The following is a 72,089-nucleotide window of genomic DNA, read 5'->3' as shown; positions in this document are numbered from 1 at the left end:
GTTGCAGAGTTAAGCAGACTACCTCAAAGACCATCCTAAAAAGCTTGGATGGTGTGCTGAGGGTTTTAATCAGATGGGAAGCATGAAGAGTCTGTCATAGCGTTGCAAAAGATAGATCAGGGAAAACCCTTACTACTGGAGCAGTGCAAGGGAGAGATGATGAGAGCTTAAGTTGGGGTTGGGAGCAGTGGTAGAGAAGAAGTGAGGGGTCAGGAACAGAGAGGGTAGGAAGATGTAAGATTTGCAGGTAGTTATAGGGGTGTGGGGATGGAGCAGAAGTTGTCTGAGAAGGTTCCCAGGTTTGGGGTTTAAGTGATTGGGTGGATGTGGAAGCCAATATAAATAATTCAGGCGGAAGAGCAGATTCTGGGGGAGGCTTAATGAATTTTGTTTTTGACATGCTGCGTCGGTCCTGGATGGAGAACACTGAAGTGAGACTGTTGATCCTACAGTTGGATGTGGAGGTTTCATGCTCAGAGAAAGAGCTGAGACCAGAGACGGAGACTTGGAAGGTTTCGGCCTAAAGATGGCAGAAGTGCAATCGTGTGATTACGCAGATCTAAGAAGAAAAGGGGCCAAGGACTGAGCAGCCGTGGGAGGATAATGGTATGGGACAGTGCCTGGAACAACTCATCAAAGTTCTGGAACTTCTGTGTTCATCCCACGTTTGGAACATCTATGTACCCTGGTTTTTTCTTCCTGGTGGCAACTGGATAAAAACGAACAAAAGAGCCCGGGTGTTTGTCTTTGAGGATAGCAAGAAAGAGTGTAGTTAATGAGTGAATAACCTTCTCAGAAGTTAGTCCTGAGGAGAAAAGAGGTCTTAGAAGAGTAGGTATGAGGGACACCTATGAGGGGGAAGGAATGCAAGCTGACCCCTGGAGAGGCATCGGGGATGAAGGAAGGGGAACCAAGGCCCCTGGAGCTGGGCTGAGACAGTGCTTACCTGGCAGGAGACCCCTGTGTTTTCTGACCTGAGCTGAAGGAATGGCCTTATTGTCTTCCAGGGAGCATGGATAATGTCACCAGATCACAAAAAGCTGACTGCTATGAATGCCAGGTTGGTGCCAAAGGGATTTCCTTCTCTGGTAGGCGTGGCTTGATACTCCCATAGAGGAACAGGGAATCATTCAACAAGACTGCTTCGGGTCTTCTGTGTTGGGAAAGAAGAGGTGGGTTGTCTCACCTCAGACCCTTCACCTTCACATCTGATTTTTCCTTCCCAACTGGAAGAAAATATATCATGAAGACACTTTGAAGCCTATTAATTTTTTTAACATCTTTATTGGAGTATAATTGCTTTACAATGGTGTGTTAGTTTTGCTTTATAACAATGTGAATCAGCTATACATATACATATATCCCCATATCTCTTCCCTCTTGTATCTCCCTCCCTCCCACCCTCCCTATCCCACCCCTCTAGGTGGTCACAAAGCACCGAGCTGATCTCCCTGTGCTATGCGGCTGCTTCCCACCAGATATCTGTTTTACATTTGGTAGTGTATATATGTCCATGCCACTCTCTCACTTCGTCCCAGCTTCCCCTTCCACTTCCCCATGTCCTTAAGTCCATTCTCTTCATCTGCATCTTTATTCCTGTCCTGCCCCTAGGTTCATTAGAACCATTTCTTTTTATAGATTCCATATATATGTGTTAGCAAACGGTATTTGTTTTTCTCTTTCTGACTTACTTCACTCTGTATGACAGACTCTAGGTCCATCTACCTCACTACAAATAATTCAATTTTGTTCCTTTTTACAGCTGAGTAATATTCCATTGTATATATGTGCCACATCTTCTTTAACCATTCCTATGTCGATGGACACTTAGGTTGCTTCCATGTCCTGGCTGTTGTAAATAGTGCTGCAATGAACACTGTGGTACATGTCTCTTTTTGAATTATGGTTTTCTCAGGGTATATGCCCAGTAGTGGGATTGCTGGGTCGTATGGTAGTTCTATTTTTAGTTTTTTGAGGAACCTCCATACTGTTCTCCTTAGTGGCTGTATCAGTTTATATTCCCACCAACAGTGCAAGAGGGTTCCCTTTTCTCCACACCCTCTCCAGCATTTATCGTTTGTAGATTTTTTGATGATGGCCATTCTGACTGGTATGAGATGATACCTCATTGTAGTTTTGATTTGCATTTCTCTAATGACTAGTGATGTTGAGCATCCTTTCCTGTGTTTGTTGGCAATCTGTATATCTTCTTTGGAGAAATGTCTTTTTAGGTCTTCTGCCCATTTTTGGATTGGGTTGTTTTGTTTTTTTGATATTGAGCTGCATGAGCTACTTGTATATTTTGGAGATTAGTCCTTTGTCAGTTGCTTCATTTGCAAATATTTTCTCCCATTCTGAGGGTTGTCTTTTGGTCTTGTTTATGGTTTCCTTTGCTGTGCAAAAGCTTTGAAGTTTCATTAGGTCCCATTTGTTTATTTTTGTTTTTATTTCCATTTCTCTAGGAGTTGGGTCAAAAAGGATCTTGCTGTGATGTATGTCATAGAGTGTTCTGCCTATGTTTTCCTCTAAGAGTTTTATAGTGTCTGGACTTACATTTAGGTCTTTAATCCATTTTGAGTTTATTTTTGTGTATGGTGTTAGGAAGTGCTCTAATTTCATTCTTTTACGTGTAGCTGTCCAGTTTTCCCGGCACCACTTATTGAAGAGGCTGTCTTTTCTCCATATATTCTTGCCTCCTTTATCAGAGATAAGGTGACCATATGTGTGTGGGTTTATCTCTGGGCTTTCTATCTTTTTCCAGTGATCTATATTTCTGTTTTGGTGCCAGTACCATACTGTCTTGATTACTGTAGCTTTGTAGTATAGTCTGAAGCCCAGGAGCCTGATTCCTCCAGCTCTGTTTTTCTTTCTCAAGATTGCTTTGGCTATTTGGCGTCTTTTGTGTATCCATACAAATTGTGAAATTTTTTGTTCTAATTCTGTGCAAAAAGCCATTGGTAGTTTGATAGGGATTGCACTGAATCTGTAGATTGCTTTGGGTAGTAGAGTCATTTTCACAATGTTGATTCTTCCAATCCAAGAACATGGTATATATCTCTCCATCTGTTTGTATCATCTTTAATTTCTTTCATCAGTGTGTTGTAGTTTTCTGCATACAGTTCTTTTGTCTCCTTAGGTAGGTTTATTCCTAGGTGTTTTATTCTTTTTGTTGCGATGGTAAATGGGAGTGTTTCCTTAAGTCCTCTTTCAGATTTTTCGTTGTTAGTGTATAGGAGTGCAAGAGATTTCTGTGCATTAATTTTGTATCCTGCTACTTTACCAAATTCATTGATTAGCTCTATTAATTTGTTTTGTGGAGACCAGCTGTCTGGGCTGCATGAGATGTACCCTTCAAAGTGTCCTAGATTTGTAAGCTCCTTAATGACAAAGATTGGAACTTCTACTTACTAAATTTTCCTTTGTCAGACCATGAAACAGGCTCCATTTCAAATCCACTTTTTCTTGCTTTTCTGGAACTATACTCATTATCTCTCTACCATGTCTATATTCTTTTTCCCCTCCACCGGGTCCCAGAGCCTTCCTTCAAAACTCATTCGTGAGAAAGAGTCTCAAATTGTTCATGCTGATAACACTTAACAGGGCTGCCATATACAGCTGTGCAGGCTGGCGCTGTGCAATTCTGAGGCTTAATTGGTGACACTTCAAAGGCAAATATCAAGCCAAGGAAAAAATCTGAAATGGTGGGATTTTAGTCATCACTTGAGCAGATGAGGGGTTTCTGAGGAGGACTAAGGAAACTTCCCCCAGTCCCTGAAATGAAGTAAGCAGCTACTTCTCCCGATGACAGAAATCTGTTCTTGCTCCCAGTGTAAACTCACAGGCAATTAAAGTCAATCCCACGTTGTCATTAAAAAAAGCCAATTGACATTATGTTGAAAGACATCATGTGTCAGCCATTTGCCCTCTCTGTAGACCTCCAGCTTTTCTCCTGCACTAAGGCTAACTTTCCTTCAGAGGTTTTATATAAGGCAGAGTTATTTTTGCTCTTTGAGCCTGTGGGATTTTTCTACTTCTCAAGTAAATACTTTTGGTGAAATAGGTCCAGCTCTTTGGAATACAAATCCTTAGCTTGAGGTTGCTTGAGTGGAAATTTTTAACAAGCAGTTCCCTCAGCTACAGAGCCATGCAAAATGTGATTTTCTTAATATGTGTGTTGCCACAGAAGCTAATAAATGGACATTCCTCTGGTATGGACACATCCTGTTACTCAGCTTGACCCTAATATCACTGGCAAAAAAACCATTTGCTGCACTAGCAAACAGCTGAATTCATTATGTCCAGCTGCATGAATAATCCTCAGACAGATTCTTGTTGACACAGACAGAATGCCAGTCACTGAGGGGTGACAGGGCTGCCAGGAGGAGCAGCCGGTGTTGCCATGGTCCCTCCTGCTGCACCTGTGGTATCCCACTAATCAGAAGTCACCACTTGCTGCTGATAGGGTGATGGATGGCAAACTCATGATATCTCGTTATTTCTGAGACAAAGGGGGAAAAAAAAGGACACCAGGAAGGAAGGAATAATCTCCAGGTTTAGGTTGGGGGGTGGGGACTGATGCACATCGGAAGATGAAAGAGTTGAGTTAACCACACTTGCCATCACTCAGGGAGCTGAAAAATAGGTCTTCAGTATGCCGCCAGTTGCAAGGAGTAATCTTGTATTTTCAGGCTGAATGGGCTCTCTGAAGGACATTTGGGCTCCTCCCTGCCTTGGGGCTGAATCATCCCCGTGCCCATACCAGCCTGGGTTGGGAAGACTTCACTGAAAGGAGACTGCATGGTCACCCCATCACTAATTCTGGGTAGCACAACCCTGTAGAAAACAAATTTGGGAAGGACTCCTGGATTCAAGCAATGACAACCCTTGAGAGAGATAGCACCTGTCATCTCTTGTGAGAATTCCAATGGTCAGTGGAGCTTTCAGTGAGAGGCCTTGCCTTGTGGAGCATGAAGTGGCCCTGCAGGCCACCAGGCAGTCCTCTTAGCAATCCTTTCTTGGCCTGAAGCTACCTCCATTTTCCTGACAATTCCCAGACTAGTCAGAGGAAGGTAAAATCATCCCACCAACCCACACAGGCACACATCTGATTGTAGTTTCCATTGTATTCAAGCAAAAGTTAATTGTTAGAGTGTTCGTTCTTTCAGAGTGTTACTGTTCCAACTGGTTGTGTCCCCTGTTTGTTCTCAGCAAAGTTATTTTCTTCTTGGGTTATCCTTGAACTCCAGGCATCCAGTCCCCTAACTCTTCATTGAAAAACCTTCTCCATGAAGCTCTTTCTAAACCAAGCCTTCAACCTGAAGTAGTTTCCTCCTCCCTTGTACTCCTATAGCAATTTGTATGCTACTGTCATTCCACTCATTCATTCATTCATTCATCCAACAAGTATCTACTGAGCGCGTACTATGTGTAGACCAGGCATTGTTCTAGGCCGTGAGGACATAGTTATGAATAAGACAGATGATGTCCTGATCTCATGGAGCTTACAGTCTAGTGGGGGAGATATTCAGTAAACAAGTTCCATCTACTGTTGCTGAGAGTAGGGTCAAAAATTTTTACAGCTGAGGAAATAAAAATTATAAGCCCACCAAATTCTCTGATTCAGCCTTGGTTCAAATTATGACAACAGTTCACAGAGATGTTTGACAAGCCTTGGGGTGAAACAAATTTCTCTCTTAATAAACAGTGTCCATATTCTGTTTGAAGTGCTTTCCTGAAGCTGCCAACCTCCAACTTTTTGTGATCCCCAATTCCCCACTTCTCCTTCTCCAACAAGAATCTTTATTCTTACAGGGCAGCCGCTTAACTAGGTATGAGAGAAAGCAATCTTCCTGAATTAATTCATACTAATGTGTGAATGACTAATCCACACATAATTCTCAAAGTGTTTTTGACATTTTGTGATAATCTTTACTGACCCTAAATAATATCTAGATTCTTTTCAGTCCTCAGTATGAACTGGAAAAAGAAAGGCAATATAGGAAAAGTTTCTATTAGGTTGTAGGTTATGGGTTCCTTGAGGGCAGATACATTCTCATTTTTGGATGCTCAGTTACCTAGCCCAAATGATTGGGTATCTAATCAACATTTATTGAATTGAAAAGAATGGAGTAATTCAGAGAGAGATGATAAGAAGAGGGAGGGAGAGGGTAGAAGAGCAAGGCACGTGAAGGAAGGGGGGAAAAAGAAAAAGGAAGGAAGGAGGGGAAGGCAAGAAAATCAGGAGGGAGAAAGAGAACTAACAGAGACCAAATTATGGTACGGTTTCTGATTTATTTTGCAGTCAAGGCCCTCAGAGAAACTGTAGCAAGGAGGAATTTATTCCAATAGAAAAGGAAAAAAATGCTTTTGCTCCAGAGTGCCGGCAAGAGAATGGAATCAGGAGATGCCGAGCCCTAAGGATACATATTGATCAAAGCCATAAATTTCTCTTTTCCAACACGATAGAAATGACTCATGACAGATGCCTGGCCACTGTCAATTAGCCTCCCTGAGGGTCTTTTGGACCCAGAGGAATGCGTCCGCGATCATCTAACAAGCAGAGGAACTCAGGAACTAACCCTGTTAGGGTTATAAAAATTGATCTCTGTAAATTCAATATAATTAAAGAGTCTGCATTCATCCATAGAAGGCCGCAGTGGAATTTTCCACTGAAGCCAAACTAAAACAGAAACTTGAGAGAAAAGTGGAGGTAAAAAGGCAGGGAGCCAGGACCACCAATTTTCTTTTGGGTTTCAGGAAATAAGAGAAGAAATATTTTTTAGATGCTAAAGAAAAAAAGTGAAGCTGCAGACTCTGGATACAGGGTACCCAAGAGACCAAATGTTCCAGCATTTAGAGAGAAATGGGCTCAGGGACTCTGAGCAATGGAATCCTTGAGCAAGCTGGGCCCAAGAACCAAAGGGAATTGGCATCATCTTTGCCAAGATACACCCCAGGGAGTATAATCTGTATGGTCTGTGATGGGCCTTCTCTAGACAGATCAGAATACTTCTGCTCAGTTCACAGCCAGTAAAACTGTATGTATGTATTATTTATTTATTTTTAAAATTTATTTATTTTATTTATCTATTTTTGGCTGTGTTGGGTCTTTGTTGCTGCGTGTGGGCTTTCTCTAGTTGCGGCGAGCGGGGACTACTCTTCATTGCAGGGCGCGGGCTCTAGGCGCGCGGGCTTCAGTAGTTGTGGCACACGGGCTCAGTAGTTGTGGCTCGCGGGCTGTAGAGCACAGGCTCAATAGTTGTGGTGCATGGGCTTTGTTGCTTCGCGGCACGTGGGATCTTCCCGGTCCAGAGCTTGAACCCGTGTCCCCTGCATTGGCAGGTGGATTCTTAACCCCTGCGCCACCAGGGAAGCCCTAAAACTGTATGTATTTAAATGTTTGCTTCGATGCGCACCAACAGTGAAACCATGGTGCTTGGATTTAGAGTCAAACAAAACCCTGACCCTACCGCTCACTAGTTTTATGACCTTGTTCAAACTACTTAATTTTCTAATCCTCCATTTCCTCTTCTGTAACGTGGAGAAAACGGTCTCTCTCTCTACCATTTAATAAGTGTTTTCTATTGCACACACTCTTCAAATACAATCTTCTTTATTCTTCACTACCACCCCAAGAGGGAGGTGTTATTCTTGTCTTCTGACAGGTGAGGAAAATGAGGCTTAAAGAGAGTGCCACAACTTGCCCGAGGCCACAACTTGCCCAGGGCCACAGAGCTGCTAAGTGTTAGAGCAGGAACTGACACTTGGTCTAACTTCAGAGTCCACAGACTTACACTGGGTGGCATCGCCCCTCCAGCTGTCCTAAGACCGTGGAGCTGAACAGAGGTGAAGATTTCCCATGTTTCTGTTCAAATATAGCTGAAGGAGTACCCTCCTTTCCCCATCACTTCAAGATCTACGAACAAAAAAACAAAAAGTCCTCTCCTGCTTCTTTTTCAGTTAACAGAAGGCACAGAGACTTTTTTTTCTGGTTTTGTTTTATCTCAGTGACATAGAATCATCCTAAACCTAAGGATTGGGAAACACAAATCTCAGCCCCCAGGTCTCCAGTGAACAGAATTGTCACAAGGAACTGCCATTTGTCAGGTTTCCTCATTACTCTCCACAGGGCAAGGGCACTGCCAAAGCATGGACCCTGTTTCTGTGGACCGTCAGTGGCTACAACCTTGGAATTCAACCTCTCCAGCTTATTAGGACAACAAATTACACAATACGAGAGCTGCGGGGTGCATTCAGGTGGAAAATGGTCTCTTTTTTATGAAATGATTTAATTAGGAGCCATTTTCCCATCAGCTCAGTTGTCAGAGCACAGCCAGGGCGGCCACTGAGAAAAGCACTGGGCCTCTGCCTTCCTGGCATCCTCCGTTCTGCTGCCGCCTCTCAGAGAAGGAGGAAATTGAAACCACTTTAGGAAAGAACAGTTCAAGCTGCGAAAGGAGCAGATCAGGCCTGAGGGCCATTTTGTACAATCTTCCGGGAGTCCACTGTCTCAGGCTGTGATTCCCCTATTTGTAGACTGATTCTCCAGCACAGGGATTTTTCAAGCTCTCTGCTTCCTGTGCTTCTCCCTTCTGCTCCTTACCCCCTAGTCATGACCTCCTGCAGCTCTGGTAGCTGAGAAAACAAAATGAATTTCAAAGGGATCCTTGCTGAAAGTGTATAACTCTGAAGGATGTTTGGGGTGGAGTACTAGTGGCAGGTTGAATCAAGTTTGGTCTGTGCTGTCCAGAGGCTGAAAAGTTTCTACAATGGCATTGGAAATCTAATTATATATACATATAAGAGCCTATGTTCCATTCCAGACCAGCACGATTTGGACATTTTTGGTGCACTGCCATTACATTTTCAGCACTCAAATATACAGAATTTGGATCTGTAGAGATGACATGTCACTCTGCATTACAGATTGGCGCCTCCATCCCCCCTCTCACAGACTTGGGAATTAGCAGGGCATGAGTCTCCCAGACACCAATAGGCATTTTTTTTTCTTTGCAATTTCCTAGAAGGAATGAGGTAAAGATGAGGTTTAGGATTAGTGACCGCAAAAATGTACATCAGTGTTGAGAGGATCAGAGCTCCATGAGTTTAGTCTGGAAGGAATTCACGGAGAAAGTGAGCTTTGAAAGTGGTTTGAAAATATTTGACAGATCTGTGGCTCCCTTTATGCATATTTAAACTTCTTTTTACCCAAGAAAACCCAATATTCCCAATTCTTTCTGCTCACTTATGGAATGTAGCATACACATGTAATCTTTTAAAGGGATATATTTGTTCATACTGTTGTAAGAAAGTATTCCTTTTCGTTTGGTGTGAGGTTGTGATGGCATATGAGTAATGCCTAGAGCAGTGTTCATCAAAAACCAAACTGAGCTGAGACCTTTTACTGGGTTGTAAAGTCAACTGAGTGGGTCATGACCAGCACTTTTTTTTTTTTTTTGCGGTACGCGGGCTTCTCACTGTTGCGGCCTCTCCTGCGGAGCACAGGCTCCGGACGTGCAGGCTCAGCGGCCATGGCTCACGGGCCCAGCCGCTCCGCGGCATGTGGGATCCTCCCGGACCGGGGCACGAACCCGTGTCCCCTGCATCAGCAGGCGGACTCTCAACCCCTGCGCCACCAGGGAAGCCCATGACCAGCACTTTTTAAAAGGTGATAATCGAATGGAGGAGAAAAGAACAGAAAACATCAGTTTAGGAATTTAGGTGTGCTCTTGCATGCACACTGGGTCACAGTATAAAATGCAGTTCTTACAGCTCTAAAGGCAGCATTGGAAGACCTAGGTTCTAAATTTGGTTCTTCTATCAACTAACTATGTGACTGAAAGCAAGTACTGAATAACCCTTCACTAAACTTGCCTTTTAGCATCTGTAAGATGAAGGGCTCTGGTAAAATTCTAAGCTTCAGTGAGTCCATAAAATATGAAAAATATAAATTTATTCCTGCACAAATGTACTGCATCCCAAAGTCAAGTAGAAATGGGTTGAGGGTGTTTTCAATTATCTGCACTGTTGCTCCTCCAATGACATACATGTGGCCATTGAAGACTTGGCTAAGATAAGACTTTGGATCCTCTAGCCACACTGTCAAAGGCATGCTGAGTTTATTGCAGGTTTTATGGAAAGGATATATCAAGTCATGATGACATTTTAGAAATAAATATGTCAAAGACAGAAATCTTGGCACAATATCTTGCTTGTGGTCTAAGCATCTCCTCTACCAACACTTCATCTCCCTGAAAAAAGAAGCATAACGAGAAATACAAAGCTTTGTGGAGCTGGGGACGGTGCCCCGTGAGGGTTGACACACACTCTCGCCACTGTTTCCCATTTATATGTAATGTCGCGGACGCATTCCAAAATGAGAGGTTCCCTTCACGTGGTCTGTACCCTAGGCTACTCCTCACCTACAGAAAGTCTGACTTTCACCTCCACTGGCCGCCCCCCAGGCCTCAAGTGCCATCTGTCATGACATTGCTCTGTGGACCAGTCCCAGCCTGAGTCAGGACTTCTCTGAGAAATCATGACCATCAGTTCTCACAGGAACGCACTTCAGGTAGTCCAGCCGATTTCCTGTATATCCTACACGTGTGACATGGCGAAGTCCTTGAACCCGGTCCCCTCTAGCCTCTGAAACTGAGATGTAATGGAACTTGATTTGTCTCGATAACTGATTATAGCACAATTATCGCAATAATTGTCATGTTTTGTAATTATGTAGTTACTTGATTATCTCTTTCATTACCCTGTGAATAACTTGAGGTGTACAATTTAGTCATTATATCGTTAGATTCCCCTACAGCATGAGCACCTCCTGGCACATTCTAGGCTCTTCATAAATGCAGCTGAAATTCAGTTCATCACTGGGGAAGACAAAAGAAAAGATGTTATCTAAAAAACAAGTAAACTGGTGGTGTTCTTACATTTGGGATCTTACATTTAAATGTATTGGTGTCTGGTATCGAAGTAATTCACTTCTAACCTAAAGGAACTGTTGAAACGTAAAGAGACTTTGGAGACCACCTAGACCGAGGGTTGACAAACTATGGCCTGCGGGTCAAATCCAGTCCACTGCCTGTTTCTATAAATCATATTTTGTTGGAATGCAGCCATATGGTGTCCATACGTAGCTGCTTTTGTGCTACAACTGCAGGTTTGAGTCGTTGTGACAGAGACTGTATGACCCGCAAAGCCTAAAATATTTATCTGGCCCTTTACAGGAAAGGTTTGCCGACCCCTGATCTAGACAGAGCACCACTCTGATTTTACATGTGAGGGCAGTGAGGCCAGGGAGAGGAAATGACTTGCCCAGACTTGTTAACAACACAGTTGACATGATGCTCTGGGTCTCCACTGCCCTGTATCTCTTCTTCATTACCTCACTTTTTCTTCACCTGAGTAACAAGAGCTCACTTTAGAGATATGAGTCAGAAGAGGTAGGAAACTGTCCCGTGTTCCTCTGCTTTGCCAGGGAAACATTCCTGAGCCTCTCAGAGCTGCCGGGTGATGTCCTATTTTCCCATGTGTGTCCATTTGGAGGAGTAATGGGGTCTCAGCCTGAATTTGAACTTTGTCCAGCCTGGATTCAGACAAACTTGGGCGTGTTTGGAGAATCATAGCACTGGGCCTCCTAAGAGGGGTTTCCCATGAGTCTCCCAGGAAAGAGTTCATCTTATGGAGCAAAGGATAAGTCCCTGTGGGAGGAGGAGAGACACGCAGATGCTTCTCCCTCCATGCACTAAGGACACCTGCCTGAGTCCTAGGATGAAAGGCTGCAATAAGGAAAGAATTAAAACTAAGTGAGCAGTTCCACAGCACCTGGCAGGGGCAAGGAGGGCGTAAGACAGGGGATTTGTGGGCCTGCAGTTGGGGGCTTCGGCACAATGAGTGGTGGTCTGTGGTTGCCTCCAGGTGGCTTCAAGGGCATAAGCGAGCTCTCTGATAGACCTCAGCCCAGCAGGCTGGGGCAGGACTGGAAAAAAATGACCAGTGCTAGTGATAACCCAGAGGACTCTTCTATGTGTGCATGTGAGACGCCCCTTGGGGTCTCCTGGAACCATCAGGGAGGGCTATGACGAGGCTGGAGGGTTCACAGCAAAGGGGGCTGAACAGGTGAAATGCTATTGTTTTTATCCCTGGCTGGTAGAGCAGGTGGCACTGACAGTTAGCAGTGCGAATCCCCTCACTCGTCTCGGCTGGTGTTAGAGCACCGCAGAGGGCGAGTTCGGGCTCTTCCCAAGCCATATCCTCGGACGCGGACAGTTCCGCCTCCGAAGCTCTGTTGCTGAGTTTATTAACCCTGGTTCAATAGGGCGGGGATAAACTCCAAGTCATCCAACAAGCAATTCCCTCATTGTCAGATACCACTGCCTAAAAATAGTCAATGTAGTTGATGGTATTGGCACAGCCAATCTAAACTTGAGTGGGATCCAAAGGAATGGCTTTTGGCCTGTGAGGGAAAAAGCAAAAGAAAACAAACACTTGCTTAACAACTGTGATTCCCATCCATAGTAGGAAATATTGGCTTATAAATATTGGCTTGTAAATAGGGCTTAAAATAAGTCAGACAGAGAGAGGTAAGTCTCTTCATTCCACATGGGTGGTTACTGCCATGAACTAAGACCATGGACGGAGGTGTGAAAATGGCAAAAGAGTGAGGGCAGGGAAAGTAGGCAGGGTCTGCAGTTTGGGTTAGATAACTTCTGAAAACCATTTTCTAGGCTTACCTGTGATCATGTGTGGTGACTTTATTTGTAGGCAAATGGTATCTTATAAGGAGTGAAGCTGTGTATTAAGAAAAATTACCTAGGGACTTCCCTGGTGGTGGTCCAGTGGTTAAGAATCTGCCTTCCAATGCAAGGGACGCGGGTTTGATCCCCAGTCGGGGAACTAAGATCCCACATGCCATGGGGCAACTAAGCCCGTGCCCCACAACTAGAGAGCCCACGTGCCACAACTAGAGAGAAGCCTGTGTGCCACAACGAAGAGCTCGTGTGCCGCAACTAAGACCCGATGCAGCCAAATAAATAAATATTTAAAAAAAGAAAAATTATCTAAAACTTAGAAATAAGACAAAAAAATATTACACATGCCATTTAATGTCATGCCATCACATTGTCTAACAAGCCCACCTAAGGATCATCTGATGCTCAAAGAGAGGTAACTTATAGTTAGACTTACTAATTACTAATGATTTGGGCCCAGACTCTGTAAAGTTAGATGTTAACTTGAGAATATTGCTAGGCTACAAATGACGTCTATTCAGTAGAAATGCAAATGAATTCTTTCAAAAAGAAAACATAACCTCAAAGGGTCTGATCTTGTTGCCATATATGACATTAACTAGTTATATCTTCTTTGCAAACCTACTTCCACATCCTTTCTTTTAAGGATCATATGAAACAGTCCCTTGTATCCTCCTTTGATTGACTGGGCTTTGTCATCCTGCTGATTCCCTCACTAATGAATTAGATAAATCTTTGACTATATGTCTGTATGACAGTCATGTTTTTTAACATTTTATAGAACCCCACCCCCACCAAAATTCACTGCGGGCTTCCCTGTTTATAATTATCCATCTTATTCTCTGTGCATCATAACGAATTAGACTCAGCTGGCAGATTAGACAGTCTTTTTGTTTTTCAAAAAATGAAAGTTCCTTTTGTTTCTACTTTGAAGCTAATTCACTTCAGCAAGTTGCTTAGTGACCTTTTGGGCCCAGCGTTGTACTGGTTACTCCATGAATTACAGAAGATAGGTCAGAGCCCTGTCCTTACATATCTTACAGATGAACTGGGAAGATGAATCTTATGCATTTTTTAATAGTCATCTACATTGAGACATTGCTATGATATGCTCAGACCAGTTAGCTACCTTGAGCTCTGAGGCTAATCTAATTTTATTCTAGGATCTAGGAAAAAAAGGTAGCAAGAAAGATGAGTGTAGCTGTAACAAGTTTCTGCCTCTCTTGGCTCTCACCCAAACTAATCGGCCTCGGAGATTGATTTCCCCTCCAGCCAGCATCTTGTTCAGCATTTCTGCTCATCATGCTTCTGGCACTGCTTCCTCAGAGGACTGTCCATCATTCCTAAACCATCGCTGGTTCTCTTGATAAATCAGCAGACAGATGCTGGGGATACAGGATGGAAATTCAGAAAATATACTTGATTCACAGACTCATTCCTCCCTCTTGTTACCTTGCTTAGCCTCTCAATCAGAGAGAATCATCAGGCAGTGTGGCAGTGAACCAGGAGGAGTATTTGTGTGTGTGTGTGTGTAGGGTGGGGGTGGGAGTACTTGGACGAAAAGCGAGAAGATTCCTGGGATGAATTTAAGGGAAGAAAGCTTCTAAATGGGGTGTCCTCTAACGCCTCTGAATTTTTTTTTGCGGTACGCAGGCCTCTCACTGTTATGGCCTCTCCCATTGCGGAGCATAGGCTCCGGACGCGCAGGCCCAGCGGCCATGGCTCACGGGCCCAGCCGCTCCGCAGCGTGTGGGATTCTCCTGGACCGGGGCACGAACCCATGTCTCCTGCATCGGCAGGCGGACTCTCAACCACTGCGCCACCAGGGAAGCCCTAACGTCTCTGAATTTTTATAGGCCCGTCTTTGAGAAATATTTTAGAGAATGATGCTGATTGTACAGTCTCTTCAAGGTCAGAAACAAAGGCCAGTGTGTTCACTGTTGATACAAAGAGAGAAGGAGCAAAGAGTGCACTTTGGCACCCACATGTCCATTTGGATAAGAGGCTAAGGACTGGGTTGGGGTAGAGTGGGGAGGAGGTGGAGACACATCTGGCCATACTTCCATTAAACTACTTTATCAGTGAAACCCAGCTGGGGTCTCCCAGTCCCTTCGGATCCAGATAAGGTTTGTTTGAACTGCCTGGATTATTCCAAAGAGAGAGCCCTCTCCCAGGTTTCTGTGAATTACTAGGGGCTCTATATGATCTTGTTCAGCTCTGGCTCTAACTTTCTGCCCCTGCTGAGTTCTTGTTCTCTGCCCTATATCTTATGACTGTTCTGTTATTTTCACCCTGGCTTTAACCCAAACATGAAAGAACTTGGTCCCCTTTCCATAAAACAACCATTCGCACATGGAGATGAAAGAGATTTATATGCAGCATATAAACTATTTAAAAGTGAGTAGTAGATATTCCTCTTCTTAAAAGTCCCTTGGCTATTCTGCCCTATTGCTCTGCTATCCCCCAAATGGTCTTGTTCTTTTATGCAAAGGCAGTGTTGTGTAATGGTTAGGGACATGAAAGCTGCCTGCTGGAGTTCGTATCCTAGTCTAACCCTCACCAGCCGTATACCTTAGGTAAGTCACTTCACCTCACTGTGCCTCAGTCTTCTCATCTGTAAAATGGAGCTAATAAGCCACTTACCTCATAAACTAGTTGTTAGCATAAAAGAAGACATATATGCCAATAGGCACATTGAAAGATGTTTGGCATAATTAGGCATGAGGAAAATGCAAATCAAAACCACGATGAGCTACTACTTCACACCCATTAGGATGGCTAGAATTAAAAGTTTAGATAATAAACAATTGTTGGTGAGGATGTAGAGAAATCTGATTACATTACATCAGAGATGCAAAATGGGGCAGCTCCTTTGGAAAACAGTCTGGCAGTTCTTCACATGGTTAAACGTAGATTTACCATATGACTCAGCAATTCCAAGCCAAGAGAAATGAAAACAAAAAACTTGTACCTGAATGTTTGCAGCAGCACTATTCATGGTAGCAAAAAGGTGAAAACTATCTAAGTGTCTATCAACTGACGAATGTATAAATAAAAGATGGTATAACCATAGAATGGAATATTATTCAGCCACAAAAAGGAATGGAGTATTGACACATGCTATAATGTGGAAGAATCTTGAAAACATTAGGGTACATGAAAGAAACCAGTCACAAAAGACCACATACTATATGAATATTTTCATATGAAATGTCCAGAATAGGGAAATCTACAGAAAGTAGATTAGTGGTTGCTTAGGGCTGAGGTGGATGGGGGTTGCTAAAGGAGTTGATAGCTAAAGGATATGGGGTTTCTTTGTGAAGTTGATGAAGTGTGCTAAAAATGACCATGGTGATGTTTGCACATATCTGTGAATATTCGAAAAACAATGGAATTGTGTACTTTAAATGAGTGAATTGTATGGTATATAAATTATATCTCAATAAAGCTTTTTATAAAAAAGGGGATGGGGCTTCCCTGGTGGCGCAGTGGTTGAGAGTCCGCCTGCCGATGCAGGGGACACGGGTTCATGCCCGGGTCCGGGAAGATCCCACATGCTGCAGAGTGGCTGGGCCCGCGAGCCATGGCCGCTGAGCCTGCGCGTCCGGAGCCTGTGCTCCGCAACGGGAGAGGCCACAACAGAGAGAGGCCCGCGTACCGCAAAAAAAAAAAAAAAAAAAAAGCGAAGATGTATGTTTATATTTATAGCAGTACTTAGCACATAGGAAAGTTCTGAGTCCTGAGAGGAAACCATGGAACATTTAGATGAGTTATGAAGGAGAGATCAATGAAAAGTCTATTCACAAAGGTATAGGAAGGGTTAGGGGAAATTAACAAGGTGGAGTGTCCCAAGGGCAAGAGGAGGGAATCCAGAGAGTGGGCTGTAGTAGCAGAGGGTGGCCAACAGGGTCTGTGGTTTTCAGAGTGAAAGCAGTCACTGCCTATCAGCAGCCCATCAGGGAGGAGCCAGGAGAATGAATGCTTCCTCATGGTCACTCCCCATCTGCTGGGGAGCCCATAGATGTCCTCCATACCAATTGTGTTTCCCCCAAATCCATCTGTTGAAGTCCTAACTGTTGAAGTATTTTAAGCTGTAACTAATTTGGAGATAGAACCTTTAAAAAGGTGGTTAAGATAAAATGGGTTTTATTGGGGTGGGCCCTAATCTACTATGATTTATGTCCTTATAAGAAGAAGAGGTACAAAAAATGCTGGAGAGGGTGTGGAGAAAAGGGAACCCTCCTGCACTGTTGTTGGGAATGTAAATTAATACAGTCACTATGGAAAATAGGATGCAAATTCCTTAAAAAACTAAAAATTGAACTACCATATGACCCAGCATTCTCACTACTGGGCATATACCCCGAGAAAACCATAATTCAAAAAGAGACATGTACCACAATGTTCACTGCAGTACTATTTACAATAGCCACGACATGGAAGTAACCTAAGTGTCCATCGACAGATGAATGGATAAAGAAGATGTGGCACATATATACAATGGAATATTACTCAGCCATAAAGAGAAACGAAATTGAGTTATTTGTAGTGAGGCGGATGGACCTAGAGACTATCATACAGAGTGAAGTAAGTCAGAAAGAGAAAAATAAATACCATATGCTAACACATACATATGGAATCTAGAAAAATGGTACCGATGAACCTAGTGGCAGGGCAGGAATAAAGACGCAGTGTAGAGAACGGATATGAGGACACAGCGGGGAAGGGGAGGCTGGCATGTAGTAAGAGAGTGGCACTGACATATATACACTACCAAATGTAAAATAGATGGCTAGTGGGAAGCTGCTGCATAGCACAGGGAGATCAGCTCAGTGTTTTGTGATGACCTAGAGGGGTGGGAGGGAGGCTCAAGAGGGAGGAGATGGGGGATATATGTATACATATAGCTGATTCACTTTGTTGTACAGCAGAAACTAACACAACATTGTAAAGCAGTTATACTCTAATAAAGGTGTATAAAAGAAGAAGAAGAAGAAGAGATTAGGACACAGACAAACACAGAGGGACCATACGAAGACACAGAGAAAAAACAGTCACCTACAAACCAAAGAGAGAGGTCTCAGAAGAAATCAACTCTGCAGACACCTTGATCTTGGATGTTGAGCTTCCAGAATTGAAAATAAATATCTGTTGTTTAAGCCACCCCGTCTGTGACATTCTGTTATGGCAGCCCTAGCAAACTAAAACCTCCCCATTCCAGAATGTCTGTTGCTCACCCTTCTCCTCCACCTTGGTCCTAATTCTTCCCCACCCCGACTTTTTTTAGAAGGCTGAGAATAAGGCTATTTGAGTCCCATTTGGGGTTTTGCTTCCCAGTTCTGCCCTATTGTTCACTCATAGGAAGAGTGTATGAGGTGCTATACTAATATTTTGATTCAAGTATACATTCTGCTCCATAAAATTTATTTTATTTTTTTATATTTTTGGCCATGCAACGTGGCCTGTGGGATCTTAGTTCCCTGATCCCCAGGGATCAAACCCAGGCCCCTGGCAGTGAAAACGCAGAGTCCTAACCACTGGACCGCCAGGGAATTCCCTGCTCCATAAAATTTAGAATTCTAAACAATATCAGATTTCATTTTATTTCTTCAAAACGGATTGAATCTGTACTGAACCTCATCCTTCTGAGTTGCCTAGAAATTCAATCTCAGTCACAGCTGGGCCTCCCCTTTCCAGATTTGTGCAAAGGTCTTACAGAATCTTACAGTCTACAACATCGAGGAAAGGCCTTCTGAACTGGTCTTCAGTCACTCTGGCCTCTTTTGACCTGCTCACTTTCCAGACTTGTGTGATCTCTGAAAGAGAGCAGTTGCATTGCTTTTGGACCAGGCTTGGGCACAGCGGGTCTTTGCAATACCCTTCCCTGTCTGGAAGAAGCCCTCAATACTCTTTTTTTTTTTTTGTGCGGTACGCGGGCCTCTCACTGTTGTGGCCTCTCCCGTTGTGGAGCACAGGTTCCCGATGCGCAGGCTCAGCGGCCATGGCTCACGGGCCCAGCAGCTCCGCGGCATGTGGGATCCTCCCGGACCGGGGCACAAACCCATGTCCCCTGCATCGGCAGGCGGACTCTCAACCACTGCGCCACCAGGGAAGCCCCTCAATACTCTTTTCCTTTGGCTGCTTCTGCCTCTTTTCCTCCAAGCCCGGCCTCAATGTCCTCTACCTCCGGGACCAGCCAACAAAGTTCTCTTGGCCTAGAAAATGCTGCTTCACCTTCCCCCCAGTGCTCCCCAAGGCAGAGAAACACAAAGGAATGCTAACTTCTTGGTGGGAATTGGCAAGAACATCTACAGCAATGAAAACAGAGCGTAAATTAGTATCTGGGTAAGTCACCAGAACTGCTTTGTTTTGATGCAGTTTAAGGAAACTGCCACAGTTTCCTCTCTTGAGAGCTGGATCTCAGGGGCAGTGCAGCTGGAATTCTGTCATGGAGGGAGCAAGCCCAGGACTCGGCTGGTGTTTCCTCTAAACTCAGATTCCTGGGGGGGATCAAGCAATCCTACAAACGATGGCTGCTGGGTTACATTCCTTTCTGTGCCCAAGAGCCCCAAGCTGCTTTTCTGACCAGGGGAGCTGAGTCAGCACAGCTTGATTTTGTCTTTGCCTGAGGTTTCATAACAGATAGAACACAACCAGGACACCTCCCTGCCCACACCCAGTGGCTGGGAAGAACTCTGTGACAGGTGTTGTAGATACATCCATTCCTCCTGTCAAACACACCTCCTCACCCTGTGTAGCTGGAGATGGAAAGGAAAAAAGGCAAAACCTCCAATTCCAGGGTGCAGGGTGGCCACTTTCTAGGAAATGATGAGGACCCCAGGGGGAAGCTGTGCTCAGACCCTGAGTACCTAATGAAAAAGGATGAATCTGCCACTGTGGTGCTGGAGCATGGGTGACCCAGGTGGCTGAGGGGGTCAGTGAGGGTCAGGTGGACTCATAGCCCCCAGTGTCCTTAATGTACAGGGCCTTCATTCCAGTAGCTCCCAGAAAGCCAGCTTCCTGCAGGAAGCCTTCTTGGGCTTTTTCGAGAAAAGAGAACCAGTGTCCCTCCGGCTAGAAACACCCATACACACAGTGCGGATGTTTCATTCTGCCATTTGGTTGGAAGGTTGTTCCTTTGACCCCTGTAGAGCTTCCAGGATGTCTGCTCCCTTTCTTTTCTCTCTCCACGCGAGGATTTGCCACTCACAAACTGGCACATTAGGCAGTTTCTCAGGGTGATAGTGTCAGCTCTCCTCTGCAGTATATCCAAGGAGCTTTTCTTGAGGGTGGACAGCGGTTTGGAAAGTGCAACAAGGAGTAAGACAGAGCACAACAAGGAGTAAGACAGATAGATTTGGACAGCCAATGGGAAAGTCTAGAGAGGCCATGATTAAATGTGATAGTGAGCCGTGATGATTTCACGGAGGGGATCATTTGAAGGGGGTCTTGAAAGGTAAGAGTTCCGCAGTGGCGACAGGGCATTCTGTGCAGAGGAAACAGGATAGCCAAAGAGCTCTATCCCTTGACCTGCTCTATTTTCTTCCAGCATTTAGCACCATCTGAAATGATATTTTTATCTAGCTTCTAGTTGTTTATTTTCTGTCTCCCCCATGCACTCTAATTCTCCAAGTGCAGGAAGCAGGTCTATCCTAAGTGCCCAGAAGAATTCCTGGCACATGGTGGGTGCACAGTACATATTTGTAGCATGGATGAATCAGTAGGCAGTCCAAGCAAAAGGGAGAGAATGGGATTTGATGAGATCTAGAAGTACTTATGTGGTTTCATTTCAACCCCACAATTCTACTCCCTAAGAAAGGTGTCATTATCTCCATCTTACAAATAAGGAAACTGAGGTAAGACAAAGGCAAGCAACTTGACAAAGGTCACACACCCAGTAAAAGGTAAAGCTGGGATTGAAGCCTAAGCTAGCAGGTTCCAAAGTCTAGACTGTACCGCAGGAAGAGGCTAACAAAGGCCTGAACTAAGTAAAGCCGTGGGAAAGGGAGTCAGAGAGAAGAGCTCATGCTTAAGAGTTGCTGTGCTTAACAAAATGGACCAGACATGGCCACAGACTGAGAGAATCCCCTGCAGATTCATCTCCATCTGAGCCGCCAGTCCTGACCTCCTTCTCAATCACATGGGGATGACAGAAAAAACATGCAGCATTGGCCACTAACTAGCTGTTTAGCTTTGGAAGCCTTAGATATCTAATTTCTCCAAGCATGTTTCCCCCACATGAAAAAAATGGTGACAGATACTAGGTTTACGGTTGTTATGAGATGATGCAGATACAGCACCCAGGACAGTTCCTGGCCCATAGTAGGTGTTCAATAAATATTAACTTACTGCTCTTTCCCCGTGGCCTCCTGCTATCTTTCGGTCTGGGAAATACTGTTCCCAAGAGGAGGACCAAAGAGGGATGAAGTGTTAGGACGGCATCTGCTCTGGGGCAGGTATGGAAATGGACAGTCTCAGGAAGGTAGTGAGTGACAAGCCAGGCCTGGAAGAGGTGGGTGGATAAGAGGCTAGGAAAGTACCCAGCAGTTTTCTCTATGAGGAAAACTCTGACCGCCCCCTATAATGAAGGTTCAGACAAGCAACCAGAATTCCAAGTCATGTCCCCAATCTTTTCTCTGCACAAAAGGTGTAGCCAGAGCTTGGTGAACGGGAAGCAGGGGACCATTTGACTTGGGCCTCATACATACAAATTTGGTTGTATTTCCAAAGGAAGTTATTCATCAAGTTATTATAATTTGGGGTTTGTGTTTAAAATGTTAATTTTTAACAGTTATCTGTGAGTTTAATTATGGATTGCACCTAGTAGTGATTTTCCATTTCTTAAAACATAATGTACACTGCTCTATACAAACTGTTTCCTGAAATAAACATGTTATTTGTGGAATCATTTTTAAAAGGTGTTAACTTATAAACAATTAAATTATACCACAAGTTTTTGTAACTGTCTTTGAATTTTCATATTTCCTATGTGTTGGAATTGTTTCAAAAAGAAGAAGAAGAAGAAAAAAAAGAGGCTTGGGTTTCTGGGTCTCTTCAGCTCAAGAGGGCACAGGGCAGTGGCAGCCCAGAGGCAGCCAGAGGGGAGGTGAAGAGCCTGTTACTGAACTTGTTTACAGCACCACCTGGTGTTTATAACTCATTAAAATGTCACACTTCCTCGTCCTTAAGCCCTGGAATTTGCTGAGTAAAATCCTCACAGCTATTTTCTGAAGCCCTCGCTCTCTAAATTTCTTTTTCACTCACTTAAAAAGAATAAGGCTTGTAGGCAAGAATAACCCCAAACAGAAGCTGATGCCCCACGACTTTCCTTTGTTTTCTTTGAGCTTTGTACTGTGGGACGGAAGGTCTGTAGGTAATACTAGTTCAGACTGACTGAGCAGTGACTATGTGCCAAGCAGTACTAAGTGCCCTGCATGGATTAAGTAACTTAATTATTATAACAACTCTAGAGACAGGTATTACTATTACCATAAGCCCATTTTACAGATGTGGCTACTGAGACACAGAGAGTTTAAGGAATTTCATAAAAATCACTAGAAAGTAGCAAAGCAAAGATTTGAACCCAGGCAGCCTTGCTTCAGTGTCCATGATTTTAAACACTGTTATGCTGCTTTTCCGTGTAGGTGCATGTTTCAAGAAAAGGTATCTTCTTAATTTTTATTTGGCCTGATATTAAGAATTAAATTTCCCTGGGTAAAGCTCAATGGACCAAGGATAAACAGAGCAGCAAACAAGTTAAAAATATGCCTTCAATAATCATCTGCTATATGAGGCATTAAGCTTCTCAGAAGCCTAGACCACCCTTTAGAATGTCATACAATCCAGAAGGATGGCATACAAAACAATTTAGTGTTTGTTTATAACAACGCTACCACCACCAATAATGTATTATAATCCTGTCTTTTTAAGAGTTCAACAATTTCAGATCTCTCCTTTTAAAGGGGTAGTAATAATAATAGCTACAATCTATTGAGTGCTTTTTTTTGTTTTAGAGAAGCATCAACTAGTGAAAAACAATGTGGGTTTGGGGGAATCATACTACCTGGGTTCAGATCCTAGCTGTTATTTTTTTTAATGAATTTTTATTGGCATATAGTTGCTTTACAATGTTGTGTTAGTATCTGCTGTACAGCAAAGTGAATCAGCTATACATGTACATATATCCCCTTTTTTGGATTTTCTTCCCATTTAGGTCACCACACAGCATTGAGTAGAGTTCCTTGTGCTATGCAGTATGTTCTCATTAGTTATCTATTTTATACATAGTATTAATAGTGTATATATGTCCAATGGAATATTACTCAGCCATGAAAAGAAACGAAATTGAGTTATTTGTAGTGAGGTGGATGGACCTGGAGTCTGTCATACAGAGTGAAGTAAGTCAGAAGGAGAAAAACAAATACTGTATGATAACACATATATATGGAATCTAAGAAAAAAAAATGTCATGAAGAGTTTAGGGGTAGGACGGGAATAAAGACTCAGGCCTACTAGAGAATGGACTTGAGGATATGGGGAGGGGGAAGGGTAAGCTGTGACAAAGTGAGAGAGTGGCATGGACATATATACACTACCAAACGTAGGGTGGATAGCTAGTGGGAAGCAGCCACATGGCACAGAGAAGTAAGCTAGGTGGTTTGTGACCACCTAGAGGGGTGGGATAGGGAGGGTGGGAGGGAGGGAGACGCAAGAGGGAGGAGATATGGGGATATATGTATACGTATAGCTGATTCACTTTGTTATAAAGCAGAAACTAACACATCATTGTAAAGCAATTACACTCCAATAAAGATGTTAAAAAAAAGTATTAAAAAAAAGTGTATATATGTCAATCCCAATCTCCCAATTCATCCCACCACCACCCCTTCTCCCTTGGTAACCATACATTTGTTCTCTACATCCGTGTCTCTATTTCTGCTTTGCACATAAGATCATCTATACCATTTTTCTAGATTCCACATATATGTGTTAATATATGATGTTTGTTTTTCTCTTTCTGACTTACTTCACTCTGTATGACAGTCCTGTTTTTTTTTTTTTTTTTAAGAAGGCCTCTCAGAGACAACCTATAGGCGACTCAGGGGTCAAGCGGCAGATTGGACCACAAGACCTCTCTAAGTTGCCACCAAACTGGGGATCCGGACTCATTTCCTAATTTTGCTTTGCAATACACCTGGAGAAATGAAAAACAGGTGGTCACCAACTTTCAGAGAATTGAAGTCTGTTTTCTTGCCAGTTATTTTTCTGCTACCATCAGTTTCCATAAACCCTATGAGAAGACATATGTCCTCCCTCATTCTTATAGATCCAGTTGAACTGGAGATTACGGAAGTGATGGCACAAAGCCAGACACGTCTTAACGCTCACTCTGCACTCTCACCAAATGGCCAGGCGTCAACCTTGAAGCACAATGTCTATGCTGCTTCCTGCAGACAAGAAGAAAGAAGAAAGAATAGGCAGAGCCTTTGGACTTCAGGACTTGTGATCCCATTTTTGTCCTCTGTAGCCGTTAGGACTTGGCAATTCAGCCTGAGGCCAACAATACAGCCTGGCCTCAGTGGCTGAAACAAATGAGGGATTTAGGTTTTCACAGAAAAGTGTGAAGAGAGACCACGCAGAGCTGGGACGGCAGCTTCAGGATATGACCTGAGAGCCAGGCTCCTTCTGTCTTTTGGCTCCACCATCTTCTGTGCATAGAGTTCTGTCCTTTAGAGCTTCAACCATCACTTCTGTGTTGCAGGCAGGAAAAAGGGAAGAACAAGAGGAAAAAGTGGTGTCCCTACCAGTTTCAAAGGGCTCTCCTAAGAGTCTGCCCCAAGGTTAGGGCTCTTTTCCCTGGCCACACCCTACCGCAAAGGGGGACTGGGCACTTTGTCAGCCAATAAAATCCAGGGTCCTCTTACTAGGGAAGTAGGAGGCGAGTACAGGGCAAACGACAGCAGTCTCTTCTACTTTCTCTCATGTCCCTCTGTCAGGATAGTGGAGACTCTACCCCACTTTATAAAGATAAGAAAGCTGAGAGGTGGCCAGGAGGACCTGCACAGAGCCACAGTGGGTTGGTGGTAATGTCGGTGCCACACCCAGCTCGGGGTCGGTTTTGAAAAATGATGGAGAACATACAAGGCAGAAAACCCATGAACATCTGTGGGCAAAGAGCAGCTGTGAGCCCAGGGCCATCTCTGTGGGGAGTCAAACTGACAGATGAGAGGGGCTGCAGAGGGCAGTGAGAATGAGGGCTGCAGGACACAGGGCTCCATGTCATTCCCTGGGTTGGCAAGAGCTAGACAGCTTTGGCCTTGGCTCAGTTGGGAGAACAGATGGGCAGGAATTCGGCACAGCTTCCAAATCAGCCAAGCAGCAAAGACTGCCTTCTTTCCCTGTGTCAGCCGAGGCTACAGCTCCCACCGGTCCCAGCCAGCTGCAGAGACCCAAGCCTGGAGACCATGACAACTTGGCCAGGACTGTGCCATGCCCCGCCCACTGTGGGAGCCAGGAGGACAAGCAAGTGCGGGTGTTCCTCTCAGCAGTGAGGGTGACACCTAAGTGGAGCTGCCCACCAGGTTCAGATTTCTCTGTGCAGGGCGAGCAAGCCTTGTAGCAATCCACCCTCAGCCCTGACTCCTTTGGCGCATAGGACTCTAACGACTGAGACAGCCGGCCCGTTTGATTGAGGCCCAGACCTCTGTTCTTTCTCATGCTCTCACCTCCCACAGGAATGATGGCAACGTGGCCAGGGGTGAAAGGCAAATCCAGGAATTATACTGAAATGCAAGCAATGCAGAGGGAACTCCTTCCCACATCTGAAGAAAGGAGGGTCCTCACAGAAACAAGGCAAACGATGAGGGGATAGGAACGCGTGTTCAGCTCAGAAACAGGACATGATACATAGAATTTTACTGCAGCTCTGGCTGGAGCATATGGCATAAGAGGAAGAAATACAAGTCTTTAGAAAGAAATGCACTTTGTGCTGTCAGCTAGACGTGGTAGATTCACGTGGGAGGGATGGCTAGGCCCCAAGGAAAGGAGAGGGAGCTGTCTTCTCTCTTTCCCCCTCCAAAGACTACATGAATTTTGGATTATCTGTGTATCTACTCCCAATTCACTGACTCTGGTATTAAGAGCAGACTGAAATTTGTTTAGAATTCTACTTAGCTAGAAAAGTTTTTTGAATGAGACTGAAGTTTAGAATTCTGTTTAGCTAGAAAAGCCAGAAAAGCTTTTCGTGAATGGTGCAAGGATGACTACCGGAACTCCTTTAGAGAGAGAAGCTGGGGGCTTCCCTGGTGGCACAGTGGTTGAGAAGCCGCCTACCGATGCAGGGGACACGGGTTTGTGCCCCGGTCCAGGAAGATCCCACATGCTGCGGAGCGGCTGGGCCCCATGAGCCATGGCCGCTGAGCCTGCGCATCCGGAGCCTGTGCTCCACAATGGGAGAGGGCACGACAATGAGAGGCCCGCGTATCCCCCCCCCCCAAAAAAGAGGGAAGCTGGGAAAGAGATGGGCAAGAGAGTGGGAAAGGAGAGGGCGGGCCAGCTGTGAGGGCGCCACCCCCAGGAGGATGCTCCCTGAAAGGAGCCGTCTGTGCATGCCCACTACATCCCTCCTCCGTGAGGCTCTGGCGCCCTGCAGACACCTGCAGGTTGCACAATGAGGCTCTTCCAATGATTATAAAGAACCCCCAACCCTGTTCCCTTACCCCAGGACTTCTGTAATCTTGAGACCCTAGACTCATCAAAGCTACACTCTGCAGCCCGAAGATCTGTTCAGGCAGCCGAGGGAAGGCTGGGCAGAAGGCAGCCAGCAGGCTCTCGCACCACCTGCCTCCCCTCCTTCCTCAGTGGCCCCCACGAGGGCACAATCAGGGCTGGGAGGCTTCATGAGCCCCCCTTGGCCCTCTGGGATGTGAGGAGTCAGCAGGGATTCATACCCATCCTGCCGGGACCATCTGCACTCAATTATAAGCCCTTTGGGAGCCAGCAGAGGGCTGTTAAGCTGCCGCTGGTTCTCTATGATTAGCTAGTTCTTGTCTTTTGAATACTGCATATGGTGCAGCCAGCTGCAGAAAGCATTCATGACTCAAAGCTTTTTTCCCCTCAAAGAGAAAAGTGCTAAGCTGTTATTACTATGGGAAGAAAATAAAAAAGTTTAAAACTCTTACTTTCTGGTTAAGTTCCTTTCCCTACCTTAAAATTCTACCTCTTCCCAGGATTGGGACCATTCTTTTGTCTATTTTCTACCAGCACTACATAGGTACTTGCTTGCTGAAGATGAGCCTTGCTAAGAAATATCAAGATTGGGTATAATTCCAGCTCAGGTTTTATTATCCGTGGTCCAGTAGACCCTCTTCTCTCCCTTATTTTGTGTGAGTGAGAGACCTGATGTTAAGGCATGTTTTTAATGAAACCACTCCAAAAAGTCAACTCTTTGCAATCAACTCAGGAGCCAGGGCCACTGCCGAGGCTTACCTTCTTTCCCAGGTGCTGAGCCAGGAACAGAAGCAATACTGCTTGGTTCGCACTTGAAACCCTCAGTGTTCTCTGTAGGTGAGAAGCAGTTAGCTGGCTATAAGCTAACATTAATATCAGTAGGAATGCTTAAAAGAATATGTATTTCTGGGGCTATATCACAGACTTGAAATCCAGGCTCACATGTGAGTGGAGGTCCAGAGAAGATGGAGATTTGAGAGTCTTGTGAATAGTGATAATGAAAGCCATGAATTAGCTACAATTCACAGGGAAAAGAATATGGAAATAGAAGATGGGGGTAATCAGAGTCCCTTCTTCCTCATATCTCTGAACTAGGCAAATAACTCGTTTCTTTTCTCATAATACACAGGCTCTATGGTAAACACAGCACAAATATGCCAATACCCACCGGGCACTCTATGGATAAAACAGTTCTTTGTAGAGTGGATACATGTGTAACTGATTTGCTTTGCTGTACACCTGAAACTAATGCAACATTGTAAATCAACTATACTCCATTTTAAAAATATATATTAAAAAAAATGTTCTTTGTAGCATGAATTTGGCTGGCTTAAGCCTATAAATTTGCAAAACTTTAGGAACCCATCTATATATGGAATGAATAGTTCTACTCCTCATGTTGAGAGAGAACTAAAAATGCTTATTTAAATATCTAGCAGGAAAAGTACCCCAAAAGTGATTTCACTTTTTTTTTTTTTGATGAGCAATTTTAAGCATGTCCAAGAGGAAGAAAATCTGTACCAATATGGGTTGTTCCACTGAGCCTAATGGGAGCCACATGTCTCACTATGTGAGAAGGGAGTTACAAGTTTGGAAAGGGAGAAAACAAAAGGAACCCTGTGTTGTCAGTCTGAAATTGGAGGTATGGTGTACATTCATGGCTTTCAATATATGGACACAGAAATAAATTTAGATGTCGTGGGCACATAGGTATGTGTATACATATACACACATGCAGATATTCCCCAGCTCTGACCACTGAGATGGCCTGGGACCACCAGTGGCTCCACAACGGTATTGAGTACACTTAGCACTCAAATCTTCGCTTTAAGATCATTTTCCACTAAAGAAAGCAGGGCTGGAATAGGGAAAGTATAAGACAAACTTGGAATGTCTTATAGTGTCAGAAAATAAAGAAATGCCCAAGTAAAAGGGGGATGTGTCAAGAAGACACAGGAGCCAGCTTGAAGGTGTTCCTGCTGGCCATATCTGAGACCATTTAAGCATCTAAAGGAATAACGATAATAACCAATTACAACTCACTGAATAAAAAATGAAGAATCCATACTTGTAATATTAATATAAATTAATAAAGGGGGAATGAGTGATTCTATAGTGAAAAAGTCTGGCAAGCACCACCTTAAACAAGTGGTCAGTCAGCGTCATAATGATGGGACAGGTGGAAATCATGCACCGCCTGAAGAGATGCAGCAAGGAAGATGCAGCATCGGTTCTATGCTGCTCCTGCCAAAGATGCATAAACTAAACCTAACCTAACCTAATCTGACAGGAAACACCATCCAAAATAACTGGTCTGTAATCTTCTAAAGCGTCAACGTCTATTACTCAGCCATAAAAAGAAATGAAATTGAGGGCTTCCCTGGTGGCGCAGTGGTTGAGAGTCCGTCTGCCGATGCAGGGGACACAGGTTCGTGCCCCGGTCCGGAAAGATCCCACATGCCGCGGAGTGGCTGGGCCCATGAGCCATGGCCACTGAGCCTGCACATCTGGAGCCTGTGCTCCGCAACGGGAGAGGCCACAGCAGTGAGAGGCCCGTGTACCGCAAAAAAAAAAAAAAAAAAAAGAAATTGAGTTATTTGTAGTGAGGTGGATGGACCTAGAGACTGTCATACAGAGTGAAGTAAGTCAGAAAGAGAAAAACAAATACCGTATGCTAACGCATATATATGGAATCTGAAAAAAAAAAAAAGGTTCTTAAGAACCTAGGGGCAGGCTAGGTAGACGCAGATGTAGAGAATGGACTTGAGGACACGGGGAGGGGGAAGGATAAGCTGGGACGAAGTGAGAGAGTGCCATGGATTTATAATATACTACCAAGTGTAAAACAGATAGCTAGTGGGAAGCAGCCGCATAGCACAGGGAGATCAGCCCAGTGCTTTGTGACCACCTAGAGGGGTGGGATAGGGAGGGTGGGAGGGATACACAAGAGGGAGGAAATACAGGGATATATGTATACGTATAGCTGATTCACTTTGTTATAAAGCAGAAACTAACACACCATTGTAAAGCAATTATACTCCAATAAAGATGTTAAAAATTTTTTTTTAATTTTTAAAAATTAAAAAAATAAAGTGTCAAGGTCAAGAAAGCCAAGAAAAAGCTGAGGTACCATTCAGAATAAAGGCCACTACAGAGACATGACTACTCAAAGCAGTATGTAACTCTGAACTGCATCCTTTTGCTATAAAGGTTATTATTGGGACATCTGGCAAAATCTGAATGGGGCCCAAGGATTAGTGGCAATTTCCTGATTTGACGGTTGTTTTGAGGTTACATAGAAAAATGTCTTGTTTACATGAAATACATACTAAATTCAGGAGTGATTTTTAGGAGTGACAGGCCCAGCAACTTGGCAATTTATTTTCAGATGATTCAGGTTCTGAATTTGTAATTTTTCTGTCTGAGAATAGTTCAAATTTTTTTTTTTTTTTTTTTTTGGCCGCGCTGCGCAGCTTGCAGGATCTTTGTTCCCTGACCAGGAACTGAAACTGGGTCTCGGCAGTGAAAGCACCGAGCCCAAACCACTGGACCGCCAGGGAACATCCTAAAAATGTTTTTAAAACTGTAACTTCTTTTCCTTTTCATGTTATATGACTTAAAAAATGACTATAGCAATGAAGACAGTGATGTTGAAGATGAATTTGCGACATCAAGAATTTCACAAAATTATTTCTTGAAATAAAGTAGAAATTAATGTTATTTTATATAATGTGATTTTTAAGTATATATTTTCACCAAAACATTTAGGAGTTAAAAAAAGATCAGTGAACGAATGTGCTCTTCTAGGTCGAATTAAAATAGAATATTTAAGGTTTAAAAAAGTTTGGCTGGGGAAAAATAACAGTTTTGCAAAACCTGTGTGATCCAAAACTAAGATGATATTCAACAGCAAGAAGTATTCCAATTTCTCATAATCAGTTCTCACAAGCAAAGAAATGCATGCCTCACTTTAAGAAGGTGTCAAATAGAAACAGGCAAATCTGAAAGAATTTACCAAGTGTAATAAATTAGAGGTGAAGTCACAACAAAAGAATTTATGGCGTACAAAAAAATTCACAAGTAGAAGATTCCCTCTATCAACTTCTCAGAGTCCCATGAGCTCTCCCCTGACCTCTGAAAGATGGGTTTTACCAAAATCTGGTTTACACTGAACTTTTCAGGTATATATCATCTGAAAAGAAAGAAGTATCTGATAAGAACCTGCCTGGTGCTCCTTCCTTGTTGCAGCCCTTCTTGGTGTAAGTGATCAGAATCAGGTCCAAGCGACACAGAACCAAGCATGACATATCACACCAAACACCATTTCCTGTCAAACCAATTCTCATCTCTCTCCAGTAATGAAGAGGTGGACGTTCTTCTTGGACTGCAGCATCTGTGCAGCCCGCTCCACCCCGACCACAGCAGCCAACCTCTGGGCATCGTACTTGGAGTAGAGGACAGTGCAGGTCCAGGCAGCTTCCTCTCCTCTGGTGGTGGCTTGCAGCATGTTACAGACTTCACTGTAGAAGTGGGGATATGTTGGCAGTTCATAGAAAATCAGGTTCCTGATGCCTTTTATTGTGTATCTGTTAGAAGGAGAAAGAGAGGCTATGTCTACATGAGAAATTTTATGGAAAAGCCACCGAAGAGTTTTACAGGGACACAGTCACTCTCGCTGTTTCACGCAAGGAGAAAGACCATGGCACAAATAACACACAGACCAAAAGTTACTCTAATTTGAGCCGGAGGGGCTCATTTTTTGTGACAGCGTATTTGAATTCCTAATGTTTGGCTTAAGATAATGATAAAACGAATTTGCACTTCTTGAGCCTAATCTGAGCAGACTGAGGTAGGGTGGGGAAGAATAGTAGACAAGGATTAGAAATCTGCCGCAGAAAATTTGAAAAGCGGGCATTTCCAATTTAACTATCCTTATTATAATCAGGCAAAACAGTGTTCTATAATGGAGATGAGGTCAGACCAGACCCAGTACATAAAATAAACTGCATACACTGTAAATGCACTCCCATTAGTCTTTTCTTGTCATTCTGTAGACATGTTAACTCCATGGCAGATGTCCCAAGTTCACCCATTTACAAAATCCTGCCCGAGGACCCATTAGGCATTATGGGAAGGCAATTAATTTCAACAGCTTCCTCGCTTCTTTCCCTGCTGCACAGGGCTGCATGGTGGCGGGGGAGGGGGGGGGCATGCAGACCCTCGGGACTCGCCTTACGGTTCAGGTTGAGATCAATCATTCCCTCTTGGGCTCCATGACCAAAGATTTTATACGTTGACAAGGTTCTGATTTTTCCTGTTAGACTCTCATACAGGGCTGATGTCAGACTCCCTCGGGAATTTTATTTTATTCATGGACGATAAGTTTTCCTTGTCTTTTTATCCCTTAGCTCATCCTGATCTCTCTGGAGACCCTCCTCTCCCAAAATGTAACTGCAGTCAATTACTTGGTTCATCTTTCCACATCCTCTTTCCATAAAGGAATTTTAATGGCTAATGATGTTGAAAAAACACAGTTCTATCTCAGTAGTTATCAAAACAAACAAACACAGAGTTCCATTTCTGCTTAGTATGTAGAAAACTCAAGAGAATACTGCTCCCATGCTAACAAGAAAAAGATAATCTACAACAGTGTTCCTTTTCCTGAGCCTAGACAGCTGATGTCACAGGGAAACCAAGTGAACTGATTCAACGGTGCCCTGGTGTGTATTTAACAACTGATTCTCAGTGGGGGAGGATAGGTGCTGATTTGAAGCATTTGCCAATTTCTGTGGTGTAAATACTCCATTTCAAGCTACCAGTGTCATGTTGCTGAACTTGGAATGGGAAGAGATGTGCAACCATACCTTAAGAGCTGGTATGAGCCAGCTTCAGCCCATCACTGACTGAATTCCAAAGAGTGACAAGATTGTCTGAAGAAAGACAGGACATATGAACCACTTCACCTTTGGCAGAGCACAGTGGGGAAGAGGGCAGTTGCTAAGAAACTGGGTAGGAAGAAAAAAGCTACACTTTTAACAAGTTCTTAAAGGGCAATTATGGGCTTGCATGGCAGTTCAGAATCCCTGGGATTCCCGGACACTCCTTTACTTCACAGTCATGAGGGCTTTTCCATAGGTCTCCACTGGGAGCCCTGGAGAGACTGGAGACAAGGCAGAAGACCTGAGACACTCCGATGGTGGTGCAGACATGAAAACTCACTCTCTTCCCAGAGCCATGTTGTACATGAAGCTAAAGCCTGAAGCCAATGAGAGGGGCAAAGGTCAACTGCCAGGGTGGAGTCAGAAGCAGCAAAACTGTGTGCCTTAAGGGAGGGGCATTAACCCCTCACCCCATTCCTCCCCACCACAGGACTTACATCCAGTGAAAAGATCAGTCTGTCCTGGGGAAAGGGTATGAAACCTATTCAGCCCAAGATCCTGCACTGATGTAAGCAGATGTTTGCCGCCACCGCAGAGAAGCTGGGAACTCTTTCCCACCAAGACCCCTCGTAGAACAAGGCAGAGGCTGGCCACCGTGGAGGCTGGTGCAGGAGCCCTGAGAAAGCGCCAGCTCCAAAGCCCAGGATGGACAGAACCTGCCTGCATCTGAGCTGGACCAGGAGAACACCTGCCCCACTTCAAGCCTTAGGGGAGGAGCGAGCAGGAGCAGCCTGCTGCTGGGGGAGGGGCCTGAGCGTGGGAGAGGCTCTCCCTCGGCACAGGGGTGCAGGGCATGGTGAAAGCTGAGAGGGGAGCAGGACACTGAGACAAGGCCCTCCAGCACCGGGCCCCACAGTGGGCCACTGTCTGCTGGAGGAACTGGCAGTCTGTGGTAAACAGAAGGTAACTATGGTAACAACCAAATCCTAACTAGATTCACACCTGCCACACTAGTGGCCTGACAGAAGAGGTGTCCAGGCCAACTACTTACTCAGGCACTACATTCAACTGACAATTACAAAAAACACAGAAGCAAGAAAAAGACATTAAAACCATGAGGTATCATTTTGACTATCAAGTCACTGGAAAAAAGTAGGGTTTTACAGAAATAGGCTAATGGAGTATAAATTATTGTGAGTGTGTATTTTAGCGGGGAGGGGAGAAGACAGGAGTGGCAACACACAGCAAATTTTAAACTGGGTACAGCTTTTGAACAAGTAAGTTTTCCTTTCCAAATTTATCCTAAGGAAATGCCCAGGCAACTATGCCATCAACTACGCATGTGGATGCTCTTGGCATTACTGTATATAATACCAGAAAACAACAAGTCAATATGCCCATTAAAAGGAAACTGGCTTAATTATATACCCATACAATGTAACACTATGCAACCATTAAAAAGGATGCTATACACACCTTAAAGATTACTTATAATTACACAGAAAAGGTATCTTTACAATGTAAAGATTTAGCAGACCTACCTTGCCCAAATGATTACATTTAGTATCACCAAAAATGGGACAAACTGACACCTTGGGCCTCTTGAGGAGATGCAGGGGGAAGAACATAATATCCTCTACGTAGAATTCTTACTAAAATAATGTTTAAATCTTTGGTCCCTGAACTCTGATGCTCACTGAATCACCTATTTGTTTTTGAAAAATACCTGTAATTGGTCCCCATCCCCAAACACCATGATTTAATTGATACTGGGGTATGACCAGGGCATTCAGATTTTTTTTTTTTTTTTTTTTTGCGGTACGTGGGCCTCTCACTGTTGTGGCCTCTCCTGTTGTGGAGCACAGGCTCTGGACGCGCAGGCTCAGTGGCCATGGCTCACGGGCCTAGCCGCTCCGCGGCATGTGGGATCTTCCCAAACCGGGGCACGAACCCATGTCCCCTGCAACGGCAGGCGGACTCTCAACCACTGCGCCACCAGGGAAGCCCCGGCATTCAGATTTTTAAAAGCTCCCCAAGGGGATTCTAATATGTAGCAAAGTTTGGGAACACTGATCTAAATAATAAGAAAACAGCCAAATCCAGATGTGGGACATTCTACAGGAAACTGGACTGGACTCTTCAAAAAATATCAGTATCACAACAAGGAACAAAGGAAGAGAATTATTCTAGATCAGGGGTTCTTAACCCTGGCACTTCTGCCATTTTAAGCCAGGTAATTCTTTGTTGTAAGGGCTGTCCTGTGCACTGTAGGACGTCTAGCAGCACTCAGGCCTTGACCCGCTTGAACCACTAGACCACTAAAATAACCCTCCAACTGTACCAACCAAAAATGTCTCCAGATATTTCCAAATGTCCCTTGGGGAGCAAAACTGCTCCTGCTTGAGAACTGCTAAAATAGACTAAAGAAACATGTCAAGCAAATGCAATGTAGGATTCTTAACTAAATCCTGGATTGGGGGTGGTGGTGGTGAGAAACAGCTGTAATAGTCATTTTGGGAACAACTAGGAAAATTTGCATACAGACTAAATATTAGATGATATTACTGCAGTAATGTCAAGTGGTATGTTAATGGTGTTGTGGTTAGATAAAAGAATGTTGTTTTTAGGCTCTACAGGCTGAAAGATTTAGGAGTTAATAAGTGTCATGAAGCCTCCCGTAATTTACTCTCAAATGGTTCAGGAAGAAAAAATACGAGATGTGAGTGGAAAGAGAGAAGGAGAGACAGAGAATGTGGGTGCATGAGAATGTGGCAAAATGCTAACAGCTGGTGGAGTCTAAGTGGAAGGAGTTAGAGATGTTCACTGGGAGAGTCTTACAATGTCTTTGAAATGAAATCTTCCCAAATAAAAAGTTGGAGTGGGGGCAACATATAGTAGAACTATATATATAAACTTAAAAATACATCCATAACATACAAATATATACCAAAATGCTAACTTGTTTAAGCTTTTTTTCAATAAGCACATAAAATATTCAAGATAAAAGAAAAAAAATCCACATGTGTCCACTGTGATCCCAATTTTGGTATCCTTTTTAAAATGCCTGTGTCTGTGCACGTGCACATGTTTTTTACATTAAAAAGACAGGAAAGAAATACACCAAAATGGGTATTTATATCAATAAGATTATAAGTGATCCCTTTTTTTTTTTTTTTTTTTTTGCAGTACGTGGGCCTCTCACTGTTGTGGCCTCTCCCGTTGCGGAGCACAGGCTCCAGACGCGCAAGCTCAAGACGCGCAGGCTCAGCGGCCATGGCTCACGGGCCCAGCCGCTCTGCGGCATGTGGGATCTTCCCGGACTGGGGCACGAACCCGTGTCCCCTGCATCGGCAGGCAGACTCTCAACCACTGCGCCACCAGGGAAGCCTGGTGATCCCATTTTTTTAACCTAGATTTTCTAGGTTCTCTACAATAATTGTGTAATACTCTTATAATGAGAGTATTTTTAAAGCAAAATAAAACAACAAAACCAATTCCAATAGGTATTATATTTAAAAACCAAGAAAATCTCTCTCAGTACCAATTCGTCCACAGTAGAGACTAGGCATCTCCTGGAAATAAGAGAACGTGACCAGAACCCCTTCAGAGGGGCAGTTAGTACCAACTCCCATGATCTTCTGCACCTCTCCCCCTGCCTTCCTCCTCTCCTGTATGTGCTTTGGGTCTTCAGTGACCCCTACAAATATGGCATAACACTGTGACAGGACCTAAAACTAAGGACATTCCAGATGTCTATGTTACCTGACAACTGTTAAAGATAAATGAGGCACCCACAACTGACTTGCAAGGCTGGCTCCTGCATACAGTCTATAAAGACTAGGTCTGTTACTTCTACAACTGGGGTTCTCCCTGAGGCAGGGAACACTCAGAAACACCCCACTAGCGTTTCCCACCTCCAGAAATCCTACCTCCAGAGTTTCTGATTGCCCCCTGCTTAAGAATCCTCCTTCCTGTGCTAACCCACTGATAATGCTCAGAGAAAGAACTGTGAACTGTCCTCCCCTCAGGAGGGCCATCATGACCAAATGCCCATCCCATCATAAGAATCTACTGGTTTCATCTCCCCAAAGAAAACAAATCCTCAGGCTGAAAGTTTTTTGCTAGCTCACAAACGAACTGCAATATGTCTAACACTGCCTACTTCCATAGAGAATATAAATACAGAATTTTAAAGCTGGATACTAAAGTTTAAAATACATCTACTTTTCCCAAGGTAAAATGAAAAAAATCAAATCACAAAGACACTGCAGGTCAAAATACCCATCATCACCTTGGTGACCTCTCAAGCAAAAAAATCTATAGCTAGGAACTTTGAGATAATTGGCAGTTGTAGATTATCTCCATTCAACTTAAACGTCCACTAACCTGGTCCAGGGTATAAAGCTAATGGCATGTGTTCGGTTTGTCTTTATAGTGACTTTGGGGACAAAACAGCTTGGTCAATAAATGAACAGTGTAAGACAGGAGACTGTCCTGCCTACTTAAGAGGAAGGGCTCCTTTGACATCATGCCCTCTCCTTGAAAAGCTGCTACTTGAGAGCAGTCCTCATCCCAGCTTAGTTCACACTTGCTACAGACAATCACGCTGGGAAGTTTCCCAATCCATCCACTTCATTTAAAGGACTTGCTTTGATGTATCAAGCTTTTGGAAAATTAAGGGCTCTTTAGACCTGCTGAGTGCAAACTCCCCCAAAATACCATTTCCAACATGAATGAAAACAACAACTCACTGGAACAAAGCAAATAATGATGCCAGCAAGAAGGCATTCGTTAACACTCTTGGGCCAAACAGCCTTGCCTGGGTAGCCAAGAATGAAGCCCAGCAAACACAAAGGTAGTCACTCCTCAACTCTCCACTAGCAGATCATCTAGGCAGCAGAATACCCAAAGAAGTCATGTCACGCCAGCAGGCTGCTGGATCCCTCCCTCCCCATCCTGGTAAGGAGAACGTTTCGGAGGAACACCATCCTAATATCGGCATAAACTAAAAGGCAATGCAATGCCAAGGTGCATCATCTAATATGTTCCAAAGCCTAGAAGATTCACGCTTAGATGTTAGGGATTCTCTGAGGAAATGTGCCCCTCATTAGCTTATAATTGAGAATTAATAAAACAGTAAAGTCAGAACTTAAACTCACTGGACATTATTGTGAATCAGGAAAGAAAAGGTTATAGGATGCAATTTCCAGTCTCTCTAGGTAAGAGCTTAAAAGGGGCTTTTACATTTGGCAGCAGAGAGAATTAGCAAAACAATAAAATAACCAAACTCTGGGGGCACAAAGGGCTGCAACTAATCCAAATAGTAACAGAAGGCTCAATATTACTAACACTCTAATTAGAATTAAAAAAAAGAAAAAGAAAAAAAAAGGTCAATACAACTTATTTTTTCAAAGTCACATGGTGGGGAAGCTAAGCAAACCCTGAAGCCCTTAAATATTCAACTCTAAGCCCCTCACCTTTTGCTTCTCATAAACTTCAAGGAGCCCCTTAGTCCTGGTTCTCCTTGGTGCAGAAGTTGTGTGTGCACTGCCTCAGGACAAATGAGAACTTTCTGAACACTGACACTCTACTCAACTTCCATCTCCACAGACCACACAGTCCCCAATGTTTCACCTGTGCTTCTGTGACAGGTTCCTCCCTTTCCTGTATTCAGCTGAGAGCTGCTCAACTCTGTAATGTCTTTCTTGAGGGGTATACTCACAGCTACAGGAGGTACCCTAAGTATGGACCCACTCCAGATCTATATACAGGTTATGCTGTAGTCACTCATTCGTTTCTACCACCTTTTCCAACAATGCCCATTTTGGAAGAAAACCAACCAACCAATCAAGAAAAGTCTGTCCAGCCCCCCAGACTCTGGCTTGTCTGCAGGAGGTGAAGCAAGGGAGGACTTTATAACACAGCAAAGCCCACCATGCACTTGGAAGCAGGCCCTCCAGAGAGGACACTTGAAACCTGGCCCTACTTTACCTTTTGTAGAAATGGAAGCGCTCTGTGAGGAGCAGGAACTGCTTCTCTCCTTGAAGGAAGAAGTGTCTGGCCCTGGAGACACCAGACTTCTGGGTGTACTCGCAGATATGAGTGAAGTTCAGGTCCTCCTTCTTGAAGTAATTTCGGAGACGCACAAAGTCAAAGTAGGAGGGGACATAGATAAGCGTGTGAGACATGACTGCATCACGATATTGAGGCAAAATCTTGTTGACGAAAAAGTTAAACCTGATTTGGAAAGGCAAAGGGCAAAGTCAGTGGTCTAGAGGTGAGCCATAGTGCCACTGCCAACTGCATGACCCTGGGCAAGTCACAATCTCCTTCTACCTCCCCTAAGAGGCCAACTTGGCCTACCTCATTGCAAAGAGATTATGTAAGGATAAAACTTGTTAAGCACATTAAAAAGCAAGTGCTAACACTATTCATCATGAAGAATAGATGTGATGCTGGTATATCCCAGAGAATTATTCTAGGAAGTATATAACTGTATCATTCATTCATTCAGGTGTCAATCAGTCAGTCAACAAATAATTACTGAACACCTACCATGTGTTAAGCACCATTCTGCTACCATGGGTCCCCTGACTAAACACAATGAGAAGACAGGGGAAAATTACACAGAGAATTAGAAAAACAGTTCTTGCCCTGAAGGGCTTAGAATTAAGTTGTTGACATGCGGCGTTAAAAAATTAATGTAATTTTAAAATGCCACAGTCTAGGGGAAAGTACCCCTGATTTACTAACCCTGCCACTATCGGAACTAGACCAAGACACTACTTCTCTGGCCTTCAGTGTCTTCCTCTGTCAATGGCATGACTGGATTCAACTATCTCATTTCATTTTGTAAATGGTTAACTAATAAAGCCAACATGGAATACAATTCTAAATTTGAATGCCCAAGTAAAATCCCTCTCTGTGACCCCCAGGGGTCCAATGGGACAGGGGAGGGTACCTGGCATCAATCACTGAAGCTAGGTTTTCAGCTTCCATCCTCTGGAAGACATGTGGGAGCTGCACCAGGACATGACTGATGCAGCCTGTCATCGGGACGTTCCTCACAGCCACCTGCCAGGAGTCAGTGAGAACATTAGGAAGTGAGCTATCCCCACTGTTGACCAAATGCTACCCTCTCCTTCTGCCTCATGACCCAAACAATACACAATACTTCATGAAAATTCAGAGAAAGAAGGAGAGAACCCACCTGGCCTTGCACATTGACGCAGTACTTGTTAAATACAGAGTTGATCTGGGCATCCTGCAGGGCCCCAAACAGCAGCGTCTGACGATAGTACTTGGACCAATTATTGAGGCTCCACATGCGCACTCGAGAAAAGTCCACCCCATGTGAGTCCAAGGGCAGTAGGTTCATGTGGTTCATCAAATGCTTTGAGCAGAAATAATACTCCATTAATACTTATTGAACACTTACCTGTTGGGCATTGCTAACCTTTCTATAAGCCCATCATCTTATTTAACCCCATGAAGTACATACTATCATCTCCCAAATTACAAGAAAACAGGCTCAGATGGTTGAGTGACTTGCCCATAGTCAAGTGAACAAGAAGAAAAGCTCAAATTGGCCACCTCGTGGATCTTTCAAAAAGGATCAAGATGCTACCTACACAGAATATTTCTTTTAAAGGAAATTCTGAAATGCCACTCTGGTCACTCTATAAGCAACTCAGTTCCAGATTTGGACAAGAAGGGAAATGACATGGAAAACAGAGCTGCTGTCCTTCCATGACTTGGTTCCCAACAATGTTAGAAAATTCCCTGAGTGACTACATGTGCCTTTTGCTCAAAATAAAGATGACTCAACCATCGACATGCCTTTTCTATTTTAATCCTATTTTTACCTTGTAATGTATATTGAAGGGTCACAAGTACTATAAGATTATTCCCTATTTTATAAATAAGTACTCCCCTTTATTTGTCCCAAACTTACTCCAAGTCCTGGGGTTGCAGAAAAGGTAAGTTCTCACATGCCTTAGAAAAATAAACCTATAGTTCTGTGATGAGGATTGTTCCAAAGCACAACCCTAAACCCCAAAACATTGCAGGGTATGTTGAGAGGGAGAAAAAAAATTACAGCACAAATTATAGTAGGGGGACAAAAACATCTTACATTTCTCTGCAAAGCATCACAAATTAAGAAACCATGAGCAATGTTTTCCCATCTCCACTGAAGAGAAGACCAAACAAAAGAGAACGAGCATAAATAGGAGGAACTATTTTAGATAAAAACATTCCTGGTGAGGAGGAATTTCAACCAACCAACCAACCAACCACACTAAACTGGTCTATTACTAGAAGCAACTTTGAAGGGGAAGAAATCTTTTCTGGAGATTTGAAAATGTTGACAAGAATTTTTATCTTTCTGGATACTTTACTGACCAACTTGTGGGTAGAAGAGGGGACAACATTTCCCATTTTCAAATTGGAAAATGTGGAATATTTCCATTTCCAAGCTGAGTTTTAATCTGGACTTTAATAACCATTTCAGACTCAAACCACTGAGCTTCTTGTCTGTAAATGTTAATGACCAGCATTACCAAGACATGCTCCCAGTTCTGCATCAGGTAAATGTCAGCTTGATCAATGATGAGAAGCTCAATAGAAGACAGAAAGTCAAAATCTCTCTTCTTCTCTCCTTCTCCACCAATGATGGTCCTCAAGCCCAGAGGAGAGGCAATGAGGATGTCTGACGAATAGAAGGGGGCATAAAGTCGGATGCTTCTCTGCAGTATTGCCACTCCTATACACAAAACAGCCAAGCACACATCAGTTCATGAGTCACCACCAAGCCATTAGCTTCCACCCTCTCAAACTGCAGCCTCCCCTTGTACCTTCCACATCTTCCCCTTTGCATATAATTGTGCTCAAACTGCTTTAATTATTAAAATCATCATCATCATCCCTCCTTTGCATCTACGGTCCCTTCTAGCTCCCACCCTCTTCTTTTCCTTCACTGGCAAACCTTCCAGAAAATTGTCTCTACTTTAAAATCTCCCACTCACTCCTTAATGCACTGCAATCTGCCTCTGAGTCTCAGGACACCACTGAAATGACTCTTGCTAAGGTCACCAGCAGCTCTCAGTTCCCAATTCAATGGCACTTTAGTGTTTCTTGTCACGAACGCATAAGCACACCCTCCTTGAAATGTTCTTTTCCTTACCGGTGGTTTCCACGACTTTAACACTTACTTCTCCTATTACTGACCTGGTCCTTATCTATTTTTCCATATTCAAAGAGCTCTTCTACAAATCCCTGGATTCACCCACAAGTTCTCTTTCACTCTACATAAAGCTTTGGATAAATATATTCACTAATTATGGCTTTGACATTATCATCACAAAAATTTATATTTCCTGCCCACATCTCTCTCCTAAGCAACAAGTAGCAGTTTGTAGAGAGCCCAGATCATACGTGAAGGAGATTCACTTGCTAATCTTAAAGCACCTACCAGAGGGGCAGAAGCTGGCTAGGACTCTCTCTGGGGACAGAATGCTGGCAGATGCTACTTTTACGAGTTCCCTCTACCGTGATGGCACGGGTGGGTGCCGTTTTTTGCACTCTCACTCTAAGTTGCTAACAGTGGTGGTGGGTGAGTACCCCCTACCCCACTTCCCTGCACTACTTGTGTGCAGCACTGACAAACATGGCCAACCAGCAGCCATGCCTACCCCATCTCATGCCACTTGCAGGACACGACCTGAGGCAACAAACGCATGCAGCCCACACAGGGGACACTCCTTGAGCACCAGGCTCAGGCAGATGGGGGTGGGACTGCATTTCTAGACTCCATGGGAGTGAAACAAACAGAGAGAGAATTTATAAGACAACCAAGAACTAGGAAAAAGTTAAAAACACAGTTCATCTCCCACACAGGGCCACTCCTTCAAGACAGGGGGCAATAACTGTTTTGCATAATACATAGAAACAAACACAGAAAGTCAAGCAAAGTGAGGAAGCAGAGGAACATGTTCCAAATGAAGGAACAAGATAAAACCCCAGAAAAAATATTTAATGATAAGGAATTCAAAGTCATTGTCATAAAGTTGCTCATCAAACTTGGGAGATGAATGAACGAACACGGTGAGAAACTCAAGAAAGAGATAGAAAATATAAGAAAGTTCTGAACAGAACTCACACAGCTGAAGATTATAGTAATTGAACTGAAAAATACACTAGAGGGAATCAACAGCAGACTAGATGGTAGAAAAGAACAGATCAGTGACCTGGCAGACAAGGTAGTAGAAATCACCCCAACAGAACAGCAAAGAGAAAAAATATTTTAAAAATATGAGGACAGTTTAAGGGAACTGTGGGACAACATCAAGTGTACTATCATCGGTGTTAAGGGGTCACAGAAGAAGAGAGAGAAAGGGGTACTAACATCCACATTCTAGGGGTCCCAGAAGGAGGACAGAGAGAAAGAAAGGGGCAGAAAACTTATCTGAAGAAATCATGGCTAAAAATGTCCCTAACCTGGTGAAGGAAACAGACATTCAGGTCCAGCAAGCACCAAGAGTCCCAAACAAAATGAACCCAAGGAGATTCATATCAAGACACATTATAATTAAAATGTCAAAAGTCAAAGGTAAAGAGGGAATCTTAAGCAGCAAGAGAAAAACAACTAATTACAGATAAGGGAATCCCCATAAGAATATCAGCTGATATTTCATCAGAAACTTTGTGGTCCAGAAGGAGATGGCATGATATGTTCAAATATGCTGAAAGGAAAAAAAAACTTCCAACAAAGAAGGAAGGAAATAATAAAAGCCAGATGAGAAATACTGAATAAATGAAACGGAGACAAAAAAAAAAAAAATCAGTGAAACTAAGAGCTGGTTCTGTGAAAAGATAAACAAAATTAACAAACCTTTAGCCAGACTCAATAAGAAAAAAAGAGAAGGGGCCCAAATAAAATAAGAAATGAAAGAGAAGTTATAACTGACACTACAGAAATACAAAGTATCATAAGAGACCACTATGAACAATTATATACCAAGTCAGATAACCTACAAGAAATACATAAATTCCTAGAAACACACAATCTTCTAAAACTGAATCATGAAGAAACAGAAAATGTGAATAGATCAATTACTAGTAATGTGATTGAATCAGTAATCAAAAAACTCCCCCAAAACAAAAGACCAGGACCAGAGAGCTTCACTGGTAAATTCTACGAAATATTTAAAGATTTAATACCTATCCTTCTCAAACATATTCCAAAAAACTGAAGAGGCAGAAACACTTCCAAACTCATTTTATGAGGCCAGCATAACCCTGATACTGAAACCAGACAGAAACACCACAAAAAAAGAAATGTACAGGCTACTATGCCTGATAAACATAGATGCAAAAATCCTTGACAAATTATTAGCAAACTGAATCCAACAATACATTAAAAGGACCATACACTATAATCAAGTAGAATTTATTCCAGGGATGCAAGGATGGGTTGACAAAGTGGGTACAGAGGGAATGTATCTCAACATAACAAAGGCATATACGATAAATCCACAGCTAACATCATATTCAGTGGTGAAAAGCTGAAAGCATTTCCTCTAAAATCAGGAACAAGACAAGGATGCACACTTCTGCCACTTTTATTCAACATAGTATTAGAAATCCTAGCCACAGCAACTAGGCAAGAAAAAGAAATAAAAGATACCCAAATTGGAAAGGAGGAAGTAAAACTGACTATTTTCAGATGACATGATACTTTATGGAGAAAACCCTAAAGACTCCACCAAAAAACTGTCAGAACTAATAAATAAATTTAGTAATGTTGCAGGATACAGAATTAACAAAAATCTGTTGCATTTATATACATTAATAATGAACTATTAGAAAGAGAAATTAAGAAAACAATCCATTTACAATAGCATCAAAAAGAATAAAATACCTAGAAAAAAATCTAACCAAGAAGGTAAAAAACTTGTACTTGGAAAACTACAAGGTATTGATGAAAGAAATTAAAGATGACACAAACATGCAAAAATACACCATGCTCATAGATTGGAAGATTTAGTACTGTTAAAATGTCCATACTGGACACCAAGGGGGGGAAAGTGGTGGTGGGGGTGGGGGTGTGATGAATTGGGAGATTGGGACTGACATGTATATACTAATATGTATTAAATGGACAATAAGAACCTGCTGTATAAAAAAATAAATAAAATTCAAAAAAAAATGTCCATACTACCCAAAGAAATCTACAGATTTAATGCAATCCTTATCAAAATACCCATGACATTTTTCATAAAACTAGAATAATTCTAAAATTTGTAGAGAGCTGCAAAGGACCCTGAATAGCCAAACTGATTATGAGAAAGAAGAACAAAGCTGAAGGTATAACACTACCTGATTTTAAACTACACTACAAGTCTACAGTAATCAAAATTGTATGGTAATAGCACAAAAACAGACACAGTTCAACAGAACAGAATAGAGAGCCCAGAAATAAATCCATATTTATATGGTCAATTAATCTATGACAAAGGAGGCAAGAATATACAATGTGGAAAAGACAGTCTCATCAACAAATGGTGATGGGAAAACTAGACAGCTACATGCAAAAGAATGAAACTGGACCACTAGCTTACACCATCTACAAAAATCAACTCAAAATGGATTAAAGGGCTTCCCTGGTGGCGCAGTGGTTGAGAGTCTGCCTGCCAATGCAGGGGACACGGGTTCGTGCCCCAGTCCAGGAAGATCCCACATGCTGCAGAGCGGCTAGGCCCATGAGCCATGGCTGCTGAGCCTGCACGTCCGGAGCCTGTGCTCCGCAATGGGAGAGGCCACAACATTGAGAGGTCCGCGTACTGCAAAAAAAAAAAAAAAAAAAACCCAAACAATCCAATTAAAAAATAGCAGGGGACCTGAATAGACATTTTTCCAAAGAAGTCGTACTGATAGCCAACAGTCAAATGTAGAGATGTTCAACATGACTAATCATCAGGGAAATGCAAATCAAAATCACACTGAGAAATCAAAACTACAATGAGGTACCATCTCACACTGGTCAAAATGGCCATCATTAAAATGTCTACAAATAACAAATGCTGGAGAGGGTGTGTAGAGAAGGGAACCCTCCTACACTGTTGGTGGGAATGTAAGTTGGTGCAGTCACTATGGAAAACAGTATGGAGGTTCCTCGGAAAACTAAAAATATAATTACCATATGATCCAGCAATCCCACTCCTGGGCATATATCTGGACAAAACTATAATTCAAAAAGATACATGCACTCCTATGTTCATAGCAGCACTATTCACAATAGCCAAGACATGGAAACAACCTAAATGTCCATTGACAGATGAATGGATAAAGATGTGATACATATATACAATGGAATACTACTCAGCCATAAAAAAGAACCAAATAATGCCATTTGGCAGCAACATGGATGCAACTACAGATTATCATACTAAGAGGAGTCAGTCAGAAAGAGAAAGACAAATACCATATGATATCACTTATATATGAAATCTAAAATATGGCACAAATGAACCTATCTACAAAATAGAAACAGACTCACAGACCTGTGGTTGCCAAGGTCAGGGGTGGGGAGAGAGAGATGGACTGAGAGTCTGGGGTTAGTTGATGCAAACTATTACATTTAGAATGGGTAAACAACAAGGTCCTACTGTATAGCACAGGGAACTATATCCAATCTCCTGGGATATGCCATAATGCAAAAGAATATAAAAAAGGATGTATATATGTGTATAACTGAGTCACTGCCATACAGCAGAAATTAGCACAACACTGTAAATCAACTATACCTACTCCAATTAAAAAAAAGAAGAAGAAGAAGAAGAAGAAGAATGTATCAGGTGGCTAGTAAGTGCTGTGATCAAAATGAAATAATATAAAATGATAGGCTGTGATTTTGGAGTTATAAATTCTTACAGCCACCATGTATTGTAAGTTGCTATTAACCAAAGCATAGAGAGAAAAAAAAATACAATGAGATATCACCTCAAACCTCTCAGAATAGGTCTTATCAAAAAGACAAGAAATAACAAATGCTGGCAAAGATGTGGAGAAAAGGGAACCCTTGTGCATTGTTAGTGGAAATGTAAATTGATGCAGCCACTATGGAAAACAGTATGGATGTTCTTCAAAAATTAAAAATAGAACCACCATACAATTGAGCAATTCAACTTCTGAGTGTTTATCCAAAGAAAAAAAAACACTAATTCAAAAAGATACATGCACTCCTACATTCACTGCAACATTTATAATAGCCAAGATATGGAATATGGAAGCAGCGTAAGTGTCCACAGATGATGATGTCCACAGATGATGAATGGATAAAGATGTGGATACATACACACACACACACACACACACACACACACACACACGCACGCACGCACAATGGAATATTACTCAGCCATAAATGAATGAAATCTTGCCATCTGTGACAACAAGGATAGACCTTGAGGGTATCACAGTAAGTGAAATAAGTCAGACAAAGACAAATATCAATAGCATGTGATTTCACTTAGATGTGGAATCTAAAAAACAAAACAAACAAAAAACCAGAGTGATAGATACAGAGAACAGACTGGTGGTTGCCAGAAGGGAGGGCGGGGTTGGAGGGTGGGCAAAATGGACGGGGGAGATCAGGAGGTATAAAACTTCCAGTTATAAAGTGAACAGGTCACAGGGATCCAATGTATGCCATGGGGAATATAGTCAATAATATTGCATTAACTTTGTATGGTGACAAATGGTAACTATACTTATTGTTGTGATAAGTTTGTAAGGTATAGACATTGAATCACTATGTTGTACACCTGAAACTAATACGTCAATTATATATCAATTAAACAAAAGACTGATCTATCAGCTGCTTGTTGGCCACCTGCATATGTTCAAAACTAGCCATAAGCTCTCATCCCCTTGCACTGCACACTCCAGCCATGCTACAGCCTCTGAATCTTAGGTCTATTTGGTTTATTCGCCCTGATGCCTCCACACATGCAGTTTCCTGTCTGAAACTTTTTCTTCCACTCTCATCACCCCACTTTGTACCTGGCTAAATCCTACTCAGGTTTCAACTTAGTATGGATGGTACCTCCAACAGAAGGCCTTCCCTAACGGTCCTGTGCCCATTTTGAGTAAGGATATTTGCTTTAACTACTTTAAATAGAACACCCACTATCCTCTAACCATAACACATCTCATCCCATACTGTCTGATTTGTCTTAAGGCTGGACTTGTTTAACAGTAACTTTTAATCCCGTATCTCCAGCTTCTTAACAGTGCCTGGCACATAGTAGATGCTTAATAATTGGTAAATAGGCATACGTGACTAAAAATATTTTCCAGGAACTTTTTCAATGTACAACCAGCCAAGTACATGGGAGCTGAATGACAGACAAGCAAAAATGTGCAAAGCTGGGTGGGAGTCAGTAAGTCCAGAGTGGAGATAATTCAGGTGTGGGCACTCCACATGGCAGGCAGGAGGTAAGTCCATTATGTACAGATGCTCTAGTTTATTCATCTTCCCCAGACTGACCCACCCAGCCCTATCACCTCCAACTCCCCCAAGAACCCCTGTAGCATTGACCATGAGCTACCAGCTATAGGCATGCTGAGACATTTGTTATAAACATGCATGTGCCTTTCATACATGCCTTCACAGACACTCCAACCCATTAGCCAAGTATGTACCCCATTAGCCAACGCAAGACTCTCCCCTGGCAGACGAGTCGTCTCAAATGCATCCTGGTTCTGCTAGGAGGCTGAGTCAGTGACCCTCTGAAAGAATGCCTAATTCCAGGCTTCTAGCTTCCAGCTATGTGCACCTCACACCTCAGGTCCCTCAGGGTCTCAGTTTTGACAAGGAGGAATTACCAGTCCTGAAGTGGTCATCGATGTTGCCGACAAATACAGCTTCATAATCCTCAGGCCTCTTCAGGTTGGGTGGTCTCTCCTCGGGATCTGAGCCATACTCTCCATTAAACCTCTTTTTGTTGCTTACAGTTATTTTCTTCTTGCTGTCGCCCTCAAGAAGACTGATGAAGAGCTGTACCACCCGCAAAGCAGCTTCCCGGAATGGCACCACTATCAGCACCTGTGGAGGGAGTGATGGGCAGCCTTGGACGGGCAAGGGGAAGGAAGGACAGCTCGAGGTGAGCCTGCTGAGGACCTAAGGAGCCCTCTGTTCCGCAGCCGCTGGCCAAGGACCACATCCGTGTCACCCTCTTTACACAGGACCTGGCTCAGTACTGAAGGCTGAGCATCTTTCCGACCCACAGCACCATGTCCTATGGACTTCAATCTCATGGCTCCTTGCGGGGGTGGGGGGCAATTCTTAAGCAGAATGTAGAAATATTTTTTGAGGTTAAGTCAATGCCTTTAACAGAGGTGTCCATTAGCAAAAACCCAAGGGCATAAACACACAAAGCTCTTTCAGGACAAGAAATGTTACTCATTTCTGTCTCCCACAGAACTTAGTTCAGTATTTTGATCCGTAAGACCCAAGGAATATGCTGAACAAATGAATTAGATGTATTAAGTAGAGAATAAAGCTAGTAAGGAAAGGACTAAAACATCATTACTTTTCTAGTACATTTCCTAGTACATTTTTCAGAAATGATGATAAAGGATTTCTGAAATAAGATCATATTTCAATGGGAAATATAGGATTCAGTTTTCCAAACATTTCGAAAAGTGCTTAATTTTAACTGTTGAGGAAAAAAACCAGAAGAAGCTTAACAAATGATTAACTTCTAACTACCCTTGTGTAAACAATACAATCAATGGATATAACCCCAGTCAGATCAGGCAATTCACCAAATTCTGAATGTGATTCATGGGTAATCTACCTCATACTCTATTTTGCAGTTCTAAATGGAAACAGATAATCTTATTATCCTGATGTTCAAGATTCTGAGGTAGTTTCCCAGAAGGGCAACCAGCACAGCCAGATGGGTGTAGTGATTCAGTTTGGTACAGTGCAGGGATGATGGATCAGTTTTGAAGAGGGCCAAGTTACTGTCCCGGCTGTCACACTAAGTAAGTGTCTAGGCTTTGGTTTCCCCAACTATTAAACAAGAGGGTTGGACTAAGAAACCTCTAAGTGCCATATCAGTATTAAAATCCTAAAATCCTATTAAGCTCAATGAGAAGAATCTAAGAAGATGAGGCTTCTTCAATATAGACACAGAGGCTAAGGGGTAAGGGGGTATGGGCGGCACAGAATCTAGCTCCAGGACATCATGAAAAATGTAGACAGAATTAAAAGACGTAAGCCCCCAATCCACTGGAGCTTAGGCTTATGAGCCCACATAAATGTAATCATCACTTTAAGCAGCAATAATGATACAATGCAAAAATAGGGATTTTGTTTTCCAAGGTTTACATATTTATGTGGCTTAGTGAAGAGAGTCCTTGGTCTCTGTCCACAGGTGTAATAAGTAGGGATTGAATAAAAGGCTCCTTAAGGTCCCATCCAGCTCTCACAATCACAAAGAAGAGATTTATAGTGGAGTGTTACTTAGGTAGGAACAGGGTTTATCTTTAAGGAGAGAATTATCATGGAGGTACCTCCTGCTCCAGTTTCCAGTTAGATCTGCTGTTAGAGACAGTCCACTGAGCTGTCTGCAGCACTTCTCTGACATTACCTGGCCCATCTAATACGCTCATTCTTGGACTCATTCATTATTCCAATCATTAAAACATCTGAGAACCTGCTAAGTGCCAGGACCTATATGTTAGTGCCTTACAGCCTCCTTGAGGGCAAAGTTCTGCTGCTGCCACTCACCTTGGGCCTCGTTAGCCCTTGGTCCCTGAAGTCATCATCATCACCCACCCCAAGTTTCTGGCTTCGGCATCTGCTGTTGTTGGCAAGCACCTGGGCATTGGCTTTGAGGACGTGATTTATCACATGCAGGCAGTACACGTGGCGGATCTCTTCCCCATTCTTCAGGGCAGTCCTTTCTGGGTAGAATAGGTCCCGGTAAGAATTCATAATTAAGAAGAGCTCTTTCTGGAGGGGTGTGAAGGGGCTACTTGAATTTGGGGGGCCAGAGAGGAACCGGCTGTTGGTCTTGATCCAGGTGGATTCCAGAGGCTTCTGGAGATGAAGTGACTTTAAGTCAATGTCCTTTGGGGGTTTAAAGGTTTCCAACTGTTGAAACCTGGATGAAAAGACAAGCTGGCCCAGGATGGGCCACTGTGGGAGGAATGATCAAGAACTAAGTTAGAAATGAATTATAGTACCTTACATTCATATAGTGCTTTATAATTTACCAAGGCCTTTCACAACTTACAGATCCTCTCACTTTATCCTCACAACAACCTTACAAGGTAAACACTATAATGCTCTTCTTGCAGTTTAGGAAATGCTGAGATTCAGAGGTTACAGGATTCAGACAAACAGGGGAGAACAGAGCTAAGGGTTAGAGCCCAAGGTTTCTGACTTTAGAAACCTTGTGAGCTCTTCACTAGATCAGTGGGTCACAAACTGTCCTGTGGACCACACTGTAGGAAGTCAAAATTTACTCTAGACAAAAGAAAAGGGGGCCCGACGGTCAAATAACTTCGGTAAACACCACAAAACCTAATCCCCCTCAGGGAGAGTCACATGCAGATCAGACACTAAAGGTTCTGCTGAGTCCTGTAACAAGGACTCTGTTCCACTTCATTTGACCCAGAGTTTTCCAAATTTACTTGGACATGGAACAAGGTTTTTGTTGTTGTTTTGGATTTTTTTTTTGGGGGGGAGACATATATTAGAATCGTAAAGAATAATATTTTGTGGAATAACAGTCTGGGAATTTTTGCACTGTAACAAAACTGCTGATCTTAGCAATAAAGAAAGGATGACCTCTGCAATAAAAAAGAATTAACTATTGATATATGCCAACAACTGGGTGAATCTCCAGGGAATTATGCTGCGTGAAAAAAGCCAACCTGTATGATTTTATTTGTATAACGCTTTTGAAATAACAAAATTATACAAATGGAGAACAGATTAGTGGTTACCAAGGGTTAGGAATGGGGGAAGGGAGGTGGGTGTGATTATAAAATGGCACCAGCGAAGAGGAGGGATCTTTGGTGCTGGAAATGCTCTGTATGTTGACTGTGGTGGTGGCCAGGGCAACCTACACGTGATAAAACAGTACAGAACTAAATAACACAAAGGAGCAGGAGCAAAAGTGAGGAAATCTGAATAAGACAGGTAGATTGTATCAGTGGAAATTTCCTACTTGTGATATTGTACTACAGTTTTGTAAGATGCTACCACTGGGGGAAACTGGGCAAAGGGCACACGGGATACCTTTGCATTATTTCTTACAACTGCATCTATAATTATTATCTCAATAAAAATTTCAATGAAATAAGGAAACAAGGATGACCAATTCTTATGAATAGCATCAGTGGTGAAAAAAATACCACTGAAAAAAGAAGCAAAAACTGCTCCAAACTGAATAATTTAGGTGTGAACTTATCTCAGATATTTCAAACAAATGAACAGCAGTAGCTACTGTTTGACTGAACACTTTGTACGTATTTTCCAGTAAAATAAATTACTTTATTTTGATGCAGGCATTACTGTCCCCCTCTAACAGATGAGAACAGTGGAGATTAAAAAGGTAGATTAACTTGCCTTAGGTCATGAGATAGCCTGTTGCAGACGTTGGTCTAAACCCTGGTGTACCTGTCTCCAAAGCGTTCTTATCTCATTGGTCCCCACCTTCCAGCTTCCCAGTGCCTTTGTTAGCTATGTCTGTGCCTTACTGGGCTCTTCCAGTCTTCCTCTGTCTTGCTTCCTATCAAGCCATCTGCCACAGGTGTGTATCATACATTCAGGGAGACCACTAAAACCCAAGACCATTGCTTTTCTCCATTTGTGACTGTGATGATGAAACAATGCTTACTTTTAGTTGGTGGGTAGTTTTGGGATTTGTGGCAACAGCCTGGATTTCTTTTTCTTTCAGTTCTTTGTTTACATGTTGTGCAAATGGATCTAATTCAGAAATAAAGAATATTAGAACACTTAAAGCAAATGACAGGGATTTTCCAGTCTTCCCCTGTGAATGACATCCTGTTTTCATGATGTTAACTCATCTTTTTCCCCATCAACTTTCCCCATCATTTATCCCAGTCCAGAGCTTAAAAGTTTCTGACAGGTTCATCTCCCTAAAGCACTTCTTTAATCACATTATTCCCCAGCTCAAAAACCTCTGAAGAAACGTCTCGGTCTGAAATTCAACATACACCTCTAACTTACCTCTCTAATGTAATTTTTGAATTACATGGCTCTCAAATTCTTCTGCCACTGTGGCTTTCCTTCCTTTAACTGAAAATTCTATTCTCTGGTTCACCACATTTCTATATATCCAAATAGTATCAGTTGAATGTTACCCCCTATTGTGATAGCTATACCCCCTATAGCTATCACAATAAATAGCTATTTCCCAGGAGCCTACTGTGTCAGGCACAGTTCTGGCTCCAAAGAAGCCATCTCTGGTCCCCTACAGACAGTCATCACTTTCTCTCAAGTGCCCCACCCTGCCCTCAGTTATCCACACCAACACATATATGTGCATGTCCTACCTCACCTAACTAGACTGCAAGATCCCTGAGGGCAGATTCCATGTCTGATTTAACCTGCACTGGAAGACAAATATAAATGCTCAACACTCAACTGAGGTGAACAAATGATCAAAATGGTAGGGTCATTGCTCAGGGTATCAGTGCTCTGCGCTGGCCACCCAATCTTCTCTTCCAGTCCCACTCATGTAAGAAGCAAAGTTAAATGACCCATTCAAGGACCCAGGTAGTAAAACTTCAAATGCAGTGCACCTTACATTAAGACCTAAGATAAAGGTGAACAATAGGAAATAAGAATTCTAGGTAATAATATATCAGTACAGACCAAACAACCAGAGAAACTTCAGGATAGTCAAGCTTCCTAGTGTTTCCTCCAGGTTTTTTTTTTTTAAGTTTTTTTGATTTCAGAATGCAGTTTGTGCCCAAATTCTACCTGCTACTTCTTCCTCTTGTCTAGAATAGCTAACAGAACCAAAGGAGGATTAAAATTTCAACTTCAATGGCACAGCTGGTTGAAGAATGGCACTGGGACCAAAAAAAAGGCAGTCAGGACACAGAATGAGACCAACCTGACTCGCCCACCCAGGCACAGGCTAAGACACAGGGATCTGAGAGACAGCAGAGCCCTGTCTCAGCCTACCAGAGGCTTGTCTAAGTGACAGTCATGGGAACAGAGGCATGGCCCAGAGTGTTCTGTATCTTGACTTTGGCGGTGACAATATAGATATACACATCTGTCAAAACTTATCGAATTACATACTTAAAAAGGGTACACCTTGTTGAATGTAATTCATACCTCATTAAAGTTGATTTTAAAGTTAAATTAAAAAGTCACCTATGGGGACTTCCCCAGTGGCACAGTGGTTAAGAATCCGCCTGCCAATGCAGGGGACACGGGTTCGAGCCCTAGTCTGGGAAGATCCCACATGCTGCGGAGCAACTAAGCCCATGAGCCACAACTACAGAGCCTGCGCTCTAGAGCCCGCGAGCCACAACTACTGAGCCTGTGTGTCACAACTGCTGAGCCCGCGTGTCACAACTGCTGAAGCCCACGTGCCTACAGCCTGTGCTCCACAACAAGAGAAGCCACCACAGCGAGAAGCCCGCCCACTGCCACAAAGACCCAATGCAGCCAAAAATAAAGAGAGAGACTGGGGAGACAGGGTGGAGCTTTCTGGCTTCTGAGGTGCTTCCTGGTAATAAGGACCAATCAGATTAGCCACTGCCGGGTCTCACAAATCTGGAAAATTACTGCTCCAATGAGGAAGAGCAAGTGAAGGATAGAGAGAAAATTGCAAAGTACTTTTCTCCTCTTTCTCTCCCTTCCCTGCTTGGGGAAAAAAATCAGAAGTCTTCCCCTGACTCCAGCTGTGGATGTGAGCTTTGGGGAACTGGCCTTCCCTGCTATCATTCTTCAACTGTTTGTTCTCCTGAACAGCCGCGCCCACTCCCAACACTGCCTAACCCTGAAAAACACAAAAGATCTTGGAGAAGCATTTCTTTCCAGCTCTACATCTAGCTGCTAAACTATCTGTTTCTATTACTGCTCATTCCAATAACAGGAGATTTAACAGGTATTAGACCACAACCACCCATACTAAGCACCAGCTGAATTCAAACATCACGAGCTGTGCTGTGACCTTGTAATGCTTTCAGAGAACAGTTGCCTTCTCTTTCCTCTTCGAGAAAGTTGGTTTCTAGGCTGAAGAGTGACTCATGTTTTGCATCTGTAAACTCCTCTGGGGATTCCTCTAATGTGCCAGGTGGCCCGTGCCCATCTTTTCCCTTAGGGTCAGCAGGTAAGGCCGCATCTGCAGTTTTGATAAAACATTTTGTGAAATTATTTACTACTCATAAATATAATTACACTTCTGTTGACAAATGAAATCGAATTCCTTAGGCTATCATTTACTTTTAAGCAAATTCAGGTAGAAGACATAAGTTTCAAAATTGAGCTTGACTACTGACCCGGTACATGTAAAGATGTTCAAATCAGCGTTGATATAACAAATAACTAGAAAAAAAATGATTTTGTCATTTCTATCGATGGGGTACTAATTAAATTACCACATATTATTTACAATGGAATACTATGTGATTAAGCTAATGTGAACCCACAGTTACACACGTTATATTATTAAAGAAAAAAGTAAGTTACAGAAATGTACGAGACCATTATGCACATACACACAAATATATGTAGATACTTGTATTCACTCATATCCATAAAAATGTAGTCTGGAAGGTTCTATAAAATGTTAAAGGTGTTCATCTCAGGGTGGAGGAGATATACGTTAACTATATTACCCTCTTAAATTTTACAGTAAATATATATTACTTTTATAATTAAAAAAAACAAACTTTTCATTTTTAAAAACCCAAAACATGAAAGAAAACTGGAAAACCAACAAAATTAAACAAAAAAACCCCTAAGTCTGAGGTAACGAGTTTTTTATCCCAGTACAAGTGATAAATTAAAATACTAAGAATGGTGTGTGACACCTTAAAGTATAGAAAAAAATACAGTAAGGCAAATAGGCATTAAGATAATAGGATATAAAAAGTTACCCAGATATATTCAGACAATGGACTACTATTCCAGTAATAAAAGAAATGAATTACTAACATGAACTACGCGGATGAGTCACAACATGAGGAGCCAAAGAAGCCACACGCAAAAGGGTACTTATTGTATGCTTCCATTCATATGAATTTCTAGAATAGGAAACACTAATACATACAGAAAGAAAGATGTCAGTGGTTGCCTGATGTCAGGCCTGGGAAACTGACTGTAAAAGGACAAGAAGGAACCTTTTGTAGGTATTGGAAGTGTTCTGTATCTTGACTTTGGTGGTGACAATATAGATATACACATTTGTCAAAACTTATCAAATTACATACTTAAAAAGGGTACACCTTGTTGAATGTAATTCATACCTCAATAAAGATGATTTTAAAGTTAAATTAAAAAGTCACCTATGGGGACTTCCCTGGTGGCACAGTGGTTAAGAATTCGCCTGCCAATGCAGGGGACGTGGGTTTGAGCCCTAGTCTGGGAAGATCCCACATACTGCGGAGCAACTAAGCCCATGCGCCACAACTACAGAGCCTGCACTCTAGAGCCCACGAGCCATAACTACTGAGCCCGCGTGCCACAACTAATGAAGCCCACGTGCCTAGAGCCCATGCTCCACAACAAGAGAAGCCACCACAGTAAGAAGCCGGCACACTGCAACAAAGACCCAATGCAGCCAAAAATAAATAAATAAATAATAATAATAAAAAAATAGTCACCTAGATGTCTGAGTGAGACAGAGTTCCTTGAAGCTTTCAATCCCAGCCCTTCTCTGAAGCCTCCCCTCATTTACCCTGGCAGCATGTGACCACTTTGCATCGCTTTAACACCTTATATTTATCGGTTCCATTCAAATTTGATGCTTGAAAAGTTTTGTATATTTTATGTCTATCTTCCATTAAACTTGGTTCCTCTAGCGGAGGAACAATAATCTTTCATAAATTGAGACCATTACAAAAACAGAATTATGTTCCCTTTCCTCTCAATCAGGGGAATTTGAACTAGGATTGATGAAATCCTGGAAATCATAAGCAAAAATGTCATTTCTGCATTATTATGGCCAGAGGGTCCTGTGTTTTCATCAGATTCTTGACGATATCACAGAGCCCAACAATGTTAAGAATCTCTGCTTTGAATCCATGTGCTTTCACCCAGCTCATACAGTACAAGGCACCATGCCCCTGGGGCAATCTGTCTGTGCTCCCTGCAAAGATGATAAACCCACATCAAAGACACTTACTCTTCTGCACGTCAGTAGACGCTACTGCCGTCTCTTCCTCCACACTGATGTCACTATCGCCATCTTCAAGATTCATTTCTGTCTCATCTATAACACTGTCTTCTTCCTCTTCCTCCTCCTCATCTTCCTTGGAAATATCCTTTAATGTGGCAAGTAGTCTGTTGTAACCAGAAACTTGTTCTGGTTCACTCTCTGCTTCACTTTCAGAACTTGAAGTATCTAAACTCTCTGACTAAAAGGAAAATAGGGATTTTAAAAACAAAAATTATATTGTTCTTGTTGCTACCCCACGACTATCAGGCCCACAGTGGAACCAAGTTCAGACTTTTCTAAATAAACACTAGCTTTTCTGCAAATATGCAATCCTATCTATTCAACCAAATCTAGCACCAAATTTGTTTAAAACAGCTAATCTAGCTATGATTCTAGAAGCTCTTCCTCTTCTTTGAACTGCTAATGTTCCACATGGAAAGACAGCAAACTAAACACATGGAGCTTTAGGTTATAAGGCGATCTAACCTATGTGTCAGACATGTGGCATCTTTAAAAGAGCAACAGGAAAACTTACAACAAAAAAGTGTAGTTTACTTTTGAGTCTGTGGTAATGAAATAAGACCTTTGATGATTTTGCACTCTATTTTATGTTAAGCAAACAAGACGTTCCCTCTTAGGATTCACCAAAAGCCCTCTGGTAAGCTTCCTTAACAGGTTCTAACAGGCTTATCTCTCAGTACAGTTTCATACTCTATACTATATTAGTTATCACAATGGCATTTTAACAGACATCTGCACTTAAAACTAAGCAATATTACTAAAATATAGCTTACATCTAAAATCAAAGAGTGGAAATATAGCCAAACTTTATTACTATATATAATCTTAAAAGTAACAGTCCAGAATCAACTATCATAAAGAAGTTATAAAGCATTACCAGTTGACAAGTCTGTGGTTTTGCTTCCTTTCTGGAAACCCTGAGAAGAAACAGGTAATGTTAAACTTTAACTACCAGCATGTAGCAATTAGGAAAAGTCTAATCATACAACTTTAAATGAACATGGCAGACTATACTGTTATAAATACATTATATCTATTGTCAAGTAAAAACTCCATATGCGTTTGGACAGGTTTTGTAACAATATGCCAAACAGATAATAAGAGACAAATGAAAAAGTCTAACAAGACCACATGACAAATACTACAGTCACACAGTAACAGGCTCTCATCCAAAAGATGGGAAATTTTGGCAAATAAAAGCCCTCGGGGTTCACCTTTTCTAGCAAGTTTCTTAAGTAGACTATCCTTCTAACTGTTGATAAAGCAGCTCAAAGTGGTGGGATGAGCGCTAAGATCATAACTGAGAGTCTGGACACTTATAGAAGAACCCACAACTACCCAAACATTAGTTTCCTCATTGTCATTGAATAGATCGGTGATGTCGAGGGTCCCAAGCAATTCTTTTTTTTTTTTTTAACTTATTTAATTAATTTATTTTTGACTGCTATGGGTCTTCGTTGCTGCGCCCGGGCTTTCTCTAGTTGTGGCGAGCGGGGGTTACTCTTTGTTGCGGTGCGCGGGCTTCTCATTGCGGTGGCTTCTCTTGTTGCGGAGCAGGGGCTCTAGGCTCGCGGGCATCAGTAGTTGCAGCACCCTGGCTCAACAGTTGTGGCTCGCGGGCTCTAGAGTGCAGGCTCAATAGTTGTGGCGCGCGCACGGGCTTAGCTGCTCCGCGGCGTGTGGGATCTTCCCGGACCAGGGCTCGAACCCCTGTCCCCTGCGTTGGCAGGCGGATTCTTAACCACTGCGCCATCAGGGAAGCCCCCAAGCAATTCTTTAAAAACATATAAAACGAAAACAAGCTTATAAAATCTCTGCCCAGTCGCCACACAGGAGGCGTGCCGTCTAGCATAAAGCTACCGGCTAAACAAAAGGTAGAAAGACCGGTGAAGAACCCCATCTCAGGCGGGAAGCCGCCAGGATCCCCGGGCGAGCTAGGCCGGCGCCGGGGCAGCGTGGGACGCGGCGGGGAGCTGCCCTGTCACTATCCCCGGGCACCGGCGGACCAAACGCGGGGACACGCGGGCTCCCACCGGGAAAGGACGCCGGCAGCGCCGGTCCCAGCCTTGCCTCTCCATACCTGTCATAGAAGGGATGCTCCTCGCCGAAATCCCTTAGATGCTTCTTCTGCTTTTTGGTTAGGGAGTTGAGCAGCTGGCTCTGGCTCCGGCTCCTGCGCTTGCCCATGGGGGAGACGTCAAGTCAGCCAGCTTCCAAGAACCGCGTTTCCCACCTGGAAGTAGTCTCGTCAACCCACTTACGCGGGATTTCCGACGGCGCTTTACGGCGGAAGCAGGGTGCCGTAAAGCAGACCCGCTTTACGTCGCGCTTGTACGACAGGCGTTAGAACTTCCTGTTTCCCATTCCGGCCCCTAGCGAGGCTCTTTGGAAGCGCATGCACGCGTGCGCAGCTTTTCTCCGAGCCCTGTAAGGAAGGCCGGCAGGCAGGCTTTGGGCCTCCCCAGGTGGGTAAATGGGTGAGTGTACTTTGTGCGTCTGTTTTGGCTGTGAGAATCAGACTGCATAAACGTGTAGTAACCGAGATGGTTGAATGCAGTGCCTTTATATTATGCCATAATACAAATACCAACTAACATTTAAGGCTGCCGGCGCATCTCAGTTCATCCTCACAACAGTAAACAAATAGGCCTTGTTAATAAGCCTGATATTGGAGATGAGAAAGCTGATGCTTACGAAAGGTTACATACACACTAGCAAGAGAGGAGATGGAAACCACAGGCGACCACAGGCTTTTCCCACTAGGATCTGCCACATGCGTGTGCTATGTGAAGAATGGGGACGCAAGGCTGAGATTCCCGCCCTTACCCTACCCCCTCATTTTCTGAAAGTATTGCAAGGGCCCCTGGTAACAAATGTCTTCTGGCATTTTTCATGTTATAAAAGCAAAAACACATCCAGAGAGGTAAAGTTCCTTTCCTAAATCACCCGGAGAGTCGATGTTAGAGAAAGCAGTAAAACTCAGTAAAGTGTCTCAAAACTGAATTGGGGCAAATTGGGATGGAAAACTTTTAAAGGGTAAGTAACTTTTCTATATCTGGATCGTGGTGGTGGTTACACCTTGTATACAATTACCAAAATTAATAAAACTGTACCTTTAAAATGGGTACATTTTAATGCAAGTAAATAATAATCTCAATAAACAAAGAGGAAAAAACAATGCAACTGGACTGAATACTCTAGAGACAGGCAGAGTGTGCAGGGATACTTAAAAACCACAGGATAAACACAGAGACACTTTTTTTCTAATAGTAACTTACAATGTCAATCATAAACCACAGAATTCACCTGAATAAGGTGAAATAGGAGCCATCAAAGACAGTGTTCACTGGCTCTGCTATTAGAGGAGCGTCTGTGAGAGAATCTGAGCTTTGTCCAATACCATGTCACACCTATAGAAGTCACACTAGAACTATTAAAATCCTATTTTTGTGGTTAGATTCTGGGAGGTTAGGGTGGGGTAGGGAGGCGAGGGGAGAGAGTATCAAGAAAATATGCAAACAGCAGGTAGTGCCAGCAGATGGCCCAGCCAAGGAACCCATAAACAAAGAGACATCTGTCTTCTGTCTAATTTCAAGATTAAAAGTACAGTCACTTACGTCAACAAAAGGCTGTTTGCAAATGTCATCATACATATCAAGGCGCTATGACAATAAAGTCATACAATGTTTTTTCTCCTCCCACCCTATTCCAAGTGCCCCAGCTTCCCTCCCCAGAGGCAACCAGTTTCTTGGTGTTCTTCCAGAGATCTGCTATGAAAAGCTATACTCTTGAGCATTTGATGTGACTCTTTACTCTCTCCTGGTTTCCATGTCATTGTAGTCCTATGGACAGGTCTAGACTGTTCCCAGGTTCAGACAGAACTGTGCCCTAGCTCCACCCAAGTGCTCTCATCATTGGCTCACTGAGCCTGCTTCTGAAAATATTTATATTAGCCTTTGACAACATAAAAGGGTATGCTTTGTGAAATTTTAACCTGAGAGTTCAGAATTTAAACATATTTTTCATGCCTCCAATGAAAGTTCTCTTAGTAAAACCCACACAAAGAAGATGCATGTGCCAACTAGTGAAGGCCCTGGGAAAATTGTAATAAAGGCAAAATTTGTTCTTCCTTTTCTTCTTCCCACACTCAGCCCTTCCTTTTCCCTCCTGCAGGGTTTTCTTTGACCTTTGCCCTCAGGGACTCAGTATTTTCAGGGGTAAAAACAGTCCAGGAAATAATCTTTTGTACTAGTTTGTAAAGCGAGGCTGATGAATTAATGTTACTTGGGTATTTTCAATTCGGGGAGACTCCCTAGGATAACGATCTCAAGGGGTGGGAGGGGGGTGGCTGTCCCTTAGGACAAGATGGTCAGAATATTTAGAAAAGTGTTAGTTTTTCTTTATTAAAAACTTTTTCTTTGGAAAATTTCAAGTATATACAAAAGTAGACAAAACAGTATAACACACTCCCATGTTCCCATCCCTCGGCTTCAATGCAAGGCCATCTTGTTTCATTTGTATGCCCACACACTACCCCTAACTCCCGCCCCCGTATTATTTTTGAAGCAAATCCCAGACAGTGTATTATTTTATCTGTAAATATTTATTTTTAAGTATCTGAAAGATAAGGGTTCTTTCTTTAACATAGCTACAATGGCACTATTTCACCCGGAAAAAAAAGGTGATAACAATTATTTAATATCATCATATAACCAGTCAGTATTCAGATTTCTGATTGTCTCATAATTGTCGTCTTTTTTTTTTTTTACACTGTTAGTTGAACATGTTCTGCTGTTCTCTGTGTTTCTCGTGAATACATTGTGGGATTTAGAACTTTGATCAGATTTCATTATAGCTAATATTTTATACTTCCATCAAGAGGCGTATACCGTCTGGTTGCCTTTCATTCTGTGATGTTACCAGTCATTGGTAGTCAATGTCTAAATTCGTTCATTCATTAGAGGTCACATTCTAATTCTATCATGAGGTGATATTCTATCATTTCTTCTTCACTTACTTGCTGGACTATTTCTATGAAAGCAAGCTTTTCCTTCCCCTAAATTTTGCTTACCCAGTGGTGCTGTTTGTATAGGAAAAGCAGAAGAAATGCTTGATTCTCTCCTTTCATTTACTAATTTTCAACACAAGGAGTCAATTCACTAGATCTTCTAATGTTGACCAATCAAGTTTTCAAAAAAATTTTTAGTATCATTATGAACTCATGGAATTATACAAATTGATGTGTTTTAATCCCTTGCAAATATTATGGTGTACATGATTTGAAAGAGCTTATTTGACATATGGTGATGTATTTGGAAAGACAAACTATGTCCTAATACAAACCACAGAAAGTAAACAGGAGTCTATCTGAGATTCTCAACAGAGCAGGAGTGGGAAGGTGGGGAAGGAGCACAATTTGAGGATACAGATCAGATGCTGCGGAAGTTTGAGTTTTGAAATTTATGTGATAATATAAGTGATGACAAGGGCACATGTGTTCAAGATATGTTGACAAGGAGCCATAAATAATCCAAAGGTATGACTCTCTAATTATGAAAGCTCCGACACCTTAGCTACTGATTTGGGAAGATTCTGGGGAAGGTGTGTGTGCACCCACACATCTGTCTGCTAGATGCCTCAAATCAGACCGTCTCCTCCACCACATGTATGCATACATGTCTGTATACACCCCAAAGCCATCCAGCCTCTTCCTGAGACTGCTGGCAGAAACCAGTCTCTTGCTACCCGTATAATGAAATGAGCTCATTTATTCATTTAAAAAAATGTACTAAACACCACGTGCCAGGTGCTGTGCTAGCAGCTGAGGCTGGGGGCAAGAATAAGATCCAGTCCAGCCTCTTCAAGGAGCTCTCAGCCTCACCCAGGTATGGATAAGTATGCAGACTGTTACGAGACACTGTGATAAATGCTAAACTGATAGATGCTGGGTGCTAAGGAAGCAGCTCGGTCGGGGTTTTGGGGCCGCTGGGGGTTGGGGGGCTGAGGGGGAGGGTCATCTGCTGCCCTTGAGCGTTTGTCAGTCTGTCACGTTCATTGAACATCGGTATTGAACTTGAGATTAATCTAGATTCTAGATTTTAGGCTGTATGAATTGTTTCAGCTGACTTCATGAACAGCATGTGTGTGTGTTCAAGACAGGATATGAGGGATATAGGGCAACAGGAAATTAGAAAGCTGGGTAGTCATCGGATTCCACAGCGTTTATTGTGTAAGGAGCAATGAGCTTTCTAGGTGGAGCATGTTTTAGATAACAAGATTATGTCTGGAAAGAGAAAAGCTTTGTAATGCGTTTCAATGCACTCTACATAACTTGAAAATGTAAAACACTGTTATATATAGTGCCTACCCTTTCTATTCATCTGTACCCAGAAGAACTACCCATTGTCAAACCCAGAGCCTGGCATAGAGTGACCTGTAATAATTACGTTTCCTCAAGCTTATCAGAGGTTGTTTTATATTAGATCTAGCCTAAAACTGAAATATTTTATCAGATTATATTCATCTGACTGAGAACAAGGCTAAAATGCTACACTAGAGGGGATAAAGTTTTACATCCCTCCCTCTAGTGGAATGTTGGTGTAACTACATTCTGTTTTTCACATTTTTCTGGCAGAGGCTTAGCAGGCAAACCTTCATTCATTCATCAAACATTTTCTAAACAGTTACCATGTTCCTGTCATAATGTTAGGCATTAAGGATTTAAAAAGCTCAGACCTCAGGCTTTCCCCTTGAAGACCTTTGGGGAAACAAAGCAATTAACAAATAATTATGTTGTCATGGGATAGATTAGAAGGGTGTCTACAAAGGGTTTTAGGAACCCAGAAGATAAAGGAGCTCCTCTTGCTGTGGAGGACAGAGGAAAGGTCATGGGGAGTTGCACAGAGGATGCACTGAGTCAGGGTTTCCTGGGAAAGAAGGTTCCAGGGAGTGGGAGTAGCATGAGCAAGGTGGAAAGATGTGTTTGGAGAACTCTCTGTGGTCCCTGTTGCTGAGGTGGGTGGGTGGGAGTAGAGAGGTTGGAGTGACGGACAGGTGAGGATTCAGCCCACTAAAGGCCTGCGTGCCTTGCTGGGGCATTGAGGCCCAATCCCATGTAAGGTGAGGAGCCCTTAAAGGATTTCAAGCAAGGGGGTTATGTGAACCGATTTGGACTTTGGCGAAATCACGGTGACGTCTGTGTGGGTGACAAGGACATTAAATCTTCCTTTCCGACGCCTTCCTGGAGCAGCTGATTTGCTACTGATGCTGCCCACTTCCAAAAGACTTTGGAGACTTTTTCATGTTTTTACCAAAGGCTTCCTCCCACTTCTCAACATTTCTTGAAACTAGTATTTCAAGTCTCTCCTCATAGAATTATCCTCAGTGGAGACTGTAGTGAATTCACTTTGTGAAATCCACGCCATCCATGCTAGTTCCTGTGTGGGGCGTGAATACAACATGAGGGGATCGTAGGGGCCAAGCTAATGGGCCATGCTCCCCATTGCTGTTAACTGCTTCTGTTCTTCCTCTGTTCCTGGGGCTCAGAGACGCTTATATCCATCTTGACAGATACTAAAATGATCGTCTGGGCCAATACTGCCTTAATGAGAACATCTGTGCATTCTCGCAAGGTAAAGTTTCCTTCCTTGTCATTTTGGTGACTGATAATACTCCTGTAAATGTATTTGGTTTTTTGAAGCTCAGAGGGTATTAATATGTTGGAGCACTATGTAAACTTAAAGAAGTCATAAACAGCATTTATTACTTTGGTATATCAAAAAAAAGAATGTCAAGATCATTCAAATCACACATTAAATTTGAGGTTGCTGTTAGACATCTAATGAAGAGGTCCAGGAGGTAGTCAAATATGCATGCACATCTGGGATTCAGGGGAGAGTCCAGGATGCCCAAATGGGAGTGGTCAGCCTAGAAATGAGACTGAATGAGATCATGATGTGTAAATACAGAGAAGGAGCCTGAGAACTGAACCCTGGGGCCTTGTAAATTTCAGGGGCTGGGTGGGGGGATGAGGAAGAACCAGCAAGGTGATGGAGAAGAAGCAGCCATTTGGGGAGCAGGAAAGCTGATATCGTCTCCCATTCACTGATCAATCCTTCTCAGGAAAGGCAGGTTTACAAAGGGCTTAAGACCAAGGGTATTGGACTCAGCTGGATCTGGATTCAAATCTCCATCACGGTAAGTACAAAATGAGTTTACGCTTCATATATGCCACTGGAACTAGTATAGGACCTGGAGGGTATTTGTTCAGTAATCACTGATAGCGCATTAATGTACCCTGGGCATATACGGAGTGGCAAGGGAGTTTATGAGAAAGAATAAAACAGAGGCCCTGGCCTCAGGGAGCTGAGTCCTGAGGGAAGGAGGAGTCCTAGAAGCCGATGATTGTCCATGACATCACAACATGATAAATTCTTGAATGAAAGTATGAGCCATGCACCGAGAGAACAGAGGAGGAGTGATTAATCCAGGCTGCGATGACCTGACTTAAATGTGATGCTTTCTTTTTTTTCTCATTCACCTTTTACGTGCCATTTTGCCTGTAAAATTCATGACTCTTCTGAGCACCACCAGTTAACCTACATGACAGTTTATGAGAATGCTTTTCTTTAGGAGAAAAGAAGTGGGGAAAAATCCTCAGGATATAGACTACGGTCCTACATTTAAAAAAATGAAGTTAAGAATTACCATCTTGAATGAAATTGAATCTATAATTGCCTCTTAGCCCAAATTGACAGCAACTGCTATGTTCTCCCACTTTTGACTGTTAGCAAATCACTCCCCGGTGTGGTTCTCCCATCACAGGCTTAACTGCCCAGCCTGTTACATCTGGTGTGGGAGGCTTCAGTGATCTTAATCTTTTTCCTTGGGCGATGATTTACCTTCCATTTTGGAGGCAGCTTTTCTTATTCAGATAGTGAAGCCCCAAGAATGTCAGCCTTTCACATATTGAACAACCATACATTTCTCATGAAGAAGATTTCTAGCATCTTCTTGTGGTTTTTCTTTCTCCTTGTTTTCCTCTCTGTGCATTTATTCTGACTAGAACTAAAATTTTTAGAAATAAAGTTTGCAGCTAAAGATGTCCTTCATGAGTTTACCATAAATTCTTGCACTGAAAATTCCACAAAGGCAGATTGCAAAGCTGCTTGTTAAGTCAGTGTTGAAGGCGGACTACCTTCATTCTGCAGACTTAGAGCTCCTCCAGCTCTGCCTGACGAGGGGATTTGGGAGCCAGATGAACGTTTGGATCATTGTGTCCTCCAATCCTAAAGTAACTGTACTATAGTCTCTTTGATGGCTGGGGTGGATGACAGTGAATGTATCTGGGACAAGGCAGGAAAAGAGATGAGGGCAGCATGGGTAAGTGTTGAGCATTGTTAGCTGGGACCCGAGGAGGACATTCTCTTCAACCAGCCAGGAATATACCCAGGAACCAGTGTTTGTTCTTCCCAAAACAAAAAGACCGTAAAGAATCATTAAAAGAAAATAAAATGAGACAATTGTGTAGCCCTAATTCAAAAATGAAGAAAACACTAGCCTTTTCTCTTAGAAAAGATAGTTAAGGTTTATTTCCTATGAAGGGTATATATTATTTGAAGAACAACTGCTCTTCAAAGTTGTCCCTGTACTTCAGCCTTTAACTAAAGAGACCAAGTCTCTTTTAAAGTAGGAATCCCAACGACACTGAGTACAATGGACTGAATATTTGTGTCCCCGCGCCCCATTGCCAAATTCATATGTTGAAATCCTAACCCCCGATGCGATGGTAGCAGGAGCTGGGGCCTCTGGAAAGTGACTCAGTCCTGAAGGTGGAGCCCTCATGAATGGGATTAGTGCCCTTATGAAAAGGACTCCAGAGAGCAACCTCGTCTCTTCCACCATGGGAGGACACAGCAAGAAGATGGCCTTCTAAGAACCTAGAAGTTGGTCTTCACCAGGCACCAAATCTTCTTGGACTTCCCAGCCTCCATAACTGTGAGAAATAAATATCTGTTGTTTATAATCCACCCAGTCTATGGTATTTTGTTATAGCAGCCCAAATGGACTAAGACACCAAGTTTCTCCATGAGTAGATTAGCAAGGAGTTCAGTCTTCCCTCTGGTTTGGCCAAGTCTCTCAATGATGCTGACCCAGTCCAAAGGGTCAGTCCTGGTTACATTCATCAGCAGTCACTGCTGAAGCCTGGCTGTGCTCCAGGGGGCAAGAGCAGACATTCTCCCCAGCTCTCCCTGTGCCCTCCCCCAGCTCCCCCCAATTTGTTATACTCAGTCTCAGGCATGCCACTAGCTCCCAGTGGTATAGCTCTTTAGGGTCCGAGTTCTTCACTTGATGAGTGCATGGCCATTTCCCTTGGCACACCCATAGTGTCAAGGCAGGGGGGTTGGAAGGAGGCTTCAGCGTCAGCCTCATGCCGTTCCCAGAGCCAACTCACCCCTATGATGGGCTCCAGGCCCTAGGTCATTACTGTCTTACGGTGAAGGTCATTTCAATGGCCTTGTCACAACTGTCTGTCATTGAGCCTTGTCAGGGCCCCTCTAGTTCATCTGACATGTTCTGGTGACTCTGAATCTCAAAGAGACTAGATCTACAAAGCTCAATATGAGCCATTATTGTTATTGAGCATCATTTGCTGTCTAAGCATAAGTTCCTATTAAATTAAACTGAATGAAATAGGAAGGTGGGGAGGAGTTGACTCTGCCACTCACGGATGAGTGTGTTTGTGTATGTTGTGGGGAGAGGAACAGGCTATAAAGACCTGAGAGCACATTCTACAGAGGTCCAGGACTCTAATCTTCCTTCTTGTGATTTCCTAAGAGAGTCTAGGGTAGGACAATACCAAGATGTTGAAGACAGATTTGGGGTGACAGGGAAATTTTATAACTTCTAGCCGTCATCAGAGTCAACTGTCTAAAATTCTTGAACCTTCAGCCAGTTTGGGCAGAGGCCTTGCACTGCCAATAGTAACAACATAGAACACTTCTGTACGTTTTTACAATCACATAACAGGCCAGATAAAACTCATACAGTAGGTATGTCAGAAAACCCAGAGAGAGCTGCTGAGAGCCCTGGGAATGCAGAGAGAGGCAGACATGCTTCTTTGGTCCATCACAAACATCAGTTTTTCGCAACCCAACTAGTAATGCTGAGCATCTCCTCTATGCTACGCCTTTAGGGAATGGAATGCTCTGGCTCTTCCTGTGCAAGAGTTGATCACCTCCTTGGGGAAATCAGAAGGGTGCACCCCTGGAAATAAATAATGAAGACAACAGACTCTGGACAAGGCCTCTGGGCATGACCTTTAGCTGCCCTGGTTACCATTGTGTGACCAGCTACCTTCAGAAGGAAATGCTATAGGCCTCCCACATGGCCACTCTACATAACAACAACCTGATTCCTGGCATCAAGGAAGAGTTTGCTCCTAGTGGTTGGGGCATTTGGGTTGAGAAGTGAGATGGCAGCAGCTGGCACCCCTTCTGTCCGTTCCAGAGCTAGAGTAGACCGGACGGAAGGCTTTTTACCATTTACCAAAAGGCTTTACTCCGGGCTTTACCATTCATCAAGGAGGCACAGACATCTCCCAGGAGAGGGTGGCTACTGTGCCTGGAGAGCCGGGTGCCTTGTAGTGAAAAACCATCTGAACAAGTAAAAAGACAAGGCTAAGTCAGGGTAGGTGGGAGCAGGGACTGGGGCTGGCAGGGACATCTACCCTCGTATTGGATTAGAAGAGGTTGGCCATCTCCTGGGAGAGTGGGGTAGGTATTTCTTACAAGAAGCAAAGTCCCCCAGTTTCCTACAGGGCTATGAGCAAAAGTGCTGTTAATTATGTTAATTACAATAACAGAGCACTTCAGTTCTCAGGAGAGCTTTTCATCTTCAAAGGGACTCCAGGATGGAGCATTACCGGTTGACATGAAAGTCTCTGGAGTTTCAGAACTGAGGTCTGAAGTCCGAGGGGCCCTAGCTGTGTGGGACAGGCAATGCCCAAGGAATTCTCTTGCTTCAGGGTGGGGAGCAGGTCAAAGCAGGGTTATGTGTCCAGAAACTGGCCCTTGCCTCGCTGAAATTGGAGAGACAGGGGGATGGAGTGTCAGCCTCAGTCCAGTTCAACCGAGTCCTGCCTCCTATATTGGGGTTGCCAGATAAGTTCAGTTAAATTTGAATTTCATTTAAGCAAAAAGCGCATGGATGCACTAAACAATTATTTGTTGCACACACACACGCACACACACACAGCCCCTGCGCAATCAGAGGCTGGGCTTCCTACCCAGAGACTCCTACCTGAGAGCTCAGCAAGTCGGGGCGTGTTCCCCCAAAGCCACAGGGAACAGATGCTCTCCAGACCTGCCCAGACCCAGCCTCTTTCCCACCCTCCTGTAGGAATGTGAGAAAGTCCTCCTTTCAGGGACTCAGGACTGGGCTGCTGGGAAGACAGTCCAGCCTTCCCAACTCCCTTATTTGCCTTGGATTTGGGGATGAAACAACCTCAGGGATGGAATGTCTCAAGCTTCCCTTCCCTCCCCTCTTTCCTTCTCTACACACTGATATCCACCCCACCACTCTGTAGCTTAAGCGAGAAGAAGCCTGTGGCCACCCACCCACCCCCATCGCCCTGAACTGCTGGAATAGAAATTCCTCTGTGACAAAACCCAGGGAGAAATGGTCCCTGGGCTGAGATGAGCTTTCTGCCTAGGCGGTGGAATCCAGGCCACCAGGACGGGTCCGGGCCTGAGCTAGAAATGCCTCCGGTTTCCCAGGCTGGGCGGGAAGGGAAGACAAGCTGGCACTTGCCACAGCACAGAATAGCAACTGGGAGGTGGCCATGCCTGCTATGAAACAGCGAAACTCTTGGGGCCTGCAGACATTGAAGCACTTAGAGAGAGGTTCCCAGGCCCCTAAACCTCCAGATCCAGCCCCTGGGTTCAGTCAGTCAGGGTCAAGGACAGAGCGTCTTGCCTTCTTCACGCCCCCAGGACAGACAGATGGTCATGCACATTCACATCCTGGGATATTACTTCAGGCCCGTGGGCAAGATTAACATTCCAAAGCTTGGGTTCCCCTCCATGACCTAATGCAAAGGACACAGAGCCAGGCAGATCGGGCCTGGCCAGCTTCCTACTCACCATTTACCAGCTGGTAATTTATCCATTTACCTTGGATAAGACTCTTTTAAACATTAAATTTAAGAAAAATCCCCTGATGGACTTGAAAATAAATCCATTTAAGGAAAATGAATGTGTGCAAGATGAACTGACTGGCCAGCAATGCAGTGCATGGGGTTCTGGTTCAGAAAGCAGAGCACTGAGCCGTGACTGTACCTTCAAATACAAGATTCTGGAAAGAGTCCAGAAATTGGTAAATTACTCTCAGAATTGTATAGAGGAACAACAACAGCTTTCCCCTGTGAATTGTAATAGTTGGCAAAACACGCTAGTGTCTCCTTCTCTACTTATCCCTTCTTAATAAATTGAAAGTGTATGAATATATGAATAAAATGTGACACAGTTCACGGGCATCGTTCAAATCATCACCTGCCAATTATGGGAGTCTGTTGAACACTGAACAACAAATGTTTCTTGACTGACTAAACTACTGTCTGATTTGATGAAGGGAGGAAGAGAGGAAGAAAGAGGGAAAGGAAGGAAGGATTGATTTTATGTCAACTGAGTAGATCTTAGCCTGACTCTGATTTTAGAAGTCTCAACCACTGATATTCTATTTCCCCAAATCCCCCTTCACTGGCTCTATTGTTTTCCCACCTCCTTTCATTTCTTTCTTTTTTTTAAATTAATTTTTATTACTTCACAATGTTGTGTTAGTTTCTGCTGTACAGCCCACCTCCTTTCATTTCTACGTATGCAGCAGCCATGAGCAGCTCTGCTAATAATGTTTGTAAAAGAGTGAACTAGATCAGAAAAAGCTACCTTGTAGCTACCTGGTACCCCTAGGGATTTAGTTGTCCAGGATCCTGGCCAGCAAGATCTGGTGGGTCCTTGTTTGGATTTGAAATACCCAGAAGAAACTGCTACTGCCTGCAACTCAACGTTTTACAGATGTCACTGTGCTGAGGAGGGACAGGTGGTGAGTGGGCTGCCTCATCTCTGATTCCTAGGTCTGAATAAGATAAGAGAGGGAAAACAGTCCCAGAGAACGGGATCAGAAGTTTCCCAGGGGGGTTAAAATCAAGTGGGAGCCACACACAGGACATCTGAGCTGTCCCCACATCCTGGATAGGGGATGGGGGGTGGTGTAAGGGTGTAACGAAGAGCTGTTTCTACTCTTCTACTCTTAGACTATCTTAATCCATCTTTCCTGCAAGACATTTTGTCTATTTCCAAGTTCAGAGATTTGAACTTGAACCTGAGTGTGGCCACTTCCCGTGTCATCTATTATCCTCCATGAGCCTCAGTTTCCTCAAGCGTACAATACGAATACTAGTAACTAACACATACATATACATTTAGCAAACATGTATGAACACCTACTGTGTGCCAGGCTCTGTGGCAAGCACTGAGAACGCAGTGGAAATAAGACAAAGTCCCTGTCCTCCTGGAGGTTACTTATACTCCAGGCAGAAGCCCCCAGAGGGTGGCTGCTATGCGGGGTTTTATATACAATTAAAATTTTATACATAATCAAAATTTTTTTAAAAACTTGTTGCAAACATATAAAAAATTGGAAGATTTTATATAAAAATCTAGATTTCCTAGAGGCAAAACTGGGCCTGTCTTTCTGTACAGCAACCATCAGCCAGAACCCTGGCTGCTTCCTTTAAAAGGAACGCAGGCTTTCCAAGTAGACACAGTCCTCAACATTCCCGGACACTCTTACCTTGTTCAAACTTAAACAATATTTTTGTTTACTTATTTGTTTACCTAAAACCCTTCAAAGTTCCCTCACTGTAAATAGGAGAAAGTCTAGCTCTTTGATATGACATTCCATTCAAGGCCTTCCAGATCTGTTTCCTGCCTAATGCATCGCTATAAATGCTACACACCAGTAAACTGCAGTTTCCTGACCATCCCATGTGGTACCTCTGAACCTGTGCAGTCCTATTTTCTTTGCCTTAAATGTCCTTTGCTTCTGTTTTTCTATCCAGATAATTAATGTTGACATTTAAGGGTCATCTTAAACATCTCCCTCTCCCTTTGTGCAGGCTTCCTGTGAGGAAATGCCTAGAGGGTCACATGGTCTGGAGACCCTCAAAGATGCAAATGGTCTACTTGAGACCAAAGGGGAAT

General features: G+C 43.1%; 1 protein-coding gene and 1 long non-coding RNA gene across 6 annotated transcripts; one reads left to right on the top strand and one right to left on the bottom strand.

Moving 5' to 3' along the window:
- Window positions 1-29,407: 29,407 nt before the first annotated feature.
- Window positions 29,408-59,071, bottom strand: UTP25 (UTP25 small subunit processome component). Of its 3 annotated transcripts, none has more exons than XM_079938643.1 (12): window positions 58,910-59,071; window positions 57,707-57,746; window positions 56,776-57,007; window positions 54,601-54,771; window positions 52,285-52,373; window positions 50,166-50,576; window positions 48,254-48,473; window positions 40,927-41,129; window positions 39,576-39,758; window positions 39,327-39,439; window positions 38,357-38,602; window positions 29,408-31,072 (listed from the first exon to the last, which is right to left on the bottom strand). In XM_079938643.1, exons 1-12 carry the CDS (start codon window positions 59,014-59,016, stop codon window positions 30,829-30,831), a joined length of 2,259 nt encoding a protein of 752 aa, XP_079794769.1. In that variant the 5' UTR covers window positions 59,017-59,071; the 3' UTR covers window positions 29,408-30,828. The 3 variants fall into 3 exon arrangements, 2 of the variants coding, with proteins under 2 accessions (XP_079794769.1, XP_079794770.1); XR_013830700.1 differs by having other exon boundaries at window positions 30,949-31,072; window positions 38,357-38,487; XM_079938644.1 differs by lacking the exons at window positions 56,776-57,007; window positions 57,707-57,746 and having other exon boundaries at window positions 58,910-59,025.
- Window positions 59,072-59,212: 141 nt separating this feature from the next.
- LOC307194165 lies at window positions 59,213-67,031 on the top strand. 3 transcript variants are annotated; one of them, XR_013830523.1, is made up of 4 exons: window positions 59,213-59,294; window positions 64,399-64,460; window positions 64,951-65,025; window positions 66,621-67,031. It is a non-coding gene; the product is annotated as an uncharacterized lncRNA (long non-coding RNA). The 3 variants fall into 3 exon arrangements; XR_013830521.1 differs by lacking the exon at window positions 64,951-65,025 and having other exon boundaries at window positions 66,624-67,031; XR_013830522.1 differs by lacking the exon at window positions 64,951-65,025.
- The last annotated feature ends 5,058 nt before the right edge of the window (window positions 67,032-72,089 follow it).

This window comes from Stenella coeruleoalba, assembly GCF_951394435.1.
Source record: "Stenella coeruleoalba genome assembly, chromosome: 1".
Classification (NCBI taxonomy): domain Eukaryota; kingdom Metazoa; phylum Chordata; class Mammalia; order Artiodactyla; family Delphinidae; genus Stenella; species Stenella coeruleoalba.
The sequence above is the reverse complement of the archived record's forward strand: the minus strand, read 5'-3'. Positions and strand labels throughout refer to the sequence as shown.

Excerpts from the sequence above, each read along its gene's own strand:
- UTP25 (XM_079938643.1), bottom strand. The coding sequence starts at position 59,016 with ATGGGCAAGCGCAGGAGCCGGAGCCAGAGCCAGCTGCTCAACTCCCTA. Across the intron at positions 57,747-58,909 it reads GAGCATCCCTTCTATGACAG|GGTTTCCAGAAAGGAAGCAA; the intron begins GTATGGAGAGGC and ends GTTTCTTCTCAG. Across the intron at positions 38,603-39,326 it reads GCTTCAGTGATTGATGCCAG|GTTTAACTTTTTCGTCAACA; the intron begins GTACCCTCCCCT and ends TTTCCAAATCAG.